This window comes from Chroicocephalus ridibundus, chromosome 6, assembly GCF_963924245.1.
Source record: "Chroicocephalus ridibundus chromosome 6, bChrRid1.1, whole genome shotgun sequence".
NCBI lineage: Eukaryota > Metazoa > Chordata > Aves > Charadriiformes > Laridae > Chroicocephalus > Chroicocephalus ridibundus.
In genome coordinates, this window is record NC_086289.1 from 55,592,570 (window position 1) to 55,664,332 (window position 71,763).

Genomic DNA, 71,763 nt, shown 5'->3' on the forward strand with positions numbered 1-71,763 from the left:
ACATATTGTTTTTTTAATATCACTTGCCTAAATAGATGAGTCTGTGGGGTTTTTTTTAAAAAAGGACTTTCCATTAAAAAAAAAAAAAAGGCGACACACTAGTAAATCAATGAGAATCATAGAATGTGTTGGGTTGGAAGGGACCTCCAAAGGCCATCTAGTCCAACCCCCCTGCAGTAAGCAGGGACATCTTCAACTACATCAGGTTGCTCAGAGCCTCATCAAGCCTGGCCTTGAATGTCTCCAGGGATGGGGCCTCCACCACCTCTCTGGGCAACCTGGGCCAGTGTCTCACCACCCTCAGTGTAAAGAACTTCTTCCTAATGTCTAATCTAAACCTGCCCTGCTCTAGTTTAAACCATTGGCCCTCGTCCTATCGCTACATGCCCTTGCAAACAGCCCCTCCCCAGCTTTCCTGTAGGCCCTCTTCAGGTACTGGAAGGGGCTATAAGGTCTCCCCGGAGCCTTCTCTTCTCCAGGCTGAACAACCCCAGCTCTCTCAGCCTGTCCTTGTAGGAGAATAAGATTTATAAGACAGGGTTTTCAGTGCCAAAATATCTGTAGCTGAGGCTGTAAGTGCTAATGAAACCAGGAGCACTGGCTACTGTCATCAACCCGCTCAGTAACATCAACCATTCACTGCTCCTGGAGAGGGCACTTGGTCCTTGCTCCATCACTGGCCAAGACCCGGCACCGTGGCACCCTGCCACACTCAGCTGCCTGATGCAGAAGTCTGTATCAAGGCTGCTCATCACACTACAAATTTCTGAGCCCCTCTCAGTGGGAAATGCCTCCATCTACTGAACTTTCCATCTGATACCAATCCAGAGGAGACACTTACCCCCACACTGCGTCAGAAAGTTGCTCATTAACCTGGAAGGTCGTAGACCTGTCTGACAAACAGGGATCTGCATTTCCAAGAAAAGACAGGGGATGTTTATTTTAGTTGTACTTCTCCGAATTAGCTTCCAGATAAGAATGAAGTAATTAAACATGGGGGATAGAGGAAATCCATCAGACCTGCTGGAACAGACCAGAAGAGTGAAGTGGTTACAGAAACTAAGACGCTCTGCAAGGCTGTGCTTCTCTTGAATAGGTGAAACCCAATGAAGGGACCCAAACCCATCAGTTAGGAGTTCAGGTCTGACCCATCTGTCAAGACAGAGGTTTATTTACAGAGTAAATGAGATCCAGGCAAGCAACACTACAGCTTCCTAAACAATTAGCGTTTAATGAGCAGCTCCCCAGGTCAGACATCAGTTCTGTCTTTGGGCAATGTGCAGCCCCACTGTGGGAGCTTCCTCGCTGCAGTTCAGGTGACCCCAAAGGGATGTTATCGTCTGTCTTTTCACTGATAACCCCACCTGCACCGCAGGTTCATGTGCCGATGACCTTCAGATATCGACTTACCAACTCATGAGATTTGTCTGTCTTGGCAGACAATCCCAAAGCAAATGCCATTTCCCCGTGTCTCAGGCATGCGATTTCCCCGCAGGTTTCTTCAGGACAACTGGCTCCGTTGCTCCAACAGGCACTCATGCCAGTCAGGCCAAGGTTTGGGCTACAGGCACTGCAGGATTCATTGTGGTGAAAACAGCGAAAACTTTTTAGCCTTCATTTTTTCCACCTATATCTTTTAAGAATACTTTTAACAGCATTTTCTTTTTTTCGGCAACATAAACAGCTAAGTATTTGCATTTTTTTCAAAACTGGGAAGAGTGATCTCAAGTTACCCAGCTAACAAGCCGTTTCTTTTGCGAGCTTGTGGTTGATCTGCAAATCAGAGCACTAAATGCCTTTTGGCAATCCGTATCTTCTCCCGAATAGGTTAGCAGGGAGGAAGCCGAGGACAGCTTAAAAGCTGGGGTCCCAAGAGTCGGGAGGGGAGGAGAAGGGGAGGAGACACGCAGGCACCAAACCCCTGGGGAGTTCCCCCGCTCCTTGGGGGTTTGTCCCGCTTGCACACTGCAGAGCTCCTTGGGGTAAATCAGTCATCGCTTTCCCAACTGTTCAGCGTGTTTCGCTGTACCTCTCGCGAGGTTGTACCCTAAGGATGCACACAGACACGTCACTGCTTCCCTTCAGCCGGTTTCAGTCGGAGACTGGTGTGTTTCTCGTTACTGCTCATAGCAGCAGAGAGCAATGCTGGATAAATTAATTTGTAATTGGCAGAGTGGCTTGGAGATGAACAGAGGCATTCAGTCTTGGGAGGATAAACGTTAATAACTTTTGCTTCCAGGAGGAAAGTATGTCAGAAAATTATAATTAGAAAAAATCGTGCAAGAGGGGGAGAGCCACATGCACATATTTAAATGGCCGAGATGAACACTAAAATGGTGTAAATTTTCTCCCAATTTAACAAAAATAGAGAGGAACATGAGACTACTGACCATGTACAACAGTGTATCTCCCATACACTCGTAGCAAAGCAGCAGGGAACCCCCCCACCCCAAGAGCCCCCTCACAGCCAGGACCACTGCCCCAGCGAACCCAGGAGCCCCCGTCTCTCTGCCCGGAGGCAGCGGGGAGAAGGGGCTGGGGGGCAGCACCTTCCCAGCTGCACCCCCTTCTCACACGGAAACCCACGAGAGAACATAAAGGAACCCATCGGGGGTCATTTCTTCCCACCACCCATGGCCCAGCTCATCCACCAGTGCAGCACCACCCCTTGGCCGACTCCACACACGTCGGGGTATTTGGAGATGCAATCACGTCAGTATTTTAACTAAAACTGACGAACTGGGGATAGGCAAAGTCCCCAAAGTAGTGCAACTGCTGTTCTGAGGTGACGCGAAATTACTTTGGAAGAGAAAACCAGGTTTTTCAAGGCTCTCAAACAGTTCAAGTGACTCTTCATTTTAAATACTCGATTCCTTAGCTTTGTAATGAGAAAGTTGCAATTGTGCAAGTTTTTATAACACATACCAAAGGCTGTTTTAATTTAAAAATGTATTTTTAAATACTATTTTTCTCTGTGGGAAGTATCTACTTGCGGTTGAGGGGGGAGGCTGTGGTTTTATGCCATTTGATACATTTAGGCATTTTTCTTGGAGTTCCTTTCTTCCAGCCAGATATCTAAAAGCATCATGTTACCCATCTTGAGAGAGAAACTGAGGAACAGCTGTGATAACAGACACTAGAAAGCTCGTTTTAGACTACACTAGCCACTTTAATTACTTCCAATACTACAAAACCAAACAGACAAAGAATCTTCGAAGCGGCAGTGAAAGCACCAGCCAACCTACGACAGCCTGAATAGACTGGAAGCACTGACCTTGGGAACTCAATTATGGCAGGCAACGTTCGTTAAATAGGAGCTGAATGAAAGAAACTCATTTTCATTTACACGTGTCCTTTCGTTTTAGTGTGAAGATCCCCACTGATTAGACCCGCTCGCATTTTGAAGCATGTTCCAATGTTTCCACTACCCAAATTCCAACCTGTGCTCCATCCTCGTAACGGATATTGCTGTTCTGTTAGAAATACTGAATCTGCAATACGCCTATGAGAAAAGTGCCTGGTGACTTCCATCCTCTCCCAAAAGACAAGAAAAGGAGGCTACACGTGGCAAAATTAGAAATTCTGATGCACTGAAAACACCTGCCATAAAAAACAGAGAATCTCAGCCCATGACAGCCCTCCAGCTTGTGGGTCTGAATGTAGCGCATAGGCAGTTACCCGTTACCGAGGCAGATTAATGACTTTTCCCAGACTTCAAAATTAAGATGTAAATATACACCAGACTAACAAGTATCCCAAGTAGAATGCAGAAGTGCAATCTGGCCACATATTGCACTATTATGGGAAAATTTGTGCTGCAGGAAGCACATAGAATAGCAAGGCCCTTCAGACCCCCAAAGTTATCCCCAGGGCCAGGAATGCCCTTCACTGCCATTCTTGCTTAAAACACTACTGCTTCGCTCTGCAGGTTTTCGCATCTTCCCCTGGTGCAAGTATATGGGTGTACATATATATACACACACATACGACTCATATAGCAATAAAAGCCAGCAGAGTCCCAACAGCACACAAACGGGCTTCTTAAATTGCACTGAACGGCACAAATCTGGCTAAGTGAGAAGCAGCCCGGCACATCGGCACAGAATCACTTCCCGCAGTCCCCTCGTGGAGCACTGGGTGCTCACACCAGTTTCACAGGGGGAACTGCTCCAGATTCGGCACCAGGCAAGGGCTTATTCGGGTTTGCAAGTGGAAACGGTTTCCGTAGCACTACAGGATTGCTGATGGACACCTGTGTATATCCTTCAGTAAAAGACCTTAAAATATCAATACTGCAGCAAAATTGCCCTGACTCAGCACACTCATGACTAACAACTATGTATAATATATACTTCATAAAAATATATAAAATTTCCTGAAGCTCATTTCACAGTTCTTCCCATTCTCACCGAATACGCCATTATCCCGGTTACTTTCCCTGATGATCATTAAGTATTTTTTTAGTGTTTGGCAAATGAACCAGGGCCAAGAGCTGCCCTTGGTGGAGTAAACACCTTCGACTTCAAAGGAAGACATGCTTTTACCGGCTGTGTTGTTGGAAACTGCTGCAATCTGTTCCGCCAGATCACTATCTTCAATCAGCAAAGCAAAAGCTACGTTTGCAAATAAATACAGGGAAAATTTTTAACTTCAAGGAAGTTAGGCAAGCAGTGGTGGGGGGGTCTCTCCAGAGCAGACTTTGACCAAGGAAACTCTAAACAACTCCTGATGAGTCTCTCTTGTGCCCGGGAGCCTGACCGATGTCACCAGCTCCTCATGCTTCCACAAGCACCAATTCGCAACCTCATGTCGAGAAGCCCCTGCAGTCTCAGCACCCCCTTGGAAGAAAAATATCAAGTGTTTCTGGTATTTGCTGATCCATAGAAGAGCTTTGAAACACAACTTCATCACAACTGAAAACCTCAAGCAAGATACTGGGGTGTTCCCAACAGCTCTGGGGAGTTTGGAGTGATTAAGCTAATGATGGTTCTCCGGTATGGGGCTTTTGTAACAAAACGCTTGGCGTTTGTACCAGAGATGCAAAAAATCTGCCCTCACACACTTTCCTTACGCTGAAAGCAGCGTGGTGCATATGCTGCCACGTACACTTGTTGTACAGTACTGGTACCTCTTTCTCAGTACTTTAAAATCCATTTACAGTCGTACCCCTCTCCCATCCAGTGATCTTCTTGCCGCACTACAACCTCAGCTTCATCTGCTTCAGCAAACCACGACGCTGACCTTTCCTGGGCCCACTTTTAGAATTTTTCTGTGCTTATTTATTGTTTTTTCTCTGAGCAACTCCCTTGTGACCCACCCACTCACGGTTACAGCTGGGCGCAGCGGGGAATTGCAGACCTTGGCTAACAGAAGGGTGTGCCGGCAAATTACACTTCACGAAAACAAAGTGTGACTTCAGGTGACGGTATCAGCTCAGCTGCTGTGAATTTGTGTATCAGCTTTTCCAAAGACGCTTTATTGCTTAGGGTGGAAGATTACTGAATAAAGCATCCACATAATGCTGAGGCTACGGAAATACCAAACACAGAAACTATCTGCTCACAAGATAGGATGGATAGGGAAGGATGACAGGATTAGACTGCTACATAGACACGGGTTTCATAAAGGAGAAACATACTCACAACCTTCACCACCCCTTTCCAACTCCCCAGAGACCTTCCCGGGCAGGGAAAGGCGCAGTGGGATGAAACCCAGCCCCTCCGCGGTGCAGGGGTCCCCGGGCACCCGCGGGGACTCTGCAACGCAGTGCGGCTGCTCACACGCTTTGGGTCACAGGGAGCAAGGCAAGTTTCTTTTTAATATTAATAGCTTTATAAGAGAACTGAAAATGAATTGAACTTAAAGCTGTTTCCTGTATTGTCCATTTTATGGCAAACAGCAGTGGAAATAGCTGATTTCTTGACATACCACTTCCTTGCTCACACATACCACCAAGACTACTCACTTGCTATTATTTTCCATTCTCTGACACATACAACAATGGTGTATTATAGCACCATCATTATATTTTATTATTAAACAAAACTGTAAAATTAAAACAGAGTAAATGAGAATTCCTCCAGGGCACTGGTTTGGCACATACAGGCAGAAGAAGGTTAGCAGGAAAGGGACTGGAGTGCAGCGCTGGATGAAACTTTCACCGTGAAACCTGGAGCACCGCAGCCTCACCAAAGCCCAGCTCCCACCTGCTGGGGTCCTTACATACCCCAGACCCACCCACACTCGGTCCTTCTGCCCTCTCCTTTCTTTTACACATCTTGAGAACTGAGATCTGAGGAGACTTCCTTCCTTGTAGGACACAGCTAGGGAGGACTCGGTTTTATTAGTCTGGCGCTGACTACTGTGTTTGAGTTTCATACTCCTGAGAAGAGAAACCCAAAGATTGGCATTGTTGTAATATGGGTTGGGCGGAGCACCCACCCAGCCAACCCCACCCAACACTGGTGTCCCAGCAGAACGTGGGTCGGGTCAAGGAGAAGTCAACCCAACAATGACTTCATTTATGAATGCATATCCCTTTTGTGGCTTTCCATTGGCATCCTTCACCAGTATCTCCAGTCAGATCTGCAAAGCAGACACTCCCAGCTACTGCTGTTTCACCTCCACTTGGTGGCAGAACCTAAATGGTTCAGACCAAGAGGCACTGTGTCTACCCGCGGGCCACAGGGACAGCTCAGACCTGGACACAAGCTCAGTATGGAAGCTCAGAGGCAACGGTTCACCTCACATGTGAGGTGAGCTCAAAGACGGCTCAAGCTACGAAGCTTGAGCTTATTGAACTTCTTGAACTTACTGGACAAGACTACAAAAGTCATGAAATCATGGGGCAGAAAAAGCACTCCAGACGCCTGGCATCTCTGGAGCCGCTGTAGAGCCGCACAGCTGGAGCCCAGCTGGACACACAGAGCTCAGACCTGCTGCCAGGATACACGACTTATCCGTAGCATTACCTCATGCCGTTCAAAAGCAAAAATGCCAAATCGCTATCGCATTGTCTGACTCACTCACTGATCTTCCTATGCAAACAATTCCTACAATTTGAAGTAGGAAAAATACAGCTAATAGACCGTACATCTTATTTATGCAAACTAGAACTGTTACTCAATCATTAAAAATAAAGAAAACAGTTTCTCAAAACTATTGGTCACAATTAGCCTGGGCAGGCTCAAATTATCTGCCATGACAATCCTACTTTAACAAGATTAAGTTGCTTCTTGTTAAAACTGCTTTCAGCATCTCAGTCCTAACAAATAAAGAAGTTTCTTCATCATTTCCCTTAAGTTCATTAGCTTGAGTCCCAACTCACGCGGCCAGTACAAATAGCCTTGCACTGGCAGCTGGGGCAAGGCAGCGCCTTCTAAATTACCTAGAAAACGCCATTCCCCTGGCAACAAATTGCTTTGCAGTTTGTCCTCGACACAGGAGGTCCAGCTTGTCTTCCTAAATTCAAGTGCAAATGCCTCCTCACACACATTTTCTTAAGAAACATGGGCCTTCGATATACCTTTGGTAAAGCAAGAGAGAATCAGATAGGATACGGAGGAAAAACCAGGCAACTGAGAGGGGAAACAGATTCTTAGTTCATGAAAATGATTTACAGCTTCCTTAAAGGCAGAGTACTTCATTGCTTTATCCCAGTTCAAGATCTGGCTCTGTTTTTGAGAAGCAGTTTAAGTGGCAATGCAACTATTCAGCGTTTCTGAATAGGTGTGGAACACTCAGCTGAGCAGGAGAAAGCTAAGTTCCTCCTCCATATACTTGTTAAGATTAGTGTTTATGTAACACTTGACGCCACAAATAACACTGATTTTGTGATATATAAACCACACGTTGAGCATGCCATTCAGTTTTCCTATTTTTACACTGCTGGATGTGCCTGAATCCGGTTTCTAATGAAATACATCCTACTTTCACACATATTAGTGATTTTATTTTCTTTGGGGAACGGAAATAAGTGCTACAAATGCTAGTACCGTTTTCCCCACCCAGGGCCCTGCATTTCGTTTTAGTCTTTCAATATCAGAGAAGGTCTCAGATATTCCACATTTTGACAGATTAGGTTACAAGGACCTTTTGAGGTTCTCCTGCACTGATAGAATGGGACATGCATAAGGATTAACACCATTACTGACCACTTCTGTGTCTCCTGTGCTGAAGGGGGCAGGAGCTGGTCCCTCTGCGCGCCCCGATGCCACACGGCAGGCACAGCCATGGTGGCCACCGGGAGCACTTGGGGACAGAAGGACTGCCGGTACAGCGGAGCCAACGCGCCGTCTGTCCTCCTTCAACCCCCCCCCATTCACACCACTGGGGACCATCGTCTTCTCTGTCACGTGCTGATAGCCGTGACCCCGTGAATCCTCCCAAACCCACCTTCTCAGAGAGGACACGCAGATAACTTCTGCGATGGTTATAGAGTTGCCAACCCATACAGAGATTTGGAAAGCTCCTGTTGGTCTGTTGCAGCAAACAACTTTCCACCCCAGGGGCTTCACAAACCCACACGAGGTTTTAGAATTCCTTGAAACTTCAAACGACACATCCCTGTGCTAAAATTGTGACTTGGAGAACAGCCATCGCCATCTACTGAAAAGGAGTTTGTCACAGGTTTGAAGCGGCGTTGGCTCACAGAAGTCCCTCACTACTGTTTTTGTAAAGGACGCCAGAGCCAAGCAGGAAAAGCACCGCAAGACATTTCAACGAATGGAAATAAAGACATTCCAAGCTGGTTTTGTTCCCAGAAGCACAGCTTCCAGTGCACAGTGACCTTCAAAACCAGCAACACGGTCAGAGCTGGCTCGGAGACAGCATGCCGAGTTCACTGTGTCTTGGGAAGTATCTGTTTCTGTTTAAAGAGATCTAGTTTCTGCCAGAAGTTACTCGCACCAAACCAAGCCACTTCCAGTCAAATCCTCCCGCTCCTCCCCTTCTCTGGCTTTCAGAGAGTTATTTGGAACAAATTGCACTAGACACACACTTTTCCAAATCATTTCCAAGGTCAGTTTTTCCCTGTTCACCTTCCATTCTGCCTTCGCAAACACTCATGTATTTTCCCAAAACATACTTCGAATGAAGCATTTTTTTTTTCCCAAGTACTCATTGCTTAAATTTTCTTCCCAAATAGTTTTGGTCATTGCACATTGAACATGAGTTAATGGTAGAGTGCTAAGCTTCAAGTCTGACCTGGCCATCCGAAGACGCAATTGATAAGAAATTCTCCCTTCATCACACATGAAGTGGCATAGTAAGTTTAGGCGAGCAAACAAACAGATACAAACTCATACGCGGAGACACAAACATCCTACTGCGTCACCTTACCCTCTACCAGAGGTGGGCAGGAGTGTTTGTTCTCCCGCTGGGCACCCGGAACCAAGGCCTGCCAGCACACACGCTCAGAAGAGCAAACAGGTGAAGAACGATGAACTTGCCAGTTCCAGAGCTCTCCCTGTAACAGCGGTTGGACCGTGGCCGGAAATCCCACCTGAACGCAGAGCTGACATCCTGGAGGATAAGTAGCAGCAGGGGTGACCAATCTATAGAGGGAAGGCATTCCACAGGGCTTGGATGACAGATGGGACTGTGAAAGCTGGCCCATATGAGGGCTCCTTCCTTTTTCAGCGGAGATAGCGTGAGGGTGCTGTGTTTGCAACCCTCCAGCGCAACCCCATGGAAGATGCCCTCCATTCCCAGCTCTAGAAGAGCAGACAAGCTGTGCATGACACGAGCTGCGCATTACCAGCTCCAGAAGACACCAGATCTCCCTTCCTTGTGTTACGGGATGACCAGTCACAGTCTTGTGTATTGAACCCATCTTCCATACCCTTCACAAGACAAGGCTGCTAAACAGCTCGATGCGTTTAGTCCAAAAAGAGAACAAATTATTATTTGATTACAGAGCAGAGAGGGCCACTTACCAGTTTTCCTTCATTTGCATTTTAAAAACAAGCTAGAAGGAAGCCCATCCTCTTCCTTGCAAGTTCTGTCGTCAAAAAGGAGCCCTGATCTGTGGCTCCTTCTTGCCTGGAGTGAGGCACAAAGCCGGCTGGCTCCCAGCTTGCTCCCAGCATCTCCCAGTGAGCTCACTGTCATCAGCCCCGGGTGATGCCATGCTGAAGACGGTGACTGCAGGCAGCGCCCTTCTCAGGACACCGGGTAATATGTCCGCACCCCCACAAGCTCTTTCCCACTTTCCTCTCCCCTGTAAACGCACCAGAGCACTTCCATCCCTGTGGCGTATTGTTTCTGGAGCGTTTGCTAGGGCCTAAGATACGTATGGTCACGCACACAAATTATCTGCTCCAAAATGAAGCCCGATGTTTCAGCACTGTGCCTTGTATCATCACCCAAAGCAAATGAACCTGTTTCCCTGCCAGGGTGGTACAATTCACAAGCGAAAAGAAACATCCACAGTGCCAGGCAAGAGTGTCAGACTTCATGGTACACAACAGAGAAGAATAAGCCACCTTGCTTGTGCCCACCCCTTTATTTGGGTGCAGGCCCAAAAAACAAAAGGAGTATGTGGCTGGGGTGGCTTGTGTTTCTCTCCAGGGAGTGCCAGCATGTATTTTTTAACCATCACTGTTGATATAGTAGCGTCTTGTCAGATCTAGTTCCCACTCAACCACTCCATTCTTCTCGGGGAGGTGAGGAAGAGTGTGTTGACTCAGGTGCATATGATTTGCATTTCTGGGACTTTTCTCCCTGTTTTTTCCCTTTAGTGAAAGCAAAACAAAAAAACCCCACAGGCAGTTTTGTCAGCCCAGACAATGAAAGCTCTCCTCCAAAGACAACAAAGTCCAGTGTTCCTCCGCCAGTAACACACTGTCATTTGCTTTCACGTTGTCCAAACACTTCCACATCCAACCACGATCCCCAATGGCAGCGCTTACCTCCTCTGGGCTCCAGTCTTACCAGATAACCTCCCCACATCCCAGCCCCCGGCTCCAGTACACCTTTAAAGGCAAAGAGGAAGGATCGGTTTCTAGCTGGAGTGCCAGACCAAGAACAATCTTTGCTCCGTATTGCACGTTAATCCATTTAAGACCAGACTCCTTGATAGGGTGGGTATATTTATAGTGTGGAGAAAAAAAATAAAACCCTTTTCACTTCCTAATATCTTAACATCATGAATCAATTTCTACTGCCTTGTCTAAATAAATTATAATATTTGATTATCACAAGTCTCACCAAAGGTTGAGATTTCCTCCAGAAACTGTCTCTGGTGTTGGAATTCTAGGTCTTTAAAGCTATTTTTTAAATCTGGATCAGCTAGGTATTCAAAATGGCAAGCAAGGACCAATATGTGCTCCCAAGAGCCCACACTTCGAAAGAAGATATCTTGACAGTGTTTATTGACCAATCCAGTGTCATAGTAAAACATACTTTTTGCTGATTAATCATCAGAGGTGCAGAAATAGATGGAATACTAGATAATGCAAAGCTTAAACTTGAAGTCAAGACAATTCAGGGGTGATGTCTCTGTGAAATTTAAGCTGGAGTTCCCATCTCCTTCCAGTATTTCCCTTTCGTTCCCTTGCCATTCCCCTTCCCTTTCAGTATTTCAAAGGCCGTAGCTTCTGCAAGTGCTATAGATTAGTTTATACTGCAGGGAGAAGTTATGAAGTTACAGCTAAGGAAGAGTATTTCTAAGCAACATTCAGAAGCAGAAATAACAGCACAACTGAGAGGAGAGATCTTTCCTGCATCGAAACCCAAAATAATCCCCTCATTCTCCTACTCCCCAGAGTTGCTGACCTTCCCCCACACCCTTCCCATATCATTATGGAGCATCTTTCCCAGTACTTAGCCCTTCAGTGGCTGACTGGGAAGGGCCGTGTTGCTCTTTTCCTGCTTTCCACACGGATAGAAAGCTGTTCAACACTCTGGAAATGGTTACAGACTGCAGGAGGGATGAGGCTTTTGTTACAGTCTAGCTATTGCTACCCATTAACTTACACTTGGCTCTTCTAAATACCAGACTTGTCGTCACTTGCAATTTATATTAGATTTGGATCTACGCAGCCAAAAAGAGGAAAAAAGGAGGATTAACACTGGCCTATTTTAAGCTCTGTCATAATTCTTGTAAAACTCTGTTTAGATTGTAAATGAATCACATTAGATCTAGCTAAAACTGTTAGCATCATGTTTTAAATGTCATGCCCAGTGCAACACCATTGCCCGTAAGTAACCGAGGGCTCTGGAAGTCCCTGGGGAGCCTGTTTGATGTTTTGCCTTCTTGCAGGAGCACTGCAGAGGAGGAGGTGGTTTGGGGGACCCTAGGCGAGCAGCAGGCAGACTGCGCTTGCTCCCCTGCAGCCAGGTACTATCCATCCATCACACGGCCCAAGCCCGGGAGGGCAGCTGGACCCGTCACCCCAACAGGGGAGGGGAGGGAGAATAACAGTGTGAGAAACAGCAAATGAGACAGCCTAGGAAAAAAAGGCAGAAGCTATTCAAATCCCAACTAAGCACATACTAAGAAGGCAAATCGCTGTGGAAGACAACCCTGTGATCCAAGGGCGAGAGGTAGGACCATTACAAACTAAGAGTTTGGAGATGGAAAGAGGTTTGCTACAGTTCTCCTGAACAACCTCTGCTGGGTTTTCCTCCATAAGCTCTCTCCTTCCCTAACAGTGAAAAGAAATGCTTAACAAGACACAACCGCTCATGGGCTTCATCACATTCTTGTCCTAGTGCCCTTGAGCAGCAGCGTAAGGACCTGAATTTTTTTTACACGTATCTATCACATGACATACAGTTTGTCAACACTGACAGATCTGACCCATCCCAGATGGGCTGTGCAGAAAAAGCCAGCCTCGGAGGTGGAGGAGCAGCTCTGCAGCAGTCCTCTCGCCAAGATGGAGCAAGAGCTGAAGGCTTACTGAAACCAGCAAGCGAGCAGCTCCCTCCCGGCCCCGCCTGCGCTGCCGCAAGTCCCCAGGGACCCAGAGCAACGACATGTACACTGGTTTCACCAAGCCAAGAACGGGCCAATGACTTCACAGGATTTATTCAAAACAGGAGAAGAAATAGCTTTCTTTACAGACATCATGAAACGCATCAGTACGGAAGAGGACAGGGAAGGTGTTCTCAGCAACGTGCAGCGATCGCAGAGTTACTACTGCCACCATGCCACTCCGGGAGAGTCCCCTTGAGCAGGGAGAAGCTGCCCTCCTCAATTCTACCCGTGTTTCAGCGTGAGAAGCAGAGCACACCCTCCCTCCCCACCGCTCATGCAGCACAGTGGCAATGCATCGGCTCCCCACCTATTCAGAAAGCAAACATCAACGGAGAGATCACCTCGGTTAGCTCGCAGAGAACTGGAACTCATCTGGCCAGCAGTGACGTGGCATTTCTGTTACTGGAGATGAGCCAGCAAGTAATTTGCTAATAATTGCAAAGGCAGACCAGCAGAAAGCTGGAAAGAGGTACCGACTTCCAGTAAGTTCTCCCATTTGTGCCTTGGAGCATCTTCCCCAAGATGTTTTTGAAATAAGGCTTCTTCTGTACCAAGCACAGCACTGTCCTGGAGAATTAAATGTTCACTAAAATTTATTTTAAGCAATTAAACAAAAGTAAAAAGATTAAAAAGTCTTGCAAGAATCACTGAAATGTGAATTGCCTCCCTCTTCCTTTGCAAAAATGCCACATGAATGATTTCAGAAGTCTTACAATTTGAAAGGAAGTTGCCATTGTTATTTTACAAACTGTTTATAAAATCAAATATTTTGGACTAAAACTTTAGCTTATCAGTACACAGCTGTGACAGTGTTTCCATAAATCAGCCCTGCTCCAAAGAGTTCTGAGGACTATGGGAACAAGTTTTAAACTATTTTTCTTGTTTCTCAATGGACCAGGTTCCTGGCTGTCATAACCCCTTTGAAGCAAAAGAAACTATATTCGGCATTTGATCCTGACTTGTGCAATCTCTGCTAAGAAAGTATCTCCTGCGGCTCCCATACGCCATGATCGGTTGAGATGAAGACAGAGATATCCACCTACTGCATGAGCCTGGCTCCACCGGGAGTAAAATTATTGCAGTGGCTCATGCAGATAGCGCGTGGACGTACCGCAATGTATTAACACCGCCTTACAGTTGGGAAAAGTTAGGCAACAAAGTCCTAAGAGCAAGTGTTGCAACACGAAAGAGCTGTAAAAACACCAGTGCTTAAACCTAACAAATTGGACAACCCTGATTTAAAAAGTGCTTTGACAGTCCTAAAAAATTCCTAAACACACTAAAAACTGATCTGTTAGCAATGCACATTTCGAAAGCCGGGCAAAGTAACTTTCCCGTGAGTATAGATGTCCTCATCTGTGCCCCGATTAATATGTTTCACCAAGTTTTTCTCAAACAGGAGGGGGTGGTAAGCTCCCATAGTACAGGCACGGTCGTGAAACTTCTGGTAATAGTGGCAAATGTCCGTCTGCCGTTTGGAAGGGAGAAATTCGTACACGTCCACTTCATCACAGAGCGTCATCATGATCACGATGCCTAGGGAGGGAAAGAAAGCAGACATCCCCGTGTCAAACCAGACAACACGTTAAACATTCCCGTGAGACAGGCTGTCAGCAAGGAGCATCCAGCCCCAAGGGGAAGGGTTTTCTTTTTGAATGTTCAGACAAGAGAGGGAGAAAACAAGGCTGGCCAGATGGGGCTGTTTTCTGCAGCCCTCTCTCGCAAAGCCCACGATCAACTTGATTACGGCAGATTGTTTACAGTGACAGCCATGCCAAAAGGCCAATTTTTAAGAGCGTTATCATTCTCCGTGACCTTCGTGGAAACTCGGGCGTCTGCCAACCCTGCACTGCAATTAGCTGATCCAAACAGCCCATCTTGGGTAAGCAGCCATGAGACCTTCACCTTTTCCCCACCTGCCTCTTGTGAATGCAGGGGATATGAAAAGCGAGGGTGCCTGGAGATGGCTCAGGGAGCCTGAGCATCTTCTGCTCTTCAGGCTCCCCCAGCTCCCCCGCAGCAGAGCAGTGCTGCCCTCCTGTGCCTTCCGACGGGCACGTGAACCGCTTGAGGACAGTCACGCCAGTGCTGGGCACAGACCTGTCAACTCGCTGGCCAAGATCAGAAGTAAGCCATAGTTACTGGCTACTTTTCTTCCAAGTGCAAGAAACAGCAAATATTTTTGCTATTACTAGGGAAATAGAACCAATGTATAACATCACAGAAAATCCATGCAGTATCTGAGACATCGGGGACCATGCATGAGCAGAGGAACACAGTTTACAAAACATTAGAAGCACCCATCCGTGAAACCGCCTGTTTAACTAAGGTGCATTTTAAACACGTTTTCATCCACCTTTTCAAATTACAATTTTCGTTCACGCTTAGGCCTTCCAGCAAACACAGCGCTGCAAACCAGAACTCGTCTGTGCCCCTGAGTCTGGCGAGGTGACTTGTTTAAAAAAGCAGGTAACTTGACTCAAAGTTAAGCCACAGAGGAATTCGCTGTCTGACATGGCCTGCTGCCTGCCTCCAAGCCCCTGATTCCAGTTAACACCAAACCAACTTTGCTGCTGAAGTCATTGACTGTGCTGTTACGCAGTTGTTCTGCACGTATCCCAGCAATGATGAAATAGGTGCTGGGCAAGAGCAAGGTTGTAGAAGAAAACGAGATGCTAGATTGGCAAAAATAAGAACTGGCTCTGTTTACATGGATGTAGAAGGGCGCAGAGGAGGGGCTAAAGCACAGCAGCAGGACATCCACATGGCAAACAAAACCGTATGTCTATGCTGTGACTCCACATATATGTGAACTTCCTGAGAAGTTCACTCCTTTTTGTTCAGCTGATTGTGAGATCTGCTCTCCGATAAGAAGGAAAAGCTTTGCAACAGCAGAATGGAAAACGACCCCCTTTGCTGAGAGGCTGGATTTAGCATGCTGATGAACAAGACAAACGTTGGCATGCTGAATAAGGGGGAATATCACTGAACTTTTCAGAAAAACTATTCACCCTGACCATCCCCAATGCCCCATTAAGTCTCTAGCTAAATATCTTTTTCCGTATATCTATATTTTCATAGTTACATATATTTTATATATATATATATATATATATTAAAAATGGGCAAGCACTTAGATTTCATCTGCAGTAAGCAGATTTATTTGCCTGACAAGATCGGAGCCTGCAGGAGCCGTATCCTTCCTCTCACACCCCGTGGGAACTGCTCTGGCGCTAGAAGCTAGAAATCCTGGAGACCATCTCAATGGTGCAATCTGCCCTCCTGTTTCCATGTGGAACCAGGCCATGTTTGTAATTGCTGTTACAGAGGGGTGCTGCAAACCGCTACTTTAACACAACTGAGCTGCTGCTTTAAAGACAGGAAGCTTAAATTTTGGCATAAGACAAACACTTGAAAAGCAACTCTGATAAGCACCATAAATCTGCAGTGGCTTGGAAAAAAGGCATCCTGGAAAGTTCCTGCAAACCAAACAAGAGGTTTAGAGGGCAATTATCTTACCAAGCATTCCTGACGACGGTGGATTAGGCTGAATATGCTCCAAGGAATTCTCCTGCAGAATATCCCAGAGTTGCCACTGCATTTTTGGATTCAGGATATAGAAGGGCTGCTCTGGGTGCACACTACGATATGATTTATAGCTTTCAAAAAAGTTGTAGTCTGGTTTTCTGTACCACTGCAAAACAGAAACAAGAAGTCAGACTCTTTTTTTATTTCTATCCCGCTCTTTGCCATAACCAATGGGAAACGAGGATGAGTGAACCTGCTGCTGCCAGGGAGAAAAGGTCCTGCTATACCTGCACACACTCACCTTCTGTCCCCGCCCCCCCCATCTGACCTTTGACTCAGTGAACAGAGCAGGGAAAAACCCAAACCTCCTCTCTTTGGCAGTGAAGTAGCAGGAAATAAGACGAGCCATCTTGTATAACTTCATTCTGCACCCCCCAGTAGCAGATGATGTTGAGAAGTCTACCTTAAATGTTACAGACCCTGACTCCTCTGCATGCTGGAGTACAAAACATCCTATTCTGCAGGCAAGTGTCCCCCTCACAGCCTCCTAAACCAGGTTGAGCTGACTTGCATCCTAAAACTTTCCCTTTCAATAAAAACACTTAGGAAGGACTTAAGTGTTCTTCAAGTCATCTTGAGATTTTTTTTTTCCTATGCTAAAAATATCCCATCCTGGTTTCACTGACTCTTAAAAATGCTGTATGTACACCCTCGTGTCTACTGGAGGTGTAGGACTAGACACAAGAATAAATATCACTGAGAAAATAGGAAATGGGAGTCCAGAGAAAGGAACACAAAGACCTCTCAGCTACAGACAGAGCTTAAAATAAAAGTAAAGAATGGACTATTCATTCCTACCCGCTTTCACCCTAAGCCTCCAAAGCTCATCACTTATCAAATAACGCTCTTTTGTGCTCAAAATGAAAAGTGAATGCTAGAGGGATTGGAAGACCCACAAGTGAAAGCCTAGCTGACACAGAGAGGAGACGTTTGCTAAGATCTTCAGAGGGTTTCCCAATCTATTCATAATGCATTAAGTATATCTCATGTCTGACCGGTGCTTGAGATATCCAACCATTGACCGTCAGCAAATCTTACAGCAACTGTCAGAAAGAGGAGATCATCCTCTGACGAGATGGCAACTGCTGCAGCCAGCAGTGACCTCCTCCCGGCGGCATCAGCTCATGGGAAAGCAAAGGTGGTGACTGTTACACTTGGCCTGAGGCCTTCACAGGGATCAGGAACAGGCAAGTGTCCCCCTAGGAGCACCCACGCATGGGATAGTCTCAGAAGTACATACAGATATATCCATGATAATGAAAAGGTAATGAAGAATGGCCTTAAAATGACAGATCGTCCACATTAGGAGGAAGTGGGTTAACAGAGGCACTTCAAAGCATACGAATCTGATTTTACTTACAGAAAACTCAGGCTTACCTCATGAATTTCTGCATGATATGGTGCTGGATCCCACACAATTAAGATTCCAGTGTTATACAGCGCTTCCCTCAGGAACTGCTGCTCCTCAACAGTTATGAGCTTGAATAACAACAACAAATACAATATTATACAGTATGCTGTCAGAATTAGCAGAGAGCCAAGCAATAAACCATACCTGGATGCAGCCACAGCCACCCCACTGCTGGTTACTGAGCATGCCCCACTGCATGCAGGGACGGACACAATCCCCAGTGATGCCCTTCCAGTGTCCTCTCCAGTCCTATCTAGCAGCACAGGATTTAGTGGAGAGTCACAAGAAAAGCTGTCGTTACACTTTACAAGGTCTTCTTTATCCCTCTCCAATAACAAAATAAGGATACAACCCACAGAGTGACCCAGCTTTTATGATGGATACCATCGCTACAACTTCCAGAAGCAGAAGGGAACATCAGTTGCTGCCACCAGTCACCAGGACAGCCCAGGAGGAGCCTAATGCAAACACACTGTTGGCTTTATCAAGAACCTCCTCTTGAACCTAAAAAACAAGTCTGCACATGGGTGGTTTCTCCCGAGCAGCACGAACTTGGGCAGCCCGGGCTCAGCGCTGGGACAACTTGCTGTGAGGGCACCGGTGCAAGGGACAAAAGACCTCGGCACCCCAGCTGACCCTGGCACTGATCTCCACGTCGCCTCTCCAGAGCAGGGTGCTGCAAAACTTAGGCAAGGGAGTTTTCAATCTCACGAGAGCAGCAATGAGAAGGAAAGCACCCCAAGGGCAAAGCACATGGGCCAGAGACAGGATCAGTGCAAAGCGGCTGCTCCACCACAGGCTTCCCCAAACAAACAAAACCAGGTGGTTTAAACAGAGAAGTTGCCCTCTACAGTCTGGACATGAGCTCGTGACACCTGGGGCCAACCCAGGTCCTGCAGCAAAAAGCAAACAGTCACAATCAAATGAGACAGGGACTGATCTCCTGTGCCCTCCCCACCCAAAGGCATATCCCATGCTGACACAGCTTGTAAATATTTGCTGAAGAAAAGTATCATCATAAAAGTCAGCTCCCATTTGTCCTGATTTTCTCCATGGATTTAATGAAGAGCTAGCCAATTTAATCCTTGAGTATCCCGGCTAACCCCAGCAGCAGGCTGCCTTCCTGGCTGTCCCCACAACCGGAGCACAAGGACGCGCTGGCCAGGCCAGACGCGAATTGTTCCAAAAGCAAAAAAGGTTTCCTCACATCTGTTCTTAACTCTGCGGGATTAGGCTTTGGCCTCGACTGCGTGTACTGCCCGGTTTCATTTCCTTACAGTAGCTAAAGTATCTAGGCCACTTGTTGGCTGGAGCGTGCAACACGGCAGGTGTGAACTTCTGCCTCCGCTCCGTGGACACCACAGGAGAGGAGAGGATGGGGCAGCTGGCACCAGCCAGCCCCTTCACCAGGTACGAGTGGGATGGAGCACCGCCACAGGACAGGAATTATTTTCATTTCATTGTTTCTATTGAAAGGCTAGAAAACTTTCAGGAACTTTTCTGATGTGAAACAGGTGAAGGGAGGCTTCAAGAGAGACTGAGCATCAGAGAAAGGTCAGCCAAGCAAAGCCATATGAGTTGGCAAAGGCACCCAAACCCCTAGAGAGCTGAGACAGGCACAAAAGCAAAGGGATAAGAAACCAGGTGGGGAGCACCCCCACAGCCACAAAGCGTTTGCTGTTTCCTTCCCCACACCACAGAGCTGGCTCTCGGCACTGCTAGTTATCTATCAGTCAACTTAACCCGTTTGCTGGGGGAATCTGGCTCCCCAGATAACTTTAGCACCTATTTCTTCTGTTTAACGTCAACTGCTTCTTTCCAAGTAGTTAAATTCATTTAAATTGCTATAGGACTGATCTGTCTTGCCCAGCTTTTTGATCCTAATTAGTCACCTGATCTATTGATTTCCTAGTTAATTTGTTCTTTAGCCAATTCACCGTTTAGCAAGTATCTTACTCATAGAGGCCCTACTCTCCTGGTACGTTTATTGACCATATCAAAACAAGTTCCTTCTCTCCTGCTACCGCAGTCAATGCCCTGTAATCTAAGCATGCTCCCCGTTCCCATCACAGTCTTACTCCATTCCACCGATGTGCTATCTCCTTTCTTTTCCTCCCTGCAGGCTCGTTAGTGCCAATAACAGCAAATGCAGCCAAAGCAGAGTGCTCTCCATGACAGCACAAAGCCAGCCAAGGAGAACTGTAAACAAGGGCTGGGAGGAACGAGGTACTCTGGTCCTCGGTCAGCTCTGCAGAACGGAGTTGTGTCCTACAGAACGACATTGGCACTCCTCCCGCACACTCTTCTGCCCTTATTTTTGCAAGATGTGACTGCCTTCCCAGGGCAAATTGATGCCTTGTGTAAGACTGCAGGAAAACATACCATTAAAGGAAGCAGTACTGATGAACCAGTGAAGGTCTAAGAAAATAAGCAAGGCAATGTTAAAGAATTTCTCTATTTAGAACTGCCACTAAGCTTGTGGACAAACAAGCCTATCCTCAGATCTGAGGATCCAAATTTCTACCCCCCCCCAGTATCAATCTATTTATCTTTCTCTATGCAGACCCCACTCTACTGTTGAAATCATCCACCCCCAGATATGTGCTAGAGACTGGTCAACAAATTACAGAAAAATATCTCCAAACAGTTATTAAGCAACTTCGTGCCGCTGGCCACACATGCCAAAGGGCTACTACTCAATACAGACTAGTTCTGACAGATTAGATTCCGGAGATCCCGTTCCCTTCATTTTGGGAATAGACCAAGGATTGATGAATAGCAAGAGCCAAAGTAAGAGCAGCCAAGACACAATCCCATCCCTGTTCCCAGCATCCACTTAAAATGTAAGAAAAGCCAAACCCAGAACAAGAACAAACTACAGCTTGTCCAGCCAGTACCTGATGGCTGCAAGCAGCTAAAAACAAAACACAATCAGGCAAACCCACTAACAAGAACGTTCAAATGATGTCGCCATGACTAGAACAGCACCGAACCATTAAAAGTGCAAATGAAAACACGGAAGAAAACCAGGCTCCCACTCCAGTGATCCCTGAAGATAACAGGGACTGCAATAAGAGCTGTTTGGCTTGGAAACTCCAGCAGAGAGACTCCTGCACGATTCACATGGAGAGCATCTTTTCTCCCGTTTAGCACATTTAGCATGTTTTAGTTAACTTTAGCCTCAAAAACTGCAACCATTACGCTCTCCCTGTAATTGAAATTTTCTAAGCTGGTGTCTCCATTCAGAGGGGATGGTGGCAAATAAAAAACATCACCCATGGCTGCAGGCTGATCTGCATGGAGAACAGAAGCACTATAATGACACGGCTGTAACGACACTTGGTCCAAAATAAGAGGATCCGCACAGACAGTTATTACTGCTGTATTACAGCTGTACCATCACACAGTTACCCTCCTCCCTGTGCAGATAACCCTGGTGCCACACAGGTCATGTACATGGTTTTGCTAGTAAATTACTTCATATCACAGTGAGTTTGGCAAAGGGCGCGTCCTCCAGAGAAAGTTTTCTTAAGTGATAACACCTATATGACATCATAAAAATACACACAGAAGGGAAAGATAGAAAAAATGGAGAGGTCAAACAGGGCTGAGGAAAAAAGGTGTCGGCAGCCAGATATGTCTGCTAAAACCAGATTGGTTCAGAAAGGACAAACTGTCCCACATCCGACTGGTGGTTTAACGCAGGGGGAATTGAGATGCAGCAGCACAGAGCACGGCAGCCAGGGGGGACGGCGAGCAGAAAGAGCAGAAAACAACATTCGCACAAGAAGCAAGGGCATACTTCAGAACAAACCCAAAATGAACTAGGGAAACTGGTTACAAGCTAGCTCCATGTCTTGCCTCTGAAGAGGATGGCCAAGCTCCTGCTGCTGCTTTGAGAAACTTCAAACCTTGTTACATGGCAGCAGAGGGGAGGTACGCAGCTCTGCCATGCTTGGCACGTTCGGCACAAGTTCATCACACCTACCTGGGAGTTCACAAGGCGAATTGTTGTCTTTTGCCCCACATCTTCTTGAAACCCCTTGGTAGGAGCCCCATTGAATCGCAAGACGGCATCGTGGCTGTCTGAAAGCAAAACAGAGTGAAAACCCATGAGCTAACAACTGTTTTTTGAGTGACAGAAGAGATGTGTAATAGGTTATTCACCTGCGCTTCTAATGCAATCTGGCTAGTCCTTGGCTTTCCACGTAACAACTAGAAATACCAAGCCAGATTCTGTGGAAGAAGTTGTTAGTCTAACTTCATAACCACCACACTTGTAACAATCCACTTTTTTAAACCACAATCCACTGGCCGTCTGAAAGAGCAGCCCTAGCATTTGCTCTGCACAGAGGAGCGCAGCATCTCCTTCCCTCTCCCTCGTCTTCCTTCCAAACACTTTACCAGGAGATAGACCAATACAGAATTCAATTACCATGTGGCTGGCCACAATCTAAGGCACTGGGAAATAACGGTGAGCCAGCGTCCTCTCTAGCAGCCTGGAGGCTGACCAGCCTGACAAACACGTATAATAACCACAGTGGAAAGTGAAGCCTGCCAGCGTACCTCCCACGTTACAGAAATAAAACCACTGCTGTGTATTTAACAGGCACAGCTTGTTACATGCCTTGGGATTCACGGCATTTTCCTCTGCTGGCATCATCTCTTAAGACAGCACAGCATTCCTCCAGCACCCTCCTCTGCCTTGGCACAGCCGGCCACGCTGCCGGAATGCCACAGAGCCAGGCTGCTGCTGCAGCACAGAGGGCATTTGTGCTCGTCACCCTGGCACCCTGACTTCTACTGGTTAGATTTGGATAGGAAACCTTTCATGTTATCAGAGGCGTTGAGTTAGAGGAGCGGGACCAAGTTCTTGCCTTCACACTGAGGCCACACTTCCACAGGTCACAGCAGCTGTGGGGAATTGCCGAGTCCCCAGCCAGGGCAGAAGGGCTGGCCTGGTCCAGAACCGGGTCTTTTTGAGATCATTTTCTTGAAAACAGGGGTGTTCTCACAAGCAATACCGAAGGATCAGTAATTGCTGGCAGCAAAGACTAGTTTCTCAGCTACTTTATTCTCATAGACAAGTGGATCTTGTTTAGAGCCCTTGCAAAGCAATACACCAAACCCAGAAAGGTGATGTTTCTGGAAAAAAAACCAAACAAACGTGTCCACGCTGAGAAGCGGCTCTGTAGTTACCACTACAGACCCTCAATTCCACGTCCTACCTTGCATCAGCGGAGTACAGGGTTATAATTTCCCTGTATAACTTCATCCAGACACCAAGCGCCATTACACCCTGAATTTGCATTTTAAAAAGGGTGTTTAATGACTGCAGAGGCAGAGTAGCTGGTTCTCTGAAGCCCGCTGTCTCCAGGAGGTTGTGCTGCGCTGGGTATTTCCCACATCAGATTTTTCACTGGCAATTCATAACCTCCAATAACACCAAGAGCCCAGTAAGAGAAGAGCTGCTTGTTTACAAGCTTCTTCCTGTTCTGCTCTGCCTCTCTTACATTGACTAACTGCTCATTTGAGATCTTAATGTGATTACAAAGAACAAATATTTCCTGGCCATTGAAGGAATAATAATTCAGCAATCCCTTGTGCTTATCTACGCAAATGCTTAATTTTAAGCCTGTCAGGTGCAGTACCTTTCTGGCACATTTCACAGAAATCACAGAACGGTTTGGGTTGGAAAGGACCTTAAAGATCATCTAGTTCCAACCCCCCTGCTTTATTTCTCCAACAAAGCCATGGCTTTTCCTACATGGAAATATGGCAGGTCAAAACTGGGAAAAAATCATACATAAATACACTGAATACTCCTGAATCCTTCGATATTCTCCCTGCAAGTGTCCAAAACTCTGCAGAATCACTAGCAGAGATGACTGCTTGTGCAGAAAGGTTAAAGTCTGCGACCCAAGCACAGGGAACACAAGCCAGGGACACCAGCAAGGGGTTAATGGCACTCGCCTCAGGCACATTACCCAGTGACCTTTCCAGCATCCATCCCTTGTGATCTGGAACAAACTGGTGCTTCAGTTTCAGGGACAGGCTCAAGCGACCGACCGTAGGAACAATGAAATGGCTTTCCATGTCTGACGTCCTCTCAGCTGTGCCGCAGCCAGAGCGCAGCCCATTGCACTTCTTGGCTGCTCCAATCCCGAATCCAAGACTGCATTACGACATGCCATAAACACCATCCCTCAGCTCTTGAGAGGGTCTCCTTACAGAGGAACGAGCAGTTTTATCAGTACGCTGGAGTCTATGAGAGACACTCTTGGCCGGAAGCCAGCTGTGTCAGGGGAGGGTGTTCAACAGAAGGTCACTTCTGTGGAAACCTTTACTGAACTTCAGGAGGCACCTAAATAAGCCAACGCAGGTACTCAAAGAAAAAGTCAGAATTGGCTTCTCAAGTCTTGACCCACCTAGCCTCAAACATTCCTAAAGAGGTGGAAACAATGACATCAACTAACTCCCCCCTGTAATTTTTAGCAGGAGGCAATGCTATCCTGGTTCATGCCACCACTGTCTTTTTCATCACATCTTTCATAGCATTTTAACACACCTCAGACTGTTCAACCTCATGCTAGCACCTGCCCACCTGTCCTGTGGACCACAGAGGAGTTTAGGGGCGACCTTCTGAGCAAGTACCAGAACAAAACCCTGACCCTCCCACGAGCACCTAGGGATTACAATTCTGAAGGCTTTGCCCAAGTTGTCCATGAATAATGGATTAAAACCTATCCATCTACTTACTTGCAGCTCAGTGCAGGCCAAAGCGAACTGATTAAACAGACAACTTGCAAACACACCAAAGTCTGCCACCAATTTCCATCGGAGAGAAAACTCCTAGGCTTTAAAACTTCCCCTTCAGTGAAGCTGCAGTTTAGCAAAAACTGAGGGAACTGCAGGCATGGGAGAGTTTTCTACCATGCACAAAATCCCTCGTTTCTGCTGCATGCTGCTTTCTTAAAGGCACAAAATGCTTTGGTATCAAAACATGCTTCTTTATAATCCACAGTATGAGAACAACACTTCAACATTTATTCATTAACCTCAGATAAATACGGTCAGATAAGACTTTGCAAAGCACCACCAAACTTTGTCTAAAGAAGAGATAAAATTACGCCCTGTCAAGTTTTCCCATGGTCTTCTGGGCCACTCAAACTCAGGCACTGCCTTATGTTCAGAATGAAGCACTGCCACTTTTGGAAACCCATGAGCAAGAGTTACAGCACCACTGAGGTTGGAGGGGACCTCTGAAAATTGTCTGCGCCCAGCCCCTCTGCTCAAGACTGGGTCAACTACAGCAGATTGCTCAGGGCTGTGTCCAGTGGCTTTTTTCCCCATTAGCATTTTCTTTTACTTCTTCTCTCAATAAGTCTGTCTGAATGAAAATTTTTCTGACCATTGACTGTGCAATGAGCACACTGGCAATTACTCAACCCACCCCAAACCCTCTTAAGAAACAAACACTTGAGTAACAAAGATCTCTCTCTGGTATCCAGTATTAGCGCTACCCTCTGGTGATGCCAACGCATCACCAGAAAATTGAAAGGACTGGATGGAATAGAACTACCTGCCCATCCCTCAACTCAACCCTTCCACTCCCTTGGGGCTTGCCTGTTTTGGTCTGCCCAAGCTCTAAGGCTCACAGGCCCTGTGATCTAGGGCATCATAAGGCAGCCTACACTGTGCGGTGTGTACAGAGGAAGGGAATATCTGACCATTACTCCCATCTCCTCCCGGGCTGTAATGTTCACTACCTTTAGAAGAAGTTTAAGGGTAATATTTCAATTTATTTTGAACACCTTTGTGACCACACCAGAGGTTTATTGGTAAGCGCGTGACAGTAGGTTATTTTTATAAAACAACGTTACTTGACTTTATGCTAATAAATAGATACCAACCTATCTCTTGTCCCAGGTGAGATGATTTCAGAGACCCTGCTGAGGACACAACGGCACAGCGACCCAGGCGGCCCACTGTTTCATTGAGGCTTTTCCCTGGTAGGTATTGCTGCCATTCAGAGGTATCAAAAGGACCATCCGATCCCTCTATCATGGTCACATTCACCCTGTCCCGTAGCTGGCAGAGCAGCTTTTCTGGGCTGAGTTTAGCAGCATTCCTCTTCCCATTGTAAGTCACATTGTACTTGTTCATGGACAGGTAGTTTTTCCTGACTTTCTGCAGCCTGGGTATGAGGTTTCTGGATGAACTGTCTTCATCCCATACCTTCACAGGGTCTGCTGCTTTCTTGGACTTTTCGGCTGTTCCAGAGGTGCTGCCTTTTACTTTGTTGTGGTTACTAAACAAATTTTTGGGTATCTGACCCAATTCACTGGCTGCTTCATGGAAAAGGCCCTGTGATTTAAGCGGGTTCCATTTTTCTGAAGTCCTGTGAACCTGCAAATCATCACTCTCGGTCTTGAAAGGAACATAGTAGCTTCTTCTGGTCTCTCTCCACAGACAAACAGTCAGAGCTACCAGGATCACCACAAGAACACACATGAATTTTTTCAACACATTGATGTGAACCATAGTGTACGGTGCATCCAAAGGGGACACTGAACACCGGGCAGGCAGCTGGTCCTGGGAGAGAGGAACACATCTCGGTCACAGCTGTGTGCACAGGCATGTGTTTATATAAATACGTATCTGCATGTGGACAAGGGGCCCTCAGAGGCATGAACACTAATGAAGCACGTAATAAGGCATATATTTGTGGAAAAAACCCCAAAGCTATGAGTTCACGAAGAGGGGGAGTTTCACCAGGCTGCTACTGACACACTTGGTGACTTCACAGGACACTTCTGCAAGCCTGCAGTGGGCTGTGTGCACTGCCAACATGAAGCCTCACTAAACAGCTGCTGGGAGCCAATTAATCCACCGTAGGGTTTGAGGCATGTTTAGGTTCATAAATTAACCTGGTAAACATTGCTGTAGGGATGATACCCCTGGAGAAAGCAAAGGCAGATCCTGTTGTACAGGTCCTCTTTTGTGCTACCTCATATTAGCAGACACCTCCAGCTCCCATCATGTTATAAAAGGGGGCAATTATAGGAGGAGTGCCAAAAAGGCTGATGAAAGGAGCTGATGAAACATATGCCGAGGCATAAACACCTCATGAGCAGCACACTGGACCACAGAAGACAGAAGGGCACTGCTCATTTCCCTGCGTGGCTGCTCCAGGATGTGTCCAAGAACATGGAGACAGTATAGAGACGGCAGGTACCCCAGTGCTCCTCAAGAGACAAACACATGCAGATCACTGGCCACTCTAGAGAGACCCTAGTGACAACTCCCTCCTTGAGCAACTTGCTGAAAGCAATCTGCGCTAATTGTGGTATTGCAAAGTTACTGAGCTACCAACACGCTACCTGGGGATAAAGCAGCAGCTCTCCAACTCAAGTCATTTTTAGCTGTTGGCAGATTTTCTTCCAAGGGTTTAAGCAGGATATCCCAAAACACAACAGTTCTGTGACGCACTGAAGAGTTCAAGAAACACCTGCAAAAAAAGAGGGAAAGAAAAAACACCCTATTATGGAAGAACCTCATGGTCCTGGGAATGAGCAAGTATTTCCTCAGATAAGCCCTGCAGTCCTACAAAATCTGATACCCAGGCATGGCAGGGCCAGCAGCAAACACAATGACACAACGTAAGTCTTCTAACTGCTTAAATGCCCACTCAAAATGGGCATCTTCCTTCTTGGTTCGAAATCCGCTCTCAGCTAAAGCAGGAACTGGTTTGCAGGCTGTCTGCTGTGTGCTCCCACCACTCTGACAGCCTTCTCCATGGTGAAGGCTCTGAGCAGTGGATTCACCCATAATATGTTGAAGGAAAAATCCCAATGCTGATGCTTAACATCATGAACAGAGGAAAACAAAGAAAAAGCTAACTTTTCCTAGGGAAATATCTTACTGCCTATTCTTGGGTGATTATCACGCACTCTTCCTCAAACGCAGTGGCAGAGAAGACTCCTAGCTTTTTTGGAGCGAGTCATATGAAAAGTTGCTTTACAGCATACAACCACAGGTCCTCACAAAATAGTCAAATGTACTTTAGATTTTACAGTTTCACTCTACCAAGGAAACGCAACAGAAGAAAGGGAGATTTCAGTATTATACAATTCAAGAAGTAGCTTGCTTTTGCAGGAACTCTGAGTCAGTACAATGCCACATAAGCTAAATTACAAATACTACCCTTCACAGGATTAAATACTAAATTATTAAAGCATCCTAATGCTGTCTGCTTATATTTTCTTTTAACTCTATTAAGGAACTCAACTTGATTTCTTACAGAGTACCCCACAATTAAAAAGCAAACATTGTTCTACCTCCAGTTCTTAACAACAAAAAAGATTCAAGGAGCACAAGTAATTCTAGCTTTTATTGAAATAATCTCCTCTGCCTTGACAGACCATCTCACTTTTCATTTGCTTGAGAAGCAAGCGCTAGAAAGGCACGCTGAAGTCTTTTTGGCCAGTATGGTTTCAGACACCGAGGTAGGGCAGCATGGGGAAAGGGGGGATGTTAGGAGGAGATGCAGGACATCGTGGCACGCTCTTCTGCAGAGGAGTCAACGCAAGGTTCCCCATGCTGTTTACAGTTCCTCTTCTGCTGTGGTCTCTGCAAGATGCTCTCACCACCCCTGCCTCTCCCCTAGCTCCTCCACAGATGGAGACCCCGGTGGTCCATCCCACTCCAGGTCTGCCTGCTGCCCTCGGGGACAGAGACACATCAAGGCAGGAGAGTGCAAAAGCCACTTGCTAAAGGGGAAGGCACCACTGAGTCAGCCTCCACGCTGTCAGAGGCTCCGCGGGCAAACCACACTTGGACAGCAATGTTTTCCAAATCGAGAGAGACAAAAACCAAAACAGAGTTGTCCAGCGTCAGCTTAGTACAAAACTCTGAGACACCTCTCTCCAACCATGCTTCCTGCAGCCTCCCTACCTGACTTTACTGACGTTGTTCTTCTTTACACAAGATGAGGGTCTGGCTTCCAGGAAACTCAACCAAGATCTTCTGTGCGGGCAGGACAGAGCCTCCACACCATGGGAGGTGCCCTGGCTGCCCCACAGAGCAGAGCAGTTCGCTCTGGTCCCTGGAGGGCTCTGACATGTTTTTGACTTCAGAAGCTTCTCCTGAGGTGTAGGTGATAGCAGGCGCACCTCAATACTGTCAGCTTTTGTTTCCCAGGGCCAGGATAATCCACAGGAGTGGCAGGTTCATCGTGGTGGAAAAACCTTACAGCTCATTGCAAGTTCCTGCTGGGACGCTCCTCCCGATGCCGCACGGCAGAGGATGCCCAACAAGTCACAACACCTCCCCTCTAACCCGGACTACACAAAGGACCCGGAAAACTCACCTCAGCACAACATGATCCCTACCTTTGACGACTGTGCATGCTGCTGCAACGCAAACAGTTATTTTGCTTTGATTCGTAAGTTGGTAATGTAGGTTGTGCAAGCAAGTACATTTTAGCAGGCCCACAACAATTCAAGGCACCTTTTGTTCACCAGGGCTTAACTGCGGTGCAGTTTAATTATTATTACTACTTCACATGACACAATTTTATTTTATTTGCACAAGTAGTGTCCTAACATGAGGTCCCCCTCAAGCATTCTGCCACGGATCCCTTGCTGAGCAGGAAGGCAGCTGCTCTTCCAGGCAAGGTAGGATAGCCCACAAGTGGGGCTCTCTTCCCACACCTTTAGGTAAGCACGCACTTCTGTATCACAGCGGTTAGTACAAATGGGCTCTTCTGGAGGAAATGTATCACCTACACAAGGCACAAGGTGTCAGCTATGAGTACTATGAAAGAAAGGACCAAAAAAACCATCCCCCAAACCTGTAAAAATAATTAAACAAACAGCTGCTGCCTTCTTCAAACCTAGAGCCCGACGTGGCTGTGGGGCGCAGTGCTGGCCAGCCGGCAGGCAGGCTACGCCCACACAGCAAGTCCTCTGGGGGTAAATTAATCCTGTGCAGAGAACAAGTGAGTGATGCAGTATCTCCAAGGTGGTCAGGGAATTATATCCTGCCCACACACTCTTACACTTAACGTTTATTGTCCAAGCATCTCACTGGACTCAAGTCTTAATCACCAAAGTGCAGAAGAGTTCTAAAGCCCAGTCACCTCTCGCATCCCAGATGCTGCTGCCCACCCGGGGAGCTGCAGACAGCACTGCCCTGGCAGAGAACATGGGGCAATCCCCGTTTACACAACCCACAGCAGATTTACCCTAAAACTGCTAACAGTGTCTTCACCTCGTTAAACAAAAAGTCTATCAAGCGCTTATCCGTCTCCTATAGCGACCGACAACAGATACACAGAGAAACCATGTAAGTATGGACAAACATATGAATATATTTCTCTTCCAGTTCATGCACATAGCTTCCAAAAAGCTGTGTCACCAGCTGTACCAAAGCCCATCCTCTGCACATTTGTTTAATTGCTTCTTGAAACCACTCACATTTCCCAAACAGCCTGAAGCAAAGAATTCTGCAATTGTGCACCACGCAGAACCAACCCCTCCTCTCTCCGCTTCGCACTGGCAAACCCCATCGCACCGGCAAACCCCACCGCACTGATAGTAATCCTTCTGCCTTTGTTTTTCTGCACGTTGTTCGTAGTCGCACCACCTCTCCTAACACCATCCTTTCCCCACTTGTTGCTCTTCCAGGCTGAGTCCCGCTTGTTCCAATCCCTCCTTGCACAGCAGCTTTTCCATACCTCTGACCGTCCTGCTCAACTTTCCGCAGCACTGCCAGCAGCCCGCAGCCATCCCTCGAGGCAGGCACACCGGGACACCCCGGCTGCACACGCTCAGGCCACGCAGTCCGGCAGCAAAATAACAACGGGGCTGCTTTGTTCTCCTTCCAAAAAAACTTCCTCCCACTTCTATTTCCCCTCTCGACTGTTTCTAAGCCCTGAGCTCGAGGCTGTCGGTAATGACTGCAGGATATTTTGCAAGCAGCACTGACTCACTGAGAGTTGTCCCCAGCACAGGGCGGAGGGGCAGGAATAAAATATGACTATACCCCTGCTGGCGCAGGCTTCCTTTGCCGTTGCACTGCCCAGACACTCAGGATCGCCGGATCCCTCTGCAGCTGCTCGGCGTTGTCTCTGGTCCCTCTGAAGACAAAGCCAGCCAAGCCCATAACCTGCCCCTTCCTCCTTTCCTTTAAAGATCCGTTATCGCTGCTCAACGGCAGAGATCTCGCAGCAAATCCCTGTGGGACTTGTGTGATGTTGTGAAACCTGACCGCTTTGTTTCCTAGCCGCTAGGCAGTCGCTTATCCAGGACAGGAACTTTCTCATCCCACAACAGGTTACGTTTGGTTTTTTTCTTTTTTTCCGACGCTCTTGGTGAGCAATGTCACCAAAATCTTGACAATTCAAGCATGCTGTTTCTCTCTCTCCAGGTTCACCAACTTCCAAAAGCAAGAAGAGGAAACAGGCAGATAGATTTGAAACGTGACTCTTAAGCAAACAGATGATGAGACTTTTCCATTAATTCTTACATATTCTACAGGTGTTAGTTATTTTTATTGTCTGAAGCAATGCGTCCCACCAGTATTCCTCTGAAATGCTACCATGTCAAATAACACCTTTAATTTAATTTAAACGATGATTTGAGAGATGCAGCCCCTCGGGATGGGCCCACGCAGGGATCGCATCCACCTGTTTGAACGTGTCTCTCACTGGTCTCTCCGTTCATACATCAGCATCACTCACCTGAAGTTTTTTTGCCCCTGTACGCACAAAAGCTTTTTAATTTAGCAAGTTGTTCCTCAGTCTTTTTTTTTTTTGCGTAACGTGATAACGATTTCATATTTAAACTTAGAGCATTTACACTTCTTTCCAGGTTTCCTTCATTTATGCATCTCCATCTGTCCTCACAACTGTGCCGTGCCCAAATACAAAGCAGTAAAACTTTGTTCCCAGCTTTTGCTGGTGTATTTTTTAATGTTTTTATACTCCCCCATATGAACATTTTATATTTCAACTACACCTTTTTATCCCTCTTTTGTACATGCTCAGTACTAACCCTTTCCTCCACTCGGGACCCTCTGTAAAGCGCCTGTGAAGAGCGCTGTGGCTGGCAGCAGAGGCAGAATGAGTTCACATGGAAGCGTGTGAAAAGAGGATACCTAAAGGGGAAAGACATGGAGGCATGGGGCAGGAATTCCTCCATTCAAAACAACATACCCAAGGAATCTGAAAAGGAGGAAAAAAAAAAAAAAAAAGATTCCAGAAGTAACACCAAATCCACATTTGCTCTTAAAATTCCCTATTCCTGTCCTGGGAGAAAAAAAAAAAAATATCAAGAGCCTTTATGGTTTTAAACAAACTCTGATCATGCCATTTTGCATGAAGCAGTTGTATTTTTCATGTACTCTATACATCAGATGAAAGGTGATAACGTATCTGTTAAAGCTAAAGATCTGTCCCTCCGGAGCTGCGTTTCAGAAGATCTCTCTGATACACTATTTAGCCTAGCCTGTTAATTTAACTGTGTGCATTTCAATTTTGTAAATATATAAACAAAGACGACTCACTTCTAGCAATTCTTGGGTTTTTTCCAAAATGTAACTGTGCTATGAAAATAAAACATCTGCTGAGCCATACACTTAAGTACATGCTTCCAATGCCACCAAACAGAACAAAATAAAAGGTGGTGAATGAGGAATTTTTACATGGAGAATGAGGAAAATAAGTGTTTTAAGTAAGGAACATGGTTACATTTCAGGTGACGCGTTGAGGAGCAGCTGTACAAGTCACTTGCTAATGAAATAAATCATTCCATTAGTGCTGCCTGCATTAAAAATCTCTGCACGTGCCAGAAAAAATATCCTGCTGTCGCAGCTGAAAAAAATCCTCCAGAACAGGAGAGGGAGGTCTGGGGAGGGGGCACAGGGGAAAGAGTTTAAGCATGTGTTTCATTTTGGTTTTGCATTGTCAACAAACATTGGGATTCAATAAAGGCAGAAGCCTTCATTTCTGGCTGTGTCAGCCCTTTATTCCCCCTCTTTCCTGAGGTCCCCTGTTGTTTTTGGAGGGTGGCTCTGCATAGCAGCTCACTGCCTCCCCTTTCTGCCCTAACTAAAAAGCAGCAGTTTTGCTTTCACTCACTGCACACGCTCCGCTGGGCACCTGCAGAGCCGCACGGTCACTAACAGCCACCGAGACCCAAGGCAAGAAGTGACCTGCGCTGCCACGGCTTCCCATCTTCAGCCGCCGCCATCCCGATGGGGTGCCTGCACAGCTCTGGTCCAGGACCAGCCGATACCAGGGCACGGTCTTAAACAAAGTGCACGTTCGGAGCTGTTGGAGCTCAGCTCTAATAAACCACTTCACATTAACAAGTATGACACAGGCGATGACAAACCCGCTCCAGGGCATCTGAACCAGGTAAGCCACCTAGCTAAGGACACGCCAGCAGTCATGGCTGCAGCAAGAAGCAGTACACCCAGCAGCACCCACAGGACTGAGAAGCAGCTTTCCCAAGACTCTGCTGTTGTGCTCCTCTCCAGACCAGGAGCAGACACCAACACACAGGTACAGGGACCATCCTCAACATCGACATACCAAGAGAGAGATTCAACAAGCAGTGCTGCAGCCCTGCCACGCTGCTGTAATGGCTGGTGACTGTAACAGGGATGGTCCTCCCGTCCCTTTGCCCACCTGCTCAGAGACTGGCATCCTCAGAGGGATGACTTTCAGTTCCGACAAGTGTATCGCATCCCTGCCCTTCGCTCCAACCCTGTCAGGAAAGCTGTTAACACCAAAAAAACGATCTTCTTCTGCAAAGCCACAAGCTCTAACCATCGCCCTGGGCCAGCAGTAACAGTCCCTGACCCTGCCAGCTAAAGGAGAAATGGGCTACAGCACGGTCCTTTGCAGGTGCATGAAAATGGAAGGACAATTTAACTTTTAGGACAAGAAAAAATAATTATCAGAGCATGCCATGGTGGAGAACACCATATACGTGTTTCTTGCTTGGTCGGTTACTTGCCTGGAGGGATGGAGTGTTTACAAGCTCCAGAACAGGACCAAGCTCTCGGCTGGTGGGATCAGCACCTCTCCATTACAAAACCTCGTTTCCTACCCTGTGGACAGATGCCTGCTGAATATTCCTTGTTACTAGTAATGGACAGGAAAGAGAACCCACCTGCGTGGGGTGCCGGCATGCGCCAGGCCAGCCCTGGGCTCTGGCAGCATGTTCCTACTGCGATGTGGTCAGACAGCCACCACAGAGCCTTCAGAGTGCAGTTCCACACAGAAGCCATTCCATGGTGCCCCTGGCAGCCTCACTCAGCAAGATATTTGGAGACCGCTGCTGGTAACAAACCTTTTCAATCTCTAAAGTTGCCAACTTCATGTTCATGTTGAAGAAGAAGAAAGGAAGTGCATCGTGCTATGCACAAACGGCACCAATTCCCCCAAAACACTGCTTCTCCTCCCGCACCCAGACCCACCAGCATCATGGCTTATCATTACCATTCCCACACTGAAGTCAACAATAAAAATTCCCCCCCAGCCCCCCAACTTTAAAGACCAGGATGTGATCGCTGATTTAGGACTATTTACTTTACATGGAACATTATGCCTTCAAATCAAACAAATCACTTCTTACTTCTTCCCAGTCATGTGTTTCTCTGTGGCGTTTATCTTTCGAAATGAGAGGGCAGTGCTTCTTTATTTTAAATTAGTGGTATGTGACAGGTCAACACTTCATGCCTCTGCAAATATCACTGTGCGCTAAGACATGTAATTGGTATTCCAAGGCCCCAGGACAATAAATACACTTTGTGCCAGCTGCAGCTACTCTACCCTTCCAGATAATATTTCTCTGACACCAACCTTTTATGGGTGGGCATGATGTCTTCCCATCTCCTCAAGGCCAATCCCGTAACTCTTTACAACTTGCTCAGCGAAGGATCTAATACAATTTAACATAAGACAGTGAAATAAACTTGCAGAACTGTGCATCTACCATTGCTTGTTTTCAGTCCAGCAGCACTACTGAGGTTTGGTTCTCCTCTTCATACCCATAGCTCATCCCTCTCAGGGATGGCAGGGCTGGCACTCGAGAATGGTGTGCCACCACTCCAACTTCACTGGAGGACAGAAGCAAAATGGGAATTCTGACCATTGACTTCAGGAAGCGCTATTCAAACCCCTCTGCATTAAGCAAAACCCTTCTTGCATTACCTTTAAAATAAACTGGTTTTCACAAAGAAATACATACTGATTCATGTAAGAGACAGATGTCAAGAGTGTTCATCAAAAAGCACCAGGTGCTACGAGAAAAAGGCAAATCCCAATGGCAATAAAGAGAATATTAGAATGGACACCAATCAGAGCCCATCAAAGCAAATAACTTTCAGAGAAATGATAAGAAAAATTACTTAACAAGCACTTCAAGTACTTATCTCCAAAAATCAAAATAGTTCCTTTCTATGCAAGGAACTTGAGACGTTGAAGACAAATGGAAACATAAAAATTACAGTTAACTATTTTGCCTCTGACAGAAAAGGAGGTGGAAAAAAACCCACATTACAATAACCAGATGTTTTTCCACAAACCCAAAATGCTTGCTTTTGCTCTCCATAACCACGGTGTTAGGTAAGCTAAATTGATACCACTTCTACCACGCTTCACCAGTTCCACTGCTTAAACCGAGACCGAAATGACCAGAGGAAAGCCGGGTATAACTCAACACAAGCTGTCGAGGAAGCCCTGGTCCAAGTTCAGTGTTGGGCTGCAGCAGAGCAGCCGAGGCAGCAGGGATGCAGGAATACATGTACCCCAAAGTCCTGGATATCCCTCTCTGTTAAAGCAACAGCCAGGTTCACAGAAGTCAAAATATTTGCGGTAGCAGACATGAAATACCGGTTTTGCCAAGGCACGTCAGCGAGTTACATCGCCGTGCAGGGAGCTCATGGCGTGGCTGGACTTCAGACCTTAACAACAGCAAGCGCTGCTCTGTTTTTCAAACACGTCTGATTTATTCACCTGGTAAAATGATCCCCTTGTAGCATCACTTCAAATGTATCTACTGTCAATAAGACCACAAGGTCACCACCAGGGAAGGGACCTTGCCTGAATAAAATTCAATTTTATGAATCACAGGCAATATAAGAGTATGGCACAAATCTGGGCACCTAGATATATTTAAAGACATTTAAAGAGCTTAATACACGCCTTCCTCCTTAAAGTTTCACATATGTATTTATAAAAACAGAAAACATTAATGAAACTTTCCTGATAGAGCTGTCATTTAAAACCTCCTTGCTATTTTCTTCTCTCAGCACCCCACCCCAGACCCTTAGGGAAAGGAAAATAGGTTCAATGGTTCCTCCTACCCAAACCCAAAACTATGTCCTCTCCTTAAGGAACCAGCAGAGACGATGCTTTGTGGGAGCAGAACGGCGTGCAATGCCCACCCTTCAGTGGGATGGAGGACCAGGCACAGCCAAGCACCGGCTCCAGCTGTAAGCTCCCACACAGAGCATGCCATGCGTCTGGCAGCTCCATGGTACCAGGTACAAGCTATTCAAAGAATTTTCTTTTTCTTCCCCACTTAGCACACCCTGAAAGCATCCCAGTGACAGATTAGTGTGGTTACGGGCATGACATGAAGTGGTCTGAAGCGCAACAAATCTACACGGTTGCTGGAGGGACAAAAAGACCATGCTGGTGTAACTGGAACACATTTAGTTTACTGAAGTTCAGAGAGGCCAAAAAGGCTATAAAGGCCATTTTAGTGTCTCTCCACCCTAATATCTCCTACTCTAAGTGGTTTCAGCCTGCTTTTTCCACTATCAGAAAAGCAGGTGTAAAGCCTGGAAAGCACTACCCAGCTCCTGTCCCCAAGCAACCTATCACTCGCTTCCTATGGTTGGTGCTTTAGATATAAGTCTGGCAGCACAGCTTGGAAACAGCAACTAGATGGATCTGCCATGGATCTGAACCACACGCCTCCCCTTGAAGCAGGCTGCTCTCTCCCCACTGGTATTTAAGGCCACAGAAGTTTCAGGCACACTTGTGTCTCCACTATGAAGGGTACCAACCTTGTGGCACTTCCTTACTGGCACAAAGATGGCAGCCATTAGAATTTATTAGCCTTTCTAATTTATATTGAATGTGACTGAATGCAACATTCATGGTATGAAATAATCCTGTTGGCCTACTTGGGTCAAGTACCCGGTTCTTGCTCCTCCTCATCCCTGCCCCTGGAAAGGCTCAAAAACACTAAGACCTTGAGTCCCACATACCATAACTGGCTATAAAGTAAATATTTTCACAAATTCAGACAACTAGAGTCTTCTAAGAGTGCAGTTACCCCAAGCATTAGAAGAGAAATTAGTCCTGTGTGGCTCAAAGCAGGACACCAGCAGGGGTCAAGCGTGCGAGTCTGGCCCATGGCAGACGGCCGGGACCAGCGGCGTGCGCAGGGCTCGCTGAGAAAGTAGCGGGGGAGAAAAAAAAGCAAGACGACCAATGAATCTCAGCACAGATGTGTTTTTCATCAAACCCAGGTAGCAACTTCCTGCATTGAGGAAGAGATCTAGGCAGATGATTCCAACAAAAACATAAGTTACTCCCTAAAGCAGTAAAGGAGGCCCCAGACATTTTTGTATCTCCTCCATTCGATATTGCTTTTAGTACAACATATTTCAGCAGTCTTAGAGAGCTCTTGTATGGTCTAAAAGAGCCCTCTCAGCCCCCAGAGCAATGAAAGATCCCTGCCTGCCCCCCAGGACCAGCCAGCATTTTGCTGGGAGAAGGGTTGAGATATGGGAGGAGGGATGAGATACGGGAGGGGGATGTTATTGCCAAGAGTTTGAATCCTGCACACAAGCATGCAGCTCTCTTCTCGTCTGCTCACTGCCACCTGGCCACGAAGACACCAGACTTCTTCTTTCATGAAGGGAACTCCCCCCAAACATAGAAGTCAGGCACCTGTCATGCCTAGGACGAATGGCTTCGCACAAGGCCATTCTCAACCACCGATAATTTCCATTACTAGGTACAACACTCCACTCCTCACTCCCACCTTGTTTTCTAAACATAACTGCTGAAAATGGAGCCATTTCCTACCACACAGCAGCTGGAGGGCCCCGAGATGACACACATGTAACAGCATTAATACAGAGAATTCACGCCCCAAGAGAAAGCCAGGTTTATCTGTACCGCAATTTTTCTTTTTATAACATCACAAATTGGTTCTGTTTAAATATTGACGTTCTTCCAGCATTTTACTATATCAGTCAGCTTTGTCCTCAGGTCAGCCATGTCATAGCACTGCCAAGCCCGACTTCATCTTCCTCACTGAGTAAATCCTAAAGGGAAGCTCAAAAAAGCACATGTTAAAAAAAAAAAAATCAGGGGAGCCGGAGGGGATGTTCCTTAGGACTTCTGTTGGTGTCCTGCTGCTGAGAAATGCAGTAAACCAAGCAGCTGATGCAACCACTAGATATTAGACCATTCTCGGAAAGCTTCTTTTTGCTGGGTTTCACCTGACTCAAGCCCTGTTTGATCGGAAATTGCTTCTCAGTATGGATGGAAACACAATAAGATTGGGGGCGATGAGCAGGTGCTCATCAGAGCTCATCAGCGCACTCCTGACCCAAACTACATCACTGAACTCAATGTTAATCAAATCTAGGCTGCACCACTCTCAATCAGGAAGCCTAATGCCCAAATCCACACAATTCTTCCTGGTGGACGAGAGGCTCAACGTGAGCCGTCAGTGCACACTAGCAGCCCAGAAAGCCAATCGTATCCCGGGCTGCATCAGGAGAAGCGTGGCCAGCAGGTGGAGGGAGGTGATTCTGCCCCTCTACTCCACTCTCGTGAGACCTCACCTGGAGTACCGCGTCCAATTCTGGAGCCCCTACTCAAGAAAGATATGGACGTGCTGGAACGTGTCCAGAGAAGGGCCACAAGGATGACCAGAGGGCTGGAGCACCTCTCCTATGAGGACAGACTGAGAGAGTTGAGGTTGTTCAGTCTGGAGAAAAGGCAGCTCCCAGGAGACCTTATAGTGGCCTACCAGTATCTTAAGGGGGCCTACAAGGAAGCTGGTGAGGGACTTTTTAGGACGTCGGGTAATGCTAGGACTAGAGGGAATGGATTAAAACTAGAGATGGGATGATTTAGATTGGACGTTAGGAAGAAGTTCTTCACCATGAGGGTGGTGAGACACTGGAACAGGTTGCCCAGAGAGGTGGTGGAAGCCCCATCCCTGGAAGTTTTTAAGGCCAGGCTGGATGGGGCTCTTAGCAACCTGATCTAGTGAGAGGTGTCCCTGCCCATGGCAGGGGGGTTGGAACTAGATGATCTTTAAGGTCCCTTCCAACCCTAACAATTCTGATTCTAAGTAACATCTCAACAGCCCAGACGCAGAAGGCCAAAGTGCTTCACTGGGGCTTCCCCCACCCCAAGGAAGGAAACTGCACTCCAGCACCAAACGCTTGGCATTCGGTTGAAACAAACATTTACAAATCAGGTAGAAGGTGCAGAATACTGCAAAACTTCCCTCCAAGATGAGGGTGTGCAGCAAACACTATTTACAGTCATCTCTTAAAATAACAGGCCTCGATGGACTGCATGGATAAGTACAAATGCCAAAACCACCCCCGGCGGTGGCTGCCAGCTGCTGGGGTGGACTCACAGGATGCCAGAGGGGGGTGTGACACCACACTTAACTGCTTTAAAGCAAGAAAGGGTGCTTCCACACAGCAGCAGTCTCACACACTGTAACTTCCCGCACAGTGCTGAAGACTGCAAGGGTGATCTCGTCCCATCTCACACATGCCCAATTCATCTGAGACAAGGCCATTTCTTCTTGCTGCTCAACATCTGACCCAAGCTCAAAGTGGAAAAGCACTGGGCTTCAAGTTCACTGAACTTTAAACAAGGTTGACTTTTGATCTGGCTTAGATCAAGCCTTAGGTTAAAGTTACTCATTCATTTTCTTCAAACAAATCTGCCTACTTTCACTCCAGTATGCTTTTAAGGGACAAGTTTTTATTACTTGGGAATGCCACCATAGTCTTGTGGGAGCTGATCCTAGCTTCATCTCCACTTTTCTCCCTCTTCTTGCCGCAGCAATCCTTACCAGCGGTGGACCTCACTCTCCTTTCCATGATCTCCCCCTCCAGCTCCTCCGGACAGGAGCTCGGCTGCTACCACACCATGCTTTAAGCTTGCACAGGCATCTGAAGGTACACAGTCCTGGCTGTCCTGGGGTCTTCCTGACAGGAGGAACACAATTTCTTTTCCATCCTCAGGCCATCATACCAGTAGCCCCTGAGGCGAAGCTGGCAGAGAACCCCCAAGCCCTGGAGGTATGCTGGTTAAAGCATCTCCTCCCACGTAGAAGGGGACGCAACACTCCAATATCAAAGCAAAGAAAAGTGACCGAGAAGCAAAGCCCTCTCACGCTACTTTGGGATTATTAATTTACATTTCAGTGGTCTTTTTTGTTTGTTTTTTTTTATTTATTTCCAAGAATCAGTCCAATTCAGCCAAAGTTCTTCTGCTTCCACTGAAATGTGTCTCTCTCTCCAATATATAATAAATACACATAGGTATGTACTTAAATACCTATTACCACCTATGTTTGAATTATGTAATAATGCATTCAGGATACAATGAGAAATTGATATTGCTGAAATAAAAGCTTTTTCATAAGCTGTCCAACACACATATAGGTCAGGGTTTTATGTCCTCAAGGGAAATTACTTGTACAAGTCATCTTTGAATTTTTCCTCCTCCTTCTGACGTTATTAAATATAGAAATCACTAGTTAAATGCATCAGCCTGATGAATATTTTCTGGAGTCTGTTAGGAACAATAATTTTCAATTTTTTTTTCCCTAAAGTAGAGGGGTAGAAAATATAAGCCTGCCCCAGTTTTTAGGTAGGTTCCTCTCACTTTGAGTTGTGTATAAAGCCTTATCTTGTCTGGATCTCTGTAAGGCTTTATCTGTAGCCATCTCCAATAGGATGGAGCATCATCACTTCAGAAATGAGTACACTTGCAGCTAACCTCCCATGCCCTTTTTGGGAGGTCTTTACAAGCTGACCAAACACGAGTGCTCTTTTCAGAGATCTCGGCAGATTACAGCCCAAAGAAGTGTAAAACCGTGAGAGCAGGGAAGCCGAGCGGAAACTTCCCACGCGCTCGCCGAGAGGGACTGGCTCCCCTGAACCCTTTGACTTCGCCAGGGTGACGCTGCTGCCGGGAGAGATGAAAGCGCCGTGCTCTGCACTGCCTGATCAAACACTCGCACGGCAGCGCTGGTGGTTAGCGCTTGACAAAACCGCTCCTCTGACTGCAGCAGTACGTAGAAGAGCTATTTTTAAGAGACCAAGGATGCACAGCACTGCGTAGAGGCGAGGAGATGGAGGGATGGAGATGGATACACCTGCTACCCGTGAGGAACCAGGTGCCTTCCTGCTGCATCTGCATCTCCACGACTCTCCTCCTGGGAAATCTTCCCTAAGGTCCTTCACATCCTGTCCAGCATCGGCACCACACAAGGGGATGCCTTAATTTCCATGGTCTTTCCCCACAGTGCAGTGGCAGGCAGCTGCCCTCCTGCCTTCGTGAGATCTGTATACCCACCTCCAGCCCTCCTCCCACCCTCCAGAAGCCTTCCTTGTTGGAAGTTCTTTCCTTATCTACATTTTCGGTCAGCTTTTCTCCCATCTCTCTCAGATCCCCTGCTTGCAGTGCCTGTTCTGGGCTCATGTCTTCTGCTTACAATATGTTTCAGAGCTGATGCATGAGTCCCAAAGGATGCTTTAAGTGCGAAGCGATGGTCAAGATGGGTGTCTTCTGCCATAGTGTACCGCAGCACGGACCTCATGCATGTAAGACAGCAGAAGCCTTGAATATACAGAATCAGGCTGACACCAGAGCAGCCACAGAGCCACAAGCACCAACAGCCAGCTCCTGATAGAGAAAGCTGCCCCAAACTGACGGGGCTGGTGGAGCCATCTCTAAAGCACATGCAAAACAGCTGCAAAAAAAGCAGATGGGCTGGCACGGCACTTCAGCATCGAGTACACAGAATTAATTACTGTGTTAATCTTACACAATATGATTACATATGCATCATCCTGTTATCATTGAAAGGAACTGTATTTTAGTATGTGATCCAAGGTTTTGCCGAGTAGGCTCTGCTGGCCTGGGCACCCACCTCAGAGAACCACTGCTAAACCTGGATGTAACACACTGAAGCACATCCCCATTCTTCTCTCCTCCGCCTTCGACCATCCAGACCCCACATATCAACAGTTCCTCTTCTCCATCGGGCAGGCTGTGCTCAGCCACAAGCCGCTTTCTGAAGGAGCAGTGGTCAGGGGCTCCCACACAGCTAGATGGAGCACTGGGGAATGAAGGGGGTGCGTGCGTCTATTTTTGGTTTTACTTCCCTATTTCAGATGTGCTCAAAGGAGGAAAGAGAAAAGCCCCTTTTCCATTTCAGATATTAACACATTAAACAGTGTAACTGCTGACAAGAGGGTTGGGCAGGCCAAGAGATAAAGATATTACAGGCCGAATACATGACTTTGCTGGTTTTCAACTATTCAACTCCCCCAGAAGCCTTTGCATATTACAAGGCGGGCCTAACCAGGCTGCCTACTCTGAAACCGTGTTTAGTAACAGGGGATTGGGTTTGGCTGTTCAACAGGAAGACTTCTGAGCTTTTTCAAAAGGGTCTAAAGATTTCGTCCTGGCACAAATGGAAGGCAAGCCCTCAGTTCCGTGTTACCAAAGCACATTAAGAGAAATGATATCTCTACACTAAAAGTGAATCTGTGCTGGAGAGGTTGGCTTGGCCTTACACTTCAGCTGTCCAGAAGAGTGGCATCCAGCCAAGGCCAAAATAACAGTAATCAGTCACTGCTGCGTATCTGTTCTTTGCACATGCACACAGAGCTGCCCCGTGCTCCCACACCTCCTGAGAGAGGGTGACTCCCATGTCTACACAAGACCATGCCATACCACCAGCTCATCTGAGGTCACACCCTGAGACATGTCTTTGTCCAGTGAGCAGAGGATTTCCACAGAGGAACAAGGAAGAAAAACAAAACTAAAACCCACCCCTGTAAAAGAAGTTTTACAGGCATGGAGCTCCATGACGGAGCTGCTTTTTTGATCCTCTATTCTATACCCAAATCCCACCTAACCAGAAGTCAAGCTGTCTCCAGCTTAGTTTCCTTCTTTCCCCATGAAAAGAGCAGCTGCCAAAGATGCCCAATGCAATGTGCCATGCCCTTTCTTTTCCACTCACCTACCTCCAGCAGTGCCTTGCTACTCCTGCCAACACTCCCCAGGCCCCATACCGCTCCGTCTGAACATCTGCGCAAATTTTGGCTGCCCTCTGCCCTCTTTGGGGATGGAATTTCAGCAGCCCCCAAGCAGGCAGGCTGGTGGAGCTCCACCACCCCAGCCCAAGCGTTTCAGTTTGCAATGCTACAGGTAATACAATACTGGGAGGGAAAAGTGTTCCCCTGGCCAGAAAGGAAGAAAGGGTGGTGCATTTTCCGTATTAAAGATTCAGGTTTTAAGTGGAGGAGAGGAGATTAGCATGTTTCCAGCAGAGGAGGAAGTGGGGAGCAAGAGCTGGCACGGTTTTTGCCAGCAAGCTAAGGATTTAAAGAAGCAGCTATACAATGAGGTCCTCCCAAACCTTCTTCACACATAAAAACAGGCACAAACCCAATACTTGTATTCGCAGTCACCTCTAAAAGTGCCGCCTACCAAGTTAGCCTTCCCATGCGCAAGAGAAAAGGCAGGGTCCCAGCATTACCACCTTTCCCAGTCACTGCAATGGCTCAGGCTGCCCAAGATTCTTGCTTTGCATGATCAAAACCTTACGGTGTACACTAATTGTATGCCAAAGGGTATCAGCATTCACACAATTACTGGACTAATCAAGCGCAAAGCTGAAGCACAGAGCTCTAGGAAAATTCAATACGTGGTATGGATCTTTTGGGCAAGCTCATCATCCCAGAGGGCAGTTGCTGAAAGCTGGCAGTGGGATGACAGGGGGCAGGATGCCGGCGGGGAAGAGTGACAGAAAGGACAAGTAGTGGCACCAACAATGAAAGTACTTCAGGCATGTTCAGCAGAGGTCAGTTGTGAAAGCAGCCAGCTAATTACTCTAACTTAGCACCACCAGCAATATCCCCAGACAGTTTCCGCAGAAAACCCTAACCGAAATGAGCCCCAGCACGTATCTTAAATTAATTTTATGCAAGCCAGAATAATAACTGGATATTAATTTTATGCAAGTCACAATAATCGTTGGATCTTAGACAGGTATCTCTGGAGTGTAATCAATACGTATCAACATCCACAAGGGCACCAACAAGAAGCAAAATAAATGTTTTATTTTGCTTCAAAAAAGAAATATAGGATAGTTGTAAGGGGAATGGCAGAGAACCCTTCCCATGTTCTTTACCGTCCTCCCAACTCTGCAGGCAACACGAGACAGCCCCAGTGCAAACAGCAGTGCGTCTGAATGTATGTGGCCTCATCATGCCAACAGCAGCCATGCTCTTGCTGCAGGCATGTGAAAGGGAAAAGAGGGGCTGGGAAAAGAAGAGGAAGAGCCATAGTCACCACCTTCATCTCCACGTTCCTTCACTGTCCACGGCAGTTCCTGTCAAACCCTTCCAGGCAGAAGCAGGTTGCCAGGTATGATCTGTCATAGATGCCACCACGGGGACCACATCCATGCTCTGCACGCAATTCTTCATGCTCCCATCTCCCTTTTAATCGAGTTCTCTAGCCTAGGAAGGAAATTAAGGGGAAGATGTTAGACAGCCACATCAGACTGATCAGAAACCACCCAAATGGGGACTACAACTGCCAACTGGGACCACACAGCAAGTCATCAGTGACACAGAAACACACAGAGCCTGCAGATGCTGCTGCGCCCACACCACAGGCAAAGGTGTCCTGGGTAAGACCAACACCCGAGCCGCCAACACCTTTAAACATAACTTGTGCTTGAGTAAAACTGCACACAGAGCCTTATTTTGAAGGCAAAATCTGCTGGTGAAGACCTGCTGCCTGCAGAACTCCCCCAGGAGTCAGGGTCCGGGAGAGCTGGTAAATGCCGAGATCAGGGCAGAAGAACTCACCCTTAGCACTGGAGTTCTAGGTCCCTAAGGAGATCTCAGCAACAAAGCCTGTATAAATGCATGTGCAAAGCCCCTCTTGCAGATCCCCCTCCCACTGAACCATCAACAGCAAAACCCACTGCCTACACTGATGCAACGGAGCAAGGATGCACTGCACTTATCTGATGACCCTTGCTGGAAACACAAAAAAGCCTTTACAGAGTTTATTTTTCTAACCTCTCCCCTACTTCTAAAAGAAACTCAGCATAACTGCAGCACGTGTCCCAAAATCCTCTTAAATAAGACATTAATCACAAGACTGTTCAGCAAGTGAGAGCACAGGGTCTGCTCGAAAAACGCCGCTTTCCGTAATTATCCTGCCCTGGGCAAGTTTCCAGTGTATGTGCATGGCCTGGCATATGTCTCACCCCCGAGGCCAGCAGCTCAGCTTTCTGCTCTCAGCAGGGAACCTGAGGGCTCACAGCTTAAGGAGAGGTCCCAATATGCCGCCATCCCAAATTACTGCCAGCTTGAACCATCCGAGGACCGTAGCCCACTGCAGCACGCTGCGGCAGGGCAGGGAAAGCAGTGGGGAAGAGATAAGCTTAGGCTTTACAAAGTTTGTGTGATGAGGAAACGGAGAAAGATAGAAAAAAATAAAAAAAAAAAAAAAAAAGAGAGGTAAAAAGCAAGAAGAGTCAAAAATAGAAAAAAAAAAAAAAAGAAGACGGGTGCTGTTCGGTGCCAAGAGACACAGGTATGCAACGCCTTACCACAAGTGCTGAGGTCCCACCAGCGTCAGCTAGTGCACGTTCTCGCCGGGTGAGAAATAATGAAACTAAAATGACACTTGGAGGGTTAGGTCAAAGGGGAAGAAAGCAGAAGGCGCTGGCTGCGAGACTGAAAAATAACGTCCTGGGCCTCTCCTGGCCAGCAGCAGCACCTCGGCCTAGCTGCGCCTTTGAGAGCCGCCTCAGCCAGCAGGGGGTCAGCCATGACAGCAAGCCACCCTTGGGCAAGGAAATTTGGACAGGCTAGACCACAGGACAGCTGTAAGGCAGCACCGGAAGGCTGGATGAGTAACGCTGAGCCTGAGCCCCAGCACATTTACATGCCAGGCTAGGAAATCCCCAGCCAGCAAGCCCAGCTGAGCAGCAGGATCCCCTTGCTGCAGGCCAGGCTGACACCAGGCTTTGTGGCCTGCAGTAAAGGCATGTTTAAGTCAGAGAAATGATGCAAACAGGAAAGAAAAGGGATGCAGAGGAGCACAGGCGGTCGAGTAAGCCCTGCACACTGGTTGTCCAACCACGCAGCACTTCTTCGGGGACATCGCTTTTGAAAACATACAGCAATCCACCTCTGGCTCCCCCCTCCCTGCCCGAGTCTGCCTTTAGACATGACTGAGAAGTGAAGGCAGAGATGCCACCACAGGCGTGCAGCTTCTGCCGTGGCAGTGCCTGGGGCAGCCGCAGGGCTGGGAGAGGCACCACGGCCAGGCCGGGGCCAAGGGAGCTGCTCAGCTCTCCGCCGGCTCCCTCCCTCGCTCCAACGGGGCAGGATGCTCAGAAGTGCCCACCATCTCTGGGACATAAGAGGACGGAGGGGACACGCACCCCTCACCACGGCAGGACAGGAAGACTGCCTGCTCAGGAGCACCTCTGGCAGCCCAGCTCCTTCCAGATGTGCACAGAGCCCGTGCTGGGAGCCACCAGCTGCAGAGCTCATCCTCAGCACTTCTACAAGCCATGAGCACAAAAGCGATCAGGCCTCCTTGCCTTCTGGTTGAGCCCAAGCTTGACAAATTCATCAACACGGGGCAAGCATTTGCACCACCAGGAATACTAGCAGCAAGTTACTGGAAGAGAAGATACCTTGGAAGACACCAAGCTTAAGTAAGGATCCAAAATTACCCCCTCACACACAACAATGTTGTAAAAATTATCAATGATTCTTCTTCCCTCCTCAGAGGATCTGTATGGAAAGATACTGGAGGATGCTGAACCTCTAGTACCAGTCCAGGTGAGTTTATCTGCCTGAAGGGAATTAATTAATACCTTAGTAACATCCAGGCTCCAGTAATCACAGATAGTGGGACCAGGAGGCAACTGGAAGCAGCAAGCCTCCGCTGTCGTTCAGCATCCCTCCCACTGGCAGCCGGCAGAGACTTAATGGCTTATCTTCTTTCTACGGGTGAAAAATTATTTCTCCTTCCCACCTTACCCAGCTGCAGCATAACCAATTGCCTGACGGCTGCTTTGGCAGAAGAAAACATCCTGCTGTCTGTGTTCTTGTAAAAGAAATGATATTTGTTTATTGCTTAATTGTTAATGCTGATTCATCCCAAAATTAGAAATCTTGCCACCACAACTCCTCTACAACATAATGATCAAAAACCCTGCCTGTCAGGTTAATTATGGTTAAACAGAAAACCATTAAACCACTGCAGAGCAGTGCACCATCCCGCAGTGCCTCCAGGCCGAGCGGTGCAGCAGTGGCTCAGACCAGGGTGCCAGCATGGCCAGGAGGGCACCAATGCACACTGACACATGGTGTCCTGCCAGGAAGCAGGAGCACGAACATTCGCCACCACCAGCAGAGACAGCTGCACCAACTGCTCATGTCAGTCCGATGAGGAGATGATGTGAAGAACGAAGGAGCATGGGTAGGACAGGTCTACCTGATGCAGGGGAGTGGGATGTGAAGCCCAGACAAGGGCTCACCCAAGAATGACATGCTGAGGAGCTTCAGACCAGGATCATTCAATGAAGACAACTATGGCAAGGACCTGGAGGTGACCTGGGAACAAGCTGGAGAAGGGGCAATGGCTGGAGCAGTTACTGCCTCTCAGGCCACTGGCAGAGCTCACGGTTCCCCAGGTCACCAGTGGGAGCCAGCCAACAAATCCTCTCCACACAACCTATCAGCGAAGTGTCTTACCCTCCCCACTGATGGTCCGTAGAGAAGACTGTTTCATTGCTACCATCCGCTGATCACTCAAGTGGCTGAAGTCTGCGCAGTAGACTGAGGGGCCCAGCCCCTGGCAGAACAGCCTTCTCTCCCCACACATCACAAAACACCAAAAAGACGACATTGTAATCCTGCACCTTATTTTGTCACAGCATACTTCCTTCACGCAGCAGAAGCACTCTCTGAATGACAGCGCTGAAGCAAGGTTCTGCCTGTTGGGGTTTTTTTTCTACTAAGTTAAAAAAAAAAAAAGGCGTTTTAAGTAACACACAAAGTGCCATGAGAGAGGCAAATCAAAGCTGCCAGACAGAAGCGATTCCTGCCTTGCTTCTGTTGGAGCTGATATGAAACCAAACACCTTAAAATAGACTTTTCACATCCCTTATTGCCAGACCCTTGCACAAGGTCAGACCCATGATCAAGCCTGCACATGGGCTGAGTTTTCAGCCCCAGAATTGCATTTCACGGGTGTCAGAAATTATCAAGAGGAGTGAAGTCCTGGCAAACTCCCAGAAGAGCACCCAGCCTTGGCTAGGCACCTTGTGCATGCCTCGGGTCCCCATTTATACAGTGATGCTTTCCAACAAATGCATTGCAAACTGCAGATGCTCAAACATTTACGAGGAGCACCACAGAGAAGCATGCTGGAGAACTTGAATTTTTATCTTTGGGGCAGGGTTTAAGTGCACAACGAGTAAAGCACAGTCTCAAGCAGCAAAAAGAAAAAAATAAACAAGCCAAAACCAACCACAAATATGCATTCGTCATGCAAAATGAGCAAGGCAGCATCACACTGAGAAGAAGCTGTGAAACCATGCAAGCAGAAGCTGTAGCACACACAGAAGTCAAATTTGGGCTGTACAAGTAACTTAAACACTATCCTTCTGCAGAAGAGGGGCTCAGCAGTCAAGAAAGCTGAGAGCAGTGAAGGCACTCGGGTGGTGCCTTTGGAAGGGATTTGGGGATGATGTGATCACCGCCTTACACGGCTGACACCATGAGACCTCAACCTCTGGTATCTAGGAACCGGGTTACAGCCCTCAAGGGCAGGAACTGAAAATCCTGTTACGGATTGCTATTGTGGCTATATGCTGGGGAAACGCACGCCCAAGTCGTGACATTATCAGGATATGCCAGCAAAGAAATCCCCTGCTATTGCATCGCCCTCCCATGAAGCGAGCTAAAAACTTGTCTGTTGAAAAGCAAGTTCAAGTGAGACTTTCAGCTTCCCACACTTGACCAGGACACGGTGCAATACAGCAGTAAGAGAAATACAGCCAACTCACGAAACAGTCGTGGCTCACGCAGCAGCTACATCATGGCCAGGCAGAAAGACCACCTGTGCAAATTATGACCAAGCCAATCCCTTCCACCCAGCAGCAGCCTCACCCAGGCCATATCCCAGCAGAATCCTTTTTCCACACCTACGAGCTTCAGAGAAGTTTCCCGACACTTTCCCCAGGCGAGGTACTGCAAGCACAAACAACATTTCCATTTCAAACCCATCTTGCTTGAGAGAAACTCAACTTCCTTGGTCCTCCTCCCCAAACCAGAGCGGAATAACTGTTCTTTTTCAGTGAGCAACACCACCAGCAGCTTCTCCTCAGGCTTTTTTTAAGAGGGTAGTTTTGCAGCTCATCCGCAGTGAACCAGTCCACCTGCTTTTTGACACAAACACACAGCTAATAGTCTCCTGGTAACCGGCTATAAAAACTTCATTAGAACTACTGAAAATACCAACAGCTAATTCAGTCTGGGGACAAGTTAAGAAGTGTAACTACAGAGAAGAGAGGCAGAATGGATCTGGACATTTGGAGGGGTTGGTTTTTTTTTTTAGTTTCAATTCCAGAATTTGTTTTCATGAAACCCAAGAGAAAGAAAGCAAATGATGTGCAGGGCTCAAAGGTGTTCAAAGACCAGAGAGACCCAAAGCTTTCCAGGAGATGGCTGCTTAGGAACAAGGCCTGTTATTATCTGGCAGGAGCTGAGAGAGGTTAGAAGGAGCAACGTTTGCCAGGGGAGAAGGTTTCTTGGAGCGTATGGTTAGCCAGGCATTTGGCCAAGGGAAAAAGGTGTGCAGATTGGGTATTGTGGGCATGCCTGCAAGGTGCTCTTCTTTAGGCTGCTGATCTAAGAAACACGTTAAAATAATTGCAAGACTGTGACACACAGCATTAAAACACTCAATAGGCTGTGGGGCAACCTCAGATGGGGAGAAGCAGGATGCGATTACCTTCTCACCCAGCCTGAGTGTTTTCACTTTAGAAAACCAGCCAGCGATGGAAAAAAGCTAGCCACGGAAACCTCACTGCCAGCACAGCCTGCAGTCACTGAAAGCCTGTCAAGAGAGCTTAGGGCAGAAACAGTGGGCCAGGCTCTTCCAGTGTCACTGTCCCATGGCCCCTGGGCACCAGCTGGCCAAGAAGGGCACGTGTTGGGGCTGTACGCTCAGGGGATGCAGAGGGCCGGCAACACGCTCTCGGTGGCTCCCTCAGCTTACTGAGAGCGCTGCATGGTGTTTAATCTCACCCCAGGTTTGTTTTCTTCCAGATTAGGGAGTTAGAGAACCAAGGAAGATCCACGCGGGTGGATCTGCGGGGTTTGACTTGCTGTCCTCACCAGCATAAAAAAAAATAAATCTCAGCTCGGAGGTTGCGAAGGAATAGCGGGGGGAGAAAAGGTATTTCTGCAATACCTCAAAAATAGTCAGGCTTACAGAATGTTGCCTGCAAAGAGACAGATGGCAAAAATCAAGCCAAATTAAAGGCAGGCGTGAATTTTAAAAGTATGAGTTAATATGCATTAATGACCTTGGTACACCCTCACATCTGTAGCTACAGTAAGCTTAAATTTCCTTCATTTCCATTCACTTCCAGCATGAACTAAACTAAGTTTAATTAAAGAGCGACCACGCTGAAAATTAACACTATTTCTGACATCAAATTTTACAACTAATTCTTAATTAACCCTTCTGAATTTTTCTCCTTAGATTGCAAGTGTATGATCATCTGTCCATCTAATTAAACAATACATGAGTATCTAATGAAATATTTACCCAATTGTACTCCCATAACAACTAGGAAACCCTCTCAGTCTTAGAACATGGAGTTCATTGAAATGCATGGGTGTTGTCCACCTGAAAGAGCGGGTGTTTTGCAAAGTGTTTCACAAAGTGATAAGAAGTTTCCAAAATTGAGAGCGGAAAGGCAGAAGGGAGCTATGCCACACTTGAAAATTAACTCGATTTTTGCCCCAGGTGCAGACTTGAAGGAGTTCTCCTTGAATTTTAAAAACGCACTTCTAACCATGTTTGAAATTGCTGAGCCACAGCCACAAGACCTGAAATATTCCCAGTCTGCACCCACGCTACGTTATAAAAGAATAAAACAGAAGACAGGAAGTAGTGACTGCTCTGAAAACCAGCAGATAAATCTAAATAAATTAAATCTAAACAAATTCCTTCCGTGCAATTCTCCCATCTCTCTGTGCTTTCCAGATCCCTGACAGAAAACGTGCACAACACATGGGGCCACTGCTCAACACCAAGTCTCCACCACCTTTTCAGACTCCTCAGATCCAAAGGTGAATATTTTGCCAGATTCAGGACGGCTGTTCTTTAAACACACGCTAAATTAAATTTTAAGAGCTCAAAACAGGCAATAATCTCTCAGTTCCCACTTTGTATCGTGAGCAGAAGGCCTGACTAACCCATCACGCAAGTCCTTCTTGAGTCGAAGTGCCCTTCCAGCATTTGCTCTTCCCTCTTCTCCAACTGGGCACTCTCACATCCCTCAATATATCCTTTCATGTGACAGGCACAAGCAACATTTATTTCTATCGCTCCCATTTTCGTCTTCAGGATTTCCCCTGCCTCCAACACTAAAACACCTCCTTGGGACTATTTCCTTCAGCTCTGTTCCTGATTCCTTCAACCTCTGTTCCACGAAAACCTGTCCCTGCAGCATTTCTTGGAGGTCACTTACAGCACGTCGCTTACTGGAGAGGAGGTTCCCCTCCAGGATGTGTTTCATTCAGAGGGGCAAAAAGCAGCTTCCTAAGCAGAGTTACAGACTCCATAAAACACACGCCATCAAGCTCTGGAAGGAAGTTGTTAAGGCACAACTGGTTGCTCTTTTATGGTCTTCCCAGGAACGCTCCACTCTTTCATTGACATAAGCATTTGTGAAAAGTGAACTTCAAGATCGCAAGAACAGCTGTTAATAGGAAGTGAACTTCAAATTCACAGATGCAATTATCTGGATGAGAGCAAAATCCATCCAGCACCTTCCAGACTCTCATAAAACATACACAGCCAGACTCACCCATGAAAAATCAGCACTGAGGAGCCAGAACCCAAAATTTCCATCTCGACTCCCTTTCTGCTAATGGACCTGACTTAAAAGTGCCCAACTCCCCAGCAATTCTTTACACTGAATCTTTGCTGGGGAAAGAAGAGCTGCGTGGAGTATTAATATAAATTTATATAAAAATGTTAACAAAACAAAAATATATGGAGTTCGATCCCAACAATTACAATCTTGTACATCCAAATTTCTGATTTCCTTAAGACCCCTTGCAAGCACAAAGGATGGCAGAACTACAGTTGGGTCATGGCGACAATCAAGAAAAAACACAGGGATAATCCACCCCTGGACCAAAGTAAAGTCTTGAAGTTACACAGAACTATACCTTGGGGGAAGGAGAAGAATAACAAAACCCAACCAAAGAAAGAAACATCCCAATTTAGCTAACAAAGGATCACGCTCAAATTTTCAGTCTTGCTAGGCAATGCAGCTCATAGCATGGAGGTATCTTCTCTGAGCAATCAGAGGAGATTTTTTATTTATTTCTTTATTTAAAATACAAACTAACTGCTTTTGAGATGCTCTTTGCCTGAGCCGCTCTGTTCGGAAGGCACAGGGAGCTCTACACTACCCCTCCACTAGCAGCGTTTCCTGAGGGTTCTGTCTTACAAACAAATTTAGAAAAAAAAAAAAATAATCTCGTTACTCTGGTATTGAGAGTTGAATGTTATTTCAAGATAAAAAGCAGCACCTTGAGATCAGTCATCTGCAAGGGGAAACCATGACCATGGACCTCTCTTAGTCCCCAGGAGATCCATTTTAGAAAGTAGCTATCGCTGCTGCAAGATTGCCGTGACAATCTCTATTGTCATCCCATCGAGTGTCAACACACTCTCCCCGCAGACTGGGACTCCGCTGGCGCACGCAGGGTATTTGTGGAAAATCCAGTAAACGCAGTCGGGCTGATTTGGGCCCCTTTGATTTTCTAATCAGCGAACGCTGTATTACAAAGATACAAAGGGCAAGCCGTAACGCATATTAAAATAATATTAATCACTGCTGTCAACAACTTGTGTTTTTCTGCAAAATTTTACAGTTGAAAATGCAAACTGCTTCATCGACTGTAAGCGGGATGGGATGCAATATTTATGAGGGGAGCGTTAGCTTGTTTCCAGCTTCTCTCACCTCCTGGAATCCCAGGCGTGAGGCCAGGCTCCACGGCAAACACACCTGCCAGTGCTATGGGAGCTGCTGGACCAACATCAGTATGCAACGGACGGACAGATTGGCATCCTGTGCTGGATGTGTTTAGGTTCTCTTGCTTCCTCCAGCAGCGCAGAGGTAGGTACCAGCAGGCAGCTCCGCTCAGTTCATTTTCAGTAGCTGCCAGCTCCCGGAGGAGCAGTCTGGCCAAAAGCTCTCTTCTTCTGTCTGTATGGACGAACCCTAACCAGGCAAAGGCATCTGGGGCACAGGAGTAAATGTGAAAAAGCGGCAGCCTCCCTGCCCTTCAGCATCCTGTTGGTAAAAGGCGAGGGGGATATTCTGTGCAATGTTTCTATTTTAAAGAAAGATCTCACAAGCAGCCCTTTTTTTGAGCTATTAGAAGAAGAAAAAGCAAGACGCTGTGTTGCAGCTTTCTGGGCAACTTTTGTTCGAGAGCAGAGGTCATGACAGCTGGTGAGCAACAGAAGACCATGAGCAAATATTTAAGATCATCTGATGACTTGCTGGCAGAGGTGTAAATTCAGAGAGAGCCCAAGCCAAGCACCCAAGGCAGAAACCCAGCAGGCAGCTCCCAAACGCTGCTGGGGCACCAGCAAACCCGAGCTAAGCAAAGGCACCACTTGGGACCCACTGAGACAAAAAACTAGAGGACAGACCTCCTACATTGCACAGAGGAGCTCCAACACGCAGCCCGGCTACTAGTTTCACAGATGAGCTCTTATTACAGGCTCATAGGACCAAATCTCATACCCAAGATCTGCAGACGAACATGCTGCCATACACAATCTCCACTTGAAAGGACCTTTACCGACCCTGGCACCAGTGAACACACCAAGAAGCACACCCGCAGTCTACTGGTGCACGTTGGGAAGCACACGCATACTCCCACATGGACTTCTCATTGCTTGCCAGCATCCTTCAAACTAAGGGATCTATCTTGCAAAGATGAAACCATAACAAGAAGTAGAAATGGGCTTAAGCGCTGCCTTAAAACAATTAAGTCACTGCTTCTCAGACCCAATTCTGGACTCTCCTTTTTACCACCATTCACCTCATTACTGCAGGAATCAGAAGGAAAACTCACCTGCCAGTGGAACAAGAAGACACGCATTCGCATTGGCGTCATCAGTGAACCTCAGGGAGGGATTCTATGGAGGAAGCTTTGGGTTCACGTCTCACTAAAGGCTGAACTGCAGTGCATGTTACAGAAAGGCAGCAAACCTTGATTTTTACCTATAAGCAAGTGGCTCAAATATATAAGTTTTTCCAAGGTTTTTAATCACACAAGTGATTAGAGCATCTGATAACAACAATTCCTGCTGGCTAGACATCTAAGAGCACTTTACACTGAAAGCATCTCATTTCATCTTCTAGTGCTTTTTGTTGGTTTTTTTTTTTTAATCAGCACAATTGTAATTAAAAGAACATTCAAAGGAACCACTTATATTTCACCCTCCATAGACAAGTCACCAGTCAAGCAGCACAGATTTCAAGCACATCTGAAGTCACCAGGAATTTCAGGCAGTCTCTATGTAATTTCCATGAAAATGTTTTCCAAACGCAAAGATCCCAGCAGTTGGGCCACCTTGCACTCAGAAATAAAGCCCGTCCTCAGCGAGGCGGTTATAGCGAAAGCTGGAATATGTAGGTCAGCAATCTAAGAAGGGCTATGGTTAAGACAAAGTATCAGATTGATTCATAATGCTCTTTGATTGCTAATCCTGAGCAGAATTGTGATTTACACCACACTAGCAAAATCCAAGGGCTATAGAAAAGGTCTATGAATTTCGTAAAAGATCATCAAAAGGATTCTGTCAGATCTTTTACGGTGATCTTTATGAATGTCAGGCTGAGAGCAGGAAAATGACATTTTCACCGAGGGCTGCGTGTGCCTCGGAGCCTCTCCTGTGGAAAGGGAGGAGGACAATGACTCTGCCACATCATTTCTGCCCTTTCAAAAGCTACCAACGCAACCCACCCAGCGGGTCAGGAGAAGCACAGGAGATGGAAGAACTTCAGTTTGAGCATCTCCTCCGTGCCAGCCAGCCTGAGAGGAAAGGGCAGGACAACCTGACATGGATTTTGGCCAGCCACCCATTATCATCTTCCGCTTCCTCCAGCCCGGAGCAGCACAGGAGCAGGGAGAGATGTGTGCTTCCCTGGTGTCTGTGGTTAAGACGCCTTCATGGGCGGCATCATGCACACGCTACCTTCAGCAAAGGGCTGCCCTTCAGCGGGACATCTATCCGCTGGCAGGGGCAGGCGGGGAAATAAGCCTCTGAATATACAGTAATCTGCTTCTGCAGCCCAGTTCCTCCTGCACCACGGTCTCAAGGACAGAGTTAAAGATTGGAAACATTACTGGCTGCCTCTGCTTTGCCATTCTTTAGACTGCCCCTGGCCATCTCATACCGGCACCTGATTCCTCCCATGCATTTCCAGCTCCTGTGACAGAGGACTCTGCCAGCAATTGCTTCAAGTCAAGATTTAAGTACTTGCCTATTTTATCCCTAGAATAAACAGGTCTCAGTGAACAACAATGCACCTCTGCAAATGCAATGCACCAACGCAAACCCACCTGCAGCTTGGTTTTAACCAAGCTACAGAGCATTTGCAAACAAACAGCGGCCACCAGAGCAAGCAGCCTGCTTACCAAAGCCTCATCAACAAATATTTGCTTGCACAGGAATCACGTAGATACGATCACGTCTCCCTCCTGTTTTCTGAAACTTAACCTCACATTTGCTGTTGGCAAGAGACACAGAGGCGCCCAGCTGAGCGCTGCAGTCCCACTGACAACATGGCAGCTCAGGGATGGAAACACCTGCACAGGGTGTCCATCTCCATTTCCAGGCCTGCCACCGCGTCTGCTGTAGGCAGAGGACTCCACAATATACCCACAAAGCCTACACCAAGTCACCGCTGCTGCATATGAACACAGCCCAAAACAGAGCTCCTTCCACAGTATTTTGCCTACCTAAGGGCAGCGACCGTAAAATGAAGGAAAGCAAGCCAGATTTATCTGAAGCCAAGCTGCAGCCCTGTCCTGTCCCCAGCAGCTCCCCGAACACGCACACCTCTGCAGCACCATCACCTCCAGCAGCAACAGCACACCGATTTATGAGCTAAACCAGAAGAAAACAGATGATTTGCCAAGACTCAGCACCTGCATCACCTCCAAAGCAGCTGCTTATGCCGAGGCAAGGAGATCAGCTGCCCGGAGCAGAGGAGACCTGGAGATGGGCTGCCAGCCCTCGAAGGTCCCCACGCCTGCTGCCTCCAGCCCCCCAAGCCCTCTCCCTCCAGCAGCAAAAGCTGCAGCTAACAGGAGAAGTTTGCCTCATTAGACGCTCTTGGCCGCTGTCCCAGGGGCCTTCTGGGGAAGATTTTTTCCTGGGAGTATTCTTCCTCCTGGGGAACGTTCAGCATCACTCACGTCTGTACAAACTCCTCAGTTACTCAAAGCTTCGCTTAAACCTTCCCTGACACAGTGACTCAGGCAAAAGGGCACAGCTGTGAAGCGCGAGGGATGTGCGCTTGTTCCCTTACCTTGTCCTGGACCCCAGACGATGAGGACAGCTCTCCAAGACACACAAGCAAGGCCAACAACCAGGTTTTGCAGCAAAAGCTGAGGACAGAAAGCTGCCCCTTTCCCTCTCAGTAACACACTTTAGGTAAACCTGCCCCACGATGCTGGGGTCTCCCTCCCCCAACTCCCCTCCAAGAGCAGGAGGACGGCGCAGCCGTGCATCACAGCACTGCCACGTATTTAAGGTTATTCCAGCTCAGGAAAAATTATTCCACCACCCTTCGCATAAGGAGGGTTATAAAATCCCCTTGGGTTAGCTACCAAGCTTTTAGGGAAGCGCGGTCCGGAGAGCATGCCACTAGGGAAGGAGTCGCACATCGCAAGTTATATTCGTTCCTCACACATTAATAGGCAGCTCTGGTTTCTCGCTCCCTCACAGCCAAGAAAATCTCCTGCTACATCCAGCTGCCCCGCGATGGCACCTTTTCCCTCTCAGATATTTTTGTTTTGACACTGTCAATGATTAGATCCAGTTGCAGCACGCAGTTATGGAAACAGCATCGAGCAGCCGCCGCTTCCATTGCTTTACCTCCCCGGGTCCCCTTCCACCGCTCGCACTCGGAGGGGACTCGTAAATACAGCAAGGGAGATTTGCCCCGAAAGAAAACACGAGCGCGCGGCAACACAGAAAAACACGTTAAACGTTATTTTCCCTCCCTGCAGCCCGCCCTGCCGTCAGCTATTAAAAACGAACTCTAAAATTACTTACAGCATATATGGCTCGCCACAACTGGCGGGTCCGTGGGGACTGGCCCACGCCAGCACGGATCAGCGAAACGAGGATGAGGAGGGACGGGCGGAGGGGAAGGGGCTCAGCGCACCCCCTCCTGTGGCGCTACCCGGCACCGGGCGGGCTCGGCCGCCAGCACCCACCGGGGTCTCCGCCCGCCCTGCCCGCCCGCCCGCCCGGCGCACCTGCGGCCCCGCCGCCGCTCACTCACCGCCGCCCGGTCGGTGGCTGCGTGGGTCGGTGACCACCGCCGCCGCCCGCCTTTGTTGCCGCCGCTCGCCCGCCCGGCGCGGCGCGGAGGCGGCGGAGCGGGGGCGGGGGCCACCGCGCTGGGGGAGGCGCCGCCGCCAGCCCGGCCGCCTCCGGCGGGAACGGGGGAAGCTGCCCCGCAGCCCCGCCGAGGGTGAGGGGCGAGCTGGGGGTGTTCGGCGGTGAGCGGTACCGGGGTGGGGTGTCAAAAACTCAGGGCGGCTGCTCGCCTGTAAAGAATCGGTCATTCAGAGCAGCAGCATCCTCATCCTCCTCCCGCCGCGGCAGAGCTGCGGAGGAGGGGGGCGGCTGCCCAGGACGGCGGACCCCGAGCCTTCCCCCAGCGCAGCCCCGGCGCCTCCTCGCCCGCAGCCGCCCTGCCGCGGGTAGCGGAGGTCCTCAGCCCGGGGAGCCGCTGGAGGCTGAGGCGGGACCGGTGACATTGTTCCCATGGAGGAGTGCGCCTGGGGACAGGGTTTTGCTTGGGAGAAAGTTTCCCCATCCCCCTGCAAAGCCCGTGGGTGGGAGCACAGGACGCCCTTGCCTGCCCGCCTGTCTTTGGGAAGCCATCGTACCCCTGGTATAAACACAGTGACGAGCTCCAGCAAAGCTGCCACCTATCTGTCCATTACGACAGATTTATTTTGAATATGCAACACAGATAGATCTATATCAATACTTCATTTGCAAGACACAGGCAGCTTCCCCCAGGACCTTACCGAGAGCCCTCCGGCCCGTGGCTCCATCGGGCCAGCCCCAGCACCCGCGCGTGCTGTGGCCCAAGGGCTACCCACTACAGGGAAAGTGGGGCTCATGGCTACTTTCTGTCTTAAACAAGGCTCAGGCTTTAACCACTTCCAGCCTCTTCTGTTTCTCTGCCAAACATACAACCATGCGCAGGGATCAGTGTATGCAACTACATTTTGCGAAGTTACGTACTAATGGCGCTCCAGGCAAGTTAACAAGATTATTGTTATCATAAAAGCTCGAGCTCTGGAACAGGAGAGACCCTGGCCACGCAAGCCAAAACAAGGGTCCCACTTAAATCAGTGCCATTCCCCACTGGGGGGCAATGGCGGCTGCAGGACACGGTACACTGTACCTGGCTACTGCATTTCCACCGCAAAGAGCAAGCAAACTGTTTCTGGGATGTATCCATGTTTTTCTGCCTTGAAAGGAGTCAGCTTCTGGTCTGGGGTCATATCCTACAAGTTTGTGTCCAGACCCAGCATCTCACTGTGCATTACTCCCACCTCAGCAGCAGGTGATGTTCTCCTCCACATGGACCTCTCCACTTCCACCAGACTAACGTCTTCCCAAGGGCTCTCCGACATCAGAGGAGATGAAACATCTGCAAGGACACAGAAAATATTTTTGAAATAAACCCCCAGAAAAGAAAGAACCAGCGACACCGCTGCAGAATGCAAGTTCTCATTGCAACACCGTGCTCTCCCCAGGTGCTCCCATGGCACCAGTCTGAGCCAGGCACTGGGGGGAGAACCAAGGGGGACATACACAGCTCTCCTGTACGATGCAGCCAGCTGCTGGTGCCTCTCCCCGGCTGCAGGGGGGCTGGATAGGGTGCCCCCCGCAAGTGGGTTGATGCCCTGCCCGGGAGAACGAGGGAGGCAGAGCCTGCTTGCCTGGGCAAGGCTGGGGCACAGGGCTGGGGTCCCGGCCAGGTTTCCATATGGCATCCCCTGCCCTTCAGGACCCTTGACTGAGAAAAGGAGCACCAGGGATGGGGTTTCACAGCAGGCAGACACTTTCCTGCATAGACAAAATGGTTTAGAGTACTTCCCAGCATTTAAAAGCTGGTTAAACCTTAAATGTACACTGAACCCAAAGGCAGATGAGCTCCCGTGGCTCTTTTGAGCAGGGACATAAGTGAGACAGGCAGCTGGCCAGCCCACATTTACCACTAATTGTGGTATGTTTATGTGGATGTTTGCTCAGAAAGGCCTTAGCGTGGGCTGAGATCCTTCACTGAGCATCTTCCCAGTCCATTTGCACTTGGGCTGCGTGGAGGTAGGTACCTGCTGTCAGTACAAGGAGCTGGCAAAGGCCTCCTGCCCACCCCCTGGGGCGGCCCACAGTGGGCTCGCTTTCTGCCTCTCCCACCGCCCACTCGCCTCTCACAGAAGTCCTCTTCTTGCTGGTCCTCAGCTCCATCTCGGATTGCCCTTGAGCTGTGCTGCTTGCAGGAGGGAGCATAACTTAACACATTTACCTGCCCAGATGGTACAGAAATCCCCAAAGCACTGTAAGCGCCCCCTCCTCGCCTCCTGACACTGATCATCCCTCCATTCTTGCCATACTGAGGTTTCAGACCCTGACAGCACCTGAAGATGGACCACCCATGGTGGAGGGGAACCTTCCCCTACCTTTGGAAACTCTTACAAAACCTGCAGATAACCCAGAGCAATCGTTGCTGGAGCCCGGGAGCCTCTGCGGGGCGAACCTCACCCACTCGCCTTGCCATGCCCTTGGGCAAGCAGCAGAGGAGACCACAGGGGGAGCGAGGGAGAGCATCCAAATTCCAGAGGGATGTGCTGAGCTCTGCTGGCTTTTTCAGGCTCATGACTCCTACCTTCCAGCAGTTCTTCTTTCTGGGGAACAAAGCTGGCGTCAGCACCTTCGTCCAAGTCACTTTTTCCTACGCTGCAGAAGAACAAGCAGTTACAGGGTGAGCGCTGGGAGTCATACTCACCCCTCTCCATTCGTCACTCTAAAGAGATGGGCAGCCTCCAAAGAGGAACAGCATAAAATGTTTTTGTCCTAGCGCACTCTTGCCCTGTCCCAGCCGCATCCCAGGCCGGTTCAGAGACTCTTGCACCGCTCCCAGCATCGGCAGCTGCTGCTGCGTGTCCCAGCGTTACTGATTCTCCATGGGGTGCAGTTTCCAGTGCCCTTGGTGGCCTTAGTGGAAGGAAGCCGGCGTGTCCGTAGGTTGCTGGCTGGCAGCTTTGCCCCCATGGCTGTGTTCATGCAACTTCTAGTTACGGCTGTCTCGGCGGGGAGGAGGGACGCTTACCTGGGCATTGCTGGAAACGTTACAGAGGAGCACTCAGCTGCTCAATCAAGTGATTAATATTTATAGTCCATGCCTGCTAATATTAGAAGTTCAGGAACAAAAGATTCTGCTTTTATGGGGCTGTCAAAAGGAATCTTCCTCAAAGACTCCTGTACCGAGAGGCCTATAAAGGTGGGTTTGAGTGGCTTTTGCGTGAAAAAAAATATTTTGTCACGTCTTCAATTCCTTAACTCTCTGATTAAAGCTTTGATAGCTTTATGACAATAAGTTGCCACCTCCTCAGCTGCCTAACCTGACTTTCCTTGCATCGCAGGCAAACTACACATGCTGGGCAGACCAGTTGCACAGAAGTCCCACCACACTTGGGACGCTCATGAATACCCTCACCCCATGCAACAGCAGGTTTCTCCTAAAATTTCTGCATTCAGCACAATGAAACCAACTAAAAAAAAAATAAATTGAAATTAAGATGACCCCAAAAATCCGCATTGTGCATCTTTGCTGCCCAAAGCTGCATTCTTGACAGAGGTTTGTCTAACCTGGTCTGAAAAACATCTATTGATGAGGTGTTCCAACCTGTATCTTTTTGAGGGCTTATTTATCCTGCAGTTGGAAAGTGTCTCTCAATGTCTTTTCGAAAATTGCTATTATTGTAATTTTCCCCTATCTCCAGTGGGAGAACAATTTACTTTTATATACTTAAAGGCTTATCTGGCCTCCCTAGTCTTCCTTCCCCTGGATTAAGCAATGCCAGTTCGTTCACTCTGCCCTCATAGGTCATCTTTCCAAGTTCCCTGGTCCTTCCTGCTGCCCATCTTTGGTTCCTTTCCAGGAGGAACTCAGGCTTTATCTTTGATCATAGAATGTGTTGGGTTGGAAGGGACCTCCAAAGGCCATCTAGTCCAACCCCCCTGCAGTCAGCAGGGACATCTTCAACTACATCAGGTTGCTCAGAGCCTCATCAAGCCTGGCCTTGAATGTCTCCAGGGATGGGGCCTCCACCACCTCTCTGGGCAACCTCAGCCAGTGTCTCACCACCCTCAGTGTAAAGAACTTCTTCCTAATGTCTAATCTAAACCTGCCCTGCTCTAGTTTAAACCATTGCCCCTCGTCCTATCGCTACATGCCCTTGCAAACAGCCCCTCCCCAGCTTTCCTGTAGGCCCCCTCCAGGTACTGGAAGGCTGCTGTAAGGTCTTCCCGGAGCCTTCTCTTCTCCAGGCTGAACAACCCTGGCTCTCTCAGCCTGTCCTCATAGGAGAGGTGCTCCAGCCTCTGATCATCTTCACGATGTCTGCCCTGAAGGTCCTGCCCTGAGCAGAGGGAAAGCGTTGCATGGTGTCGTACACGTGCACTTCTCTCCGTATTCTCCCTTTCCTTTGTTCTTCTCAGAGGGGGTGTTGTTACGGGCTGGCGTTCAGCCTGGCACGCACTGAGCTGACCAAGGCTTGTCCTGTGAAGCCAGTTCCCCGTCAGCCCCTCGCCCGACCCCCCCGGGCAGCAGTGGCTGCCAGCCCCCTCCTCGGAGGGGGAGCGGAGCACCATGCCACCCAGCCCCCTTGCCCTCCCAGGCACCTTCCTCCTCCCGGCCCCTTCAGGATCCTGGATTCTTGCACAGGCAGGATGAGTCTTGTTTTCTGAATTCCCGTGGGTGCACTTTCCAGGCAAAAGTGAAGAAAAACAAGAGTTTGGCCACGGTGTTTCATCCCTTGGCCAGCTCCAGACAGTCTCCTGGGGCTGAGCAAATCTACCCGAGCCCATGATTCATTAATGCTCACGTTGTATTTATCTCTTCTAAGTGTTGGGACATTGCTATTCAATAAAAATATGACATATTTAACTGGTAGAGAAACGGCAGATCCCAGGCAGCAACAGCAACAAGAAGGGAGGATGTATAATCCCTGCTGGCACACGTGCAGCGTATACACGCAGCAACAATTAGGCAGGTTCAATTGTCTCCGATTGCAGTTGCAGACAGTGCTACAAATGCAAGTCCACACACAGCCCGAGCTAAAAAAGGCGGATCCTTTTTTTTTTTTTCCCCTCTGGAAAATTTTGTGTCACTGAGTTGCCACACATGGAAGAAAGCAAAATCTCTCTTGGAGCCAGGACTGGGTTAGCCAATTGGTTAACCAATGGGTTAGCACGAATCCCAGCAGCCTGTGAGACACCGTTTCTTCTCCAGTGTCTGTCTATACAGGTAGAGAGTTTGGGATGGTACGGCAGCTTGTGAACTTGCATCTTCCTTTCATCCATCAGAGAAGGGAGAGGGGTCTGGATCCTGCGCCAGGACTCAGCTGACGGGGGATGCAGCTCTACTCATCTGCCCATCCTGGGGAGCGGTCCTGTTTTGCTCCTGTTCATGGCAGAAGGAGTCAAAGCATGGGGGAAAGGAATCAGTTTAAATACCCGGAACATATTAAAGGCAGCGATCACTCTTCGCTCTGTCCAGACACCGAGTTTTACCAGGGTCTGGCAGGGTGCTGGAGTTATTGCAAGATCCGACCCCTAATAAACGATATGAGCAAAACCCAGCGTGGCAGGTCATGAGAGCTGGGGTTCTCAGATATGGTTTTGGTCAGGGTGACGGACCACATCGATCCTCTGCTGCAGGGGCCCCACACCGTGCCCTGGGCATACCACAACCCCACATATACCATTTTATAATCTCACTGGGCTGTGATTATTATTTTCCATCAATCCCGCAGGCGCAGCAGGAAGGTGGAGCGGAGTACGCACAGACACAGGTAACCCAGCCCCGCTCACTTCCACCCTCCTCCCAGACTGGCGCAGGAGGCGGCCGCTCCAAAGCCAGATCGTGATGCACAGCAACACGCAGATGAGAAAAATCGCACCACTCCCTTTGGTGTTATGTTCCAGCCAAGCTAAAAATAGTGACTGTACAACTGCAGGTTGCGTTTCCTTTGTTTCCTTCACGCAGGAGAGAAGGTTCAAGTCTGAACAATTAACACCTAGAACGACGCCTGTGATCAGCATCCTAACACAGTTACGTACGCTGCTAATGTCTTCAACTCCTTGCAAGTATAAAATGGGGAAGAAGATGACATTGAGCGTTATTTAGGTAAGAGAGGAATTCACACACTTTAAAGCTTAGCGGAACCAGATAATATTAATTACTTTTTTCCCCCCACACCCCTTCTTATTATCTTGATAATGGTAAAAAACAAGACAAAGCAAGAGGTAAGTTAGCCTTTCTATGAAAACAAGAAACTCCTTTTCTGCAGGGAAGGATCACACAGGCTACGCAACCTCAGCAGGGGAATTTGCTATTGCTACAGAACCTGCTGTTCTCTAAAAACCAGTTTGTAGACTGATTAAGTTCAAAATGCAACCAAAACATCTTTAAATTACCTCTTAACCAGCTAAAGCAATATCATAATTCTGGAAGAAAGTCCAGTCCCACCTACACTGCAAGCCACAAACCTACCAAGGTAACATCAGGAGGTAATTGTGTTTTCCCATGCGTAACTGTTACAAGCAGAAAGGGACGGGGGAGGACTGGCAATTTTTCACAAACTCATTTCCCAGAGGTGAGGCGTGCTGCGGCCCCGTCAGTGTTCTGGAGGAGAGGATCATCTACCTTGGGTCACCGCCAACAGTCTGGGAGGTCACGGATGAGCAAGGGGGATTTTCTTGTCCAAGAGCAGCGTCCCCCAGCCCAGGCTCACGGGCAAGAGACTCCTCCTTGCAGAACTCTCTTATTTCTCATGGATGCGTGTTTCTTCAGGCTAGCAGGAAGAACGCGGTTGCCTGCAGCCGCTACACAGTCAGTATTCGTTCCTTTGGGCCAACAGAGGTCGGTGGCCATCCCTTAAAGATCCAGTGCCTGCAGAAGAGCTGCCCTTCACTCTGCAGACACGGGATTGCAGCTCTCACACCTGAGAAGTGACCGTCAGCGGTCCCCAGTTGTCGTGGATGAGTGGAATGCACCTCACTCAAAAGAGTGAGGCAGCAATATGTTTTCTTGAGGTAAAATAATAACTTGACAGAGTTCAATAAATTTGATGGAATTTAGCAAAGTTTAACAATGGTTTACCAAGGTTCAGTAAGTTTGATGGCAAGGTTCAACTTATTAATTACTGCATGGAAGAAACATACAGGGGAAAATTGGGTTAGAACGATTCACGCAAAGACTGGAGACACAAAGGGTAAGGAAGACCCTCTCGCTGAGTCACGAGGTTCAAAGTGGACCCCTGGCTGTTTAAATGCCTGATGGAGCCTAGGTGCGGCTAGGTCCAGTCTTAGTCTCGGACTTAGGCAATGGCTTATGTCTAATGGAATTATCTATGCAAATTTCATAATAATTAATATTAAGTAGCTACATGGGTTAGTAATGTTTCACTAGTATTAATTCAGCACGCTATCGGTCACTTACCGAGGATCTGCCACCAGTAAGGGATCTCTCCACCTTGGGCAAGGAAGGATCTCTTAGTCTCAGGTAGGGGATCTTGAACCTTGAGAGGCGTCTCTGCTCGAGGGGAGAGCCACCAGGCGCGCAGTCCAGCTGCAATTCAGGGAGAGAGCCAGTTGGGCCCATCCTGATGGTAATATTTATAGAGTGAAGCAGCTGGCTGCTGGTCAATAGTACAGAGATATCGTCTCCAATGTCTTCATTTTAGCTCTGGTATCTTGATCTGTACTTTGGTTATCTTGCATTTTTGGGCTTCGAAACATCTTTCCGAGACACCTTCCCTCCCTTGTACGTGAGCCAGGGGCTCTCCAGCTCGCAGGATCACCACAGGGCACGAGGGACCAAAAGTTCGGCTGGGGGGTCAAGTGCATCCATCACACCAGTCAGACCGGTTGAAGCTAGCCCAAAACCTTTGCTTTTGCCATGGTAATCCAGGCTTCAACAAATTATATACTTATTTTTGCAACCACTTGTGCTGCTCCTTGCTCCAGTGGGCCACGGTTGGGCACAGCTTGCCTCTGTGCAAAATCAGCCCAAATCTGCCTGACTTTGCATTGAACTAAGTGAAGAGCTTTCACAGGCTCTGGCTTTCTTAGTGTTTGGGGCTTTTTTGGGGAGAGAAGGCAACAGTCTTCCCCGTGAGGGTGACTTGCACAACCATGTAGTAGTAACACACCAAATCCCTCGCCTCTCCTCTCTGTACTGTAAACCATCACGGGTCAAAGATAAAAGCACATCAGGACACCATGACCAAGTCAGAAGTTGTGCAGGGTCTTTTTTTTTTTTTTTCCTTCTTCTTTTACAGAGGAATATTCTGAGCCAGAAGCCGCTTTTACAGGCGAGTTTTAATCTTGTTCTCTTGTCCCCCGTGAAATACAAACAAACCACATGGCTCAAAAAATCAAATGAGCTTGGTCTGGGGCTGGCTGAGTCATCCTGGTTGATTGTCAGCCTATAGTAATTAGACCGCGTGCACTAAACTCTTTCATTACAAGGCCCTCCAGAGTCAGACCCCTGACACAAAAAAAATAATCAGATGCTTCAGCCAATCCTGCCAGCACCTGCCATTAGTGATAACATAACGTTCTAATGAAAAACAAGAACTCCAACATGGAAGCTGCTCAATTTGAAGTGTTTTTCTTGGTGGAATTTAATAGAAATATTTTTTCTTAAGTTTGTTAGGAGAAAAAAAACAAAACAAACAAATAACCACCACACACCAAAACACCCAGCAAAAAAACTTAGTTAACTGAAAAGTAAATTCAACAAAACATTTTCAAGTAGTTTTTATCAGGACATACAATTCTCCCCACTCCTCAGAGTCCTGGACAAGTGCAAGGGGGGTCTACGAGCCTACTCCTGTAGAGGAGATTTTCCAGCCCAGCCCAGAATTAAGGAACAGCGGATCCAGCGTAGCTACTTCATGCTCTACCTGGTGTATGTACGGGAGAACTGAAGAATTAGGAGCTCATCTGAGCTGAATTCAATGCAGTAAATCTAAGAAACCTTTTAAGATACATCAAATCTCAGCACACACTGAACAGAGAAAGGCGGCCTCAGCAGAAACCACCATTTCCAGGTTCATCTGGACCACAGAGGGGTTTTATACCTAGCACGAGATCACAGGAGTGATCCTCCTATATGTAGGAGGAGTGCTTGGGTTGGACCAGACGTTTTGGCTCTGCTTACCAGAAGGCACCACCTCTCCCAGTTCCTCATCCAAAATCTTTGCTTTTGTGACGGTAGCAAAGAGAGCCAGCCGTGAGGGGCCTTGCGCAGGCTTACACACTTCTGCAGGGTCTTCTCCTGCCAATTGATCGAGCTGTCTGACTCCCTACAGCAGGGCTGACATTAAAGGATGTGTTAGACAAGCTTTAAGAAAAGAAATCATTGCATACCTTCCTTTTTAGTGACCTCATGACAAGCCAATTGACTTTAAAAGGTCCAAATGTATGCCGTTCCTGCGTGCTTCTACAAACTCTATGTTACCCTACGACCCCTCCTTCCCTTTACATCCAGAACGGTGCTTTGAATTTATGAAAGTGTAAGATTTCTTTCTGAAGTAATCACCTACGTGATGTTGTGCAATGCTGTGCTGGAAAGGTCCACTGTCCCTAGCAGGGAGGCAGCAGGATGTTTTTGCCGTGTGTCATTTGCATTAAAAGTTAGCCATTTCCCCTTGGTTCTCCTGGGTATAGTTTAATTATTGTACGGGTACCTGCATCCTTAACACACTTTACACCTTGAGATCCTGAATGATCTGCAAGCTACCTAACTGCATTTTCAAGTTGCAGACGTGGAAATTCATGGACAGATTTTACAGCCCTTTCATGTGTTGATCCACACTCATGTGTGCGAGAAGTTTGGCCGCGGTCCCAGCAAGGTATTGCTCAACACAGCAACATGCCACAGATTCTGCATTTTTAAAATGTCAAGAGAATTGGTGGGGTAGCGGGAGGTCTTCAGTCTCTCATTTTGTGATAATTCTGTGGAAACTCAAGTTTACTCCTTTCTGAACCTGGAGCTTGCCATTCGGGGGATTTTAAAGAGCTACAAACAAAATTCTTTCATCTTCAGTACCGATGCTGGTTTCCTGAAGAAGTGCAAGAAGAGGTTGTTGTAAGGGTGCTGGAAATGCTGATTCCAGCATGTCCTGTGTCCGTGCCACACATAAGATGACAGGTACTTTGAATCCTCGGTTGAGAAAGTACAGTAGGGGAGGCAAGGTGTCCAACAGGACTCGCCTATCTGATGCTGACTGTTTAATCTACATCCAAAACAGGATTAAAGAGAGCTCACACAGTGCCTGGAAAGGCACTTCCCAAGGGTGCCGATGCTCGCGGCACTTGGCTGCGCTTACAGCATCACAGCAGAATTTACTCCAAATCAGCCCCAGTGTGACAAACCCAGGACCGGGACTGAGACCGTGCTCACCCTCAGCCCCGCAACTGCGTGATTTAATAAAACATCTTGAATTTTTTTTCTACTAGAAGCACAGCAGGGAGGTTGTCGGGACAGCTTGCCAGTCCATTACTGTAATTTAACATCAAGATGCACTTTTTCAGGGCTGATTTCCAAAATACTTCAAAGGGAGAAGCCTGTTGTCACTCCAGTGACCGGCAACCACACAGCTCCTGCATCTCTGACAAGAAAGGCCGCGCAGCTGCGTTTGCTGCCCTAGCCCAGTCATAGGAAACAAACCTAAGCACACAAACACCTTCCCAGCCACCGGTACCCACCTCTCCCGTGGAGTTCGTTGCCTGCGTGGTGCCAATTAAGGGTGCAAGACAAATGGCAGTGGATTTACACAAGGCAGCAGCATCCCCCAAGCTGATGGCTGTTCCTTTTCAGCCTCTCCCGGCGGCAGCAGGGAATATTTACCTCGATAGCGTTTCAACATTGCAGCATCACCAGCCAGTTTGGGTCTGGCACCTCCCCGCCGGTGCTGTGGGACCAGCCGGGCCCTGCCGTTCTCTGACTCACACCAGCAAGAGCAGGCTCCTCTCTGCTGCCAGGGGCTGCTCCTCCTGCCCACCGCTCCCAGAAAATTCCCCAGCGTCGCCCCTTATGCGACAAGGATAATTAATTGTTTTCTCTCTTTAAAATTCACAGCATGCATGCTTTTTTAGAGAAATATCAGTCCTGCACCACCCTTAGGATGGACTCACTCCATAGCGCTTATTATGTGACTGCTGGGTTTCTCAGAAAAAAATTGGAAAAGAGAAGGTGACAAAAATAGAGAGAAAAAAATAAAAAAGAAAGAAGAGCAGCACACCCAGACAGGTTTTTAATCCCCCTGTCAGAAACGTGGCTCCACTAACGCCACACAATTGGTGCAGCACGGACCCAGCAGAGGCAGGTCAGCTAGTCAGGGTAACCAACATAAAACACTTGCAATCTAGATTACGCTGGCCAGGATCCAAAGAAAACCTTCCCTCTTCCCATCGGCCTGCAAACCACAGGCTGATGGCTGGGCTGCCCATGCCTCGGTCCTCCCACATCCCTGCACGCTTCCCTTCTTCCCAAAGGGGTGCCGCAGCGGGGGAAGATGAAGGATCGGCTGCAGCCAGGTTATCCTGACACCAGGAGAGACCATTGCCCATGCCGGTACAGGAGGATTCAAGGTCCAGAGGAGAGCTGCTGAATGCTGTTGATGGCAGACCCTGCTCTGCGGGATGAGCACTAGCACCAGAGCACTTACGGGAAAGCACAATATCCCTAAAAGCACCAGGACAACTCCAGGGACCCACAGCCCACTTGAAAGCGCGCAGCTGAGGCAAGAGATAAGTGATGTTTATGCTGCTGAAGGAAAACATACAGGGGGTTCTTCTCTGGCCTTGGGATCTCAGATAAACAAGGAGTCGGGACAAATAAAGATGTCACTGGTTGATAATATGTGCACAGGAATTTCCAGGCAATGATTTATACCAGCTCTGGCACGTTGGCCAGTGTAAAAATACAGTCACAAGCAAAACCTTTGGGAGGCAGCCCTCCCGCCTCCTAAACAGGCCTCGCCTGAGCCATTTGCTCTAGTTTGCTTTAGAGGCGTTTAAGTGTGGGTCTGCGCACGCCTCCCAAGCATTCACGCAGCGTCATCTTAGCTGGTGGCCCTGAGCGCTCACTGCTGCTGCGCGCAATGCTCAAGGAACTCAAGTGCAACTTTCCAGTTGGTACTGAGGTGCAGGAGAAACAAAATCCCAGTCTTTCTGCTAGCGCGGCAGCAAGGGCAGGAGAGCAGAGCGCTGGCGAGACCAGTTTGTCTGCAGAGCTGCCTTTACAGGGAGGCTTTTCTAAGGTTCTTATTCACGGCTGGTGCGGGGTAAGCTGCTGGCGGTTATCTGTTCACGCTGCCTGGGTACAAAGGGGTCTCCCACCCGCAACCTCCACTGTCCTTTGGCATGGAGGCTTGGGTTCAAAGCACAACCTGGTTGCCACCCCCCTGGCCTTAGCTGCACAGCACAACTACCTGTTTGCAGACGGCCATACCTGCAAAGCTGTTGCGTGCCTTGGTTTGAAGCAACAACCCTTTGCTCTTCGTCCCCTCCCTTGTGGCTGCCAGCTCAGCTCTGCTGGACCCGCGGCAGGACGAGGACATGCCTTGCGTCCTCCTCAGCAGCTCCTATACAGAGAGGATGCACCTCTTCTTTCAGAGGAGGGACCACCCGATGCAGAAGGTTTAAACACGTCATGGAAAATCAAACAAAGATGCCGGCTCCTTTTGGCATGGATTTAAAACTATCGCCTCCTTTCCCACTGCAAGGCTGAGCATTGCAGGAGCCTCCCACCCTGCACACCTCTGGTTGCAATGATCATACTCGGAGCACCGGGTGATTGCTGCTGCTTTCACTGTAATCCCTCCTTGGAAACCGAAAGAGGGATCTTTCTAAAGTTGAGGAGAATGGCAAACGTCTTCCGTTCCCTGCTCCATTCTCCAGCCACTGGAGCGTCAGAGGAACTTCAGCCTGTTCTTAAAACAGTCTCCGTCTCACCCTCTGCTTTCTGCAAGACTGGCCCCAAGTACTTCCACCTTAATTTTTCACATTGCTCACAATAACCCTGCTCCTCTGCTGTCATTTGGATGTGTACGATCACAGTTCTTCAGGGCTGCTATACCTATTTTCTTTCATGAGTTTTTTGGTACTCCCTGCTTGGCCCATGTTTTTCTTGATATATTTTATTTTTAATGCCATGTCAATGTTTGTCTTTCATGCATTTAACGCTTTAATTGTCCCTATAGGTATTACAGCAGCCTTCTCCCCTCTCTCTTATCATATTTCCAACTTCCTCTAACGAGGGACGCTTCAGCCCCTGTGCCCACACTGGCTTGCAAGGTGCCCCTCTCACATCTCTGACACTTTTTCTCTTCCTTTCACCCATCAGCTTCTCAACCACTTGTGTCTTGATCCTGTCTCCACATCACATAACCTTTCTGCATGTTGTTTTTAGGCCTGCCTCCTCACAACCCCCTTCAGCTGTGCCCATTGCTCTCCAAAGCACTTTCCTGTGGCTCCTCAACGATGCTTCACCTGCCCTGTGCAGCGCAGTGCCTCTTGCCCACACTCTCCCCGCCAGGCCGGCTTCACTGCTTCCTC

At 48.0% G+C, this 71,763-nt stretch overlaps 1 protein-coding gene across 4 annotated transcripts; it reads right to left on the reverse strand.

The window, feature by feature from the left end:
* Window positions 1–13,014: 13,014 nt before the first annotated feature.
* Window positions 13,015–58,581, reverse strand: ST6GAL1 (ST6 beta-galactoside alpha-2,6-sialyltransferase 1). 4 transcript variants are annotated; one of them, XM_063338859.1, is made up of 8 exons: window positions 58,169–58,581; window positions 44,641–44,807; window positions 27,362–27,489; window positions 25,892–26,573; window positions 21,967–22,064; window positions 17,945–18,046; window positions 16,499–16,673; window positions 13,015–14,515 (listed from the first exon to the last, which is right to left on the reverse strand). In XM_063338859.1, the coding sequence occupies exons 4-8, from the start codon at window positions 26,520–26,522 to the stop codon at window positions 14,274–14,276; spliced, it is 1,248 nt and encodes a 415-aa protein (XP_063194929.1). In that variant the 5' UTR covers window positions 26,523–26,573; window positions 27,362–27,489; window positions 44,641–44,807; window positions 58,169–58,581; the 3' UTR covers window positions 13,015–14,273. The 4 variants fall into 4 exon arrangements, with proteins under 4 accessions (XP_063194929.1, XP_063194927.1, XP_063194930.1 ...); XM_063338857.1 differs by having other exon boundaries at window positions 57,937–58,581; XM_063338860.1 differs by lacking the exon at window positions 44,641–44,807 and having other exon boundaries at window positions 57,937–58,581.
* Window positions 58,582–71,763: the final 13,182 nt, after the last annotated feature.

Bases quoted from the DNA above. Each gene is read 5' to 3' on its own strand.
- ST6GAL1 (XM_063338859.1), bottom strand. From the start codon at position 26,522: ATGGTTCACATCAATGTGTTGAAAAAATTCATGTGTGTTCTTGTGGTG. The intron at 22,065-25,891 runs GTTGGTATCTAT...TTTTGCTTTCAG, and splicing joins TCACCTGGGACAAGAGATAG to ACAGCCACGATGCCGTCTTG. The intron at 18,047-21,966 runs GTAGGTGTGATG...TTGTTATTCAAG, and splicing joins TTCGCCTTGTGAACTCCCAG to CTCATAACTGTTGAGGAGCA.